This window comes from Mesocricetus auratus, unplaced genomic scaffold (assembly GCF_017639785.1).
Source record: "Mesocricetus auratus isolate SY011 unplaced genomic scaffold, BCM_Maur_2.0 Super-Scaffold_100018, whole genome shotgun sequence".
NCBI classification, from domain to species: domain Eukaryota; kingdom Metazoa; phylum Chordata; class Mammalia; order Rodentia; family Cricetidae; genus Mesocricetus; species Mesocricetus auratus.
The window spans coordinates 37,269,105-37,340,968 of NW_024429199.1; the positions used below are offsets into that span (position 1 = coordinate 37,269,105).

The 71,864-nt window shown below is 45.6% G+C and overlaps 1 protein-coding gene and 1 long non-coding RNA gene across 2 annotated transcripts; both read left to right on the plus strand.

Annotated features, from left to right (window-relative positions):
• Positions 1–13,092: 13,092 nt before the first annotated feature.
• On the plus strand, positions 13,093–24,900 carry LOC110340119. Its single transcript, XR_002381903.2, has 5 exons — positions 13,093–13,169; positions 13,341–14,650; positions 14,855–15,071; positions 18,050–18,165; positions 24,158–24,900. It is a non-coding gene; the product is annotated as an uncharacterized LOC110340119 (long non-coding RNA).
• A 16,845-nt stretch (positions 24,901–41,745) lies between these two features.
• On the plus strand, positions 41,746–54,932 carry Iyd (iodotyrosine deiodinase). Its single transcript, XM_005065883.4, has 5 exons — positions 41,746–41,953; positions 46,214–46,405; positions 47,562–47,721; positions 51,135–51,291; positions 53,377–54,932. Exons 1-5 carry the CDS (start codon positions 41,785–41,787, stop codon positions 53,557–53,559), a joined length of 861 nt encoding a protein of 286 aa, XP_005065940.1. The 5' UTR covers positions 41,746–41,784; the 3' UTR covers positions 53,560–54,932.
• The last annotated feature ends 16,932 nt before the right edge of the window (positions 54,933–71,864 follow it).

Here is a 71,864-nt window from a genome sequence, read left to right on the forward strand (position 1 = left end):
ATGCCTCCCAGCTGTTCTTTGGGCTCCTTTCAATGCTCCCCAAACAATAATGCTATGGGTACCCTATCATGAGGAAGATGGGGTTACAAAAAGCTTATTTTCAACTCCAGGAAGGGGCCAGGGTTGTCAAGGGAGAAGCAAGGGTTCCCTCCAGCTCTTCCCAGCCTGTGTTCTGTGATTCCTGGCAAGAGAGGAGCCAAAGTCTAGTTTCATATAGAGACAATTACAACGGCATGGCTGCGTGTCAGCTGGACTGCCAATCTGTCTGCTGATAGGGCTAGAACTGAGAACCTCTGAGGAAGGCTCCATCTGCCTGTGAGATATGTTCATACCTGCTATTTGCATGTAGACTGTGGAATGTCCATGACATGGACAGAAGGGCTAAGGCATCTTGGGAAAGAAAGAGGCTCAGAAATGTGCCATCTCTAGGACAACACAAATCAGCATAGAGACTGGAGTGTCACACATGGGGTGATCTGAGCTGCCAGAGGATTCTTAGCAGCTAGGGAGGCACTGAGGACAAAGGAAGTAATTTTCCATAGTCAAGGTCCCAAACCAGGACCTGGAGGGTGTGTTGCCTGGCAACAAGTCTCCTTATCTTTCCCTTCTCCACCATCCAAAGCATAATAAGGTGTTTCCTCCATTTTTTTTCCTTCTTTGAACCCTCATTTTCCTTTCAAATTTTGTCTGAAATTTATTGGGAGTGTAATTTGTTTGAGACTTCATAGGGAAGCTTAGAGAAAACTCATTCATTTCTCTCAGGAATGGAGGGCCTAAAGGAATTCAATCCGATTCTCTGAAGCATCTATTTGCATCTACCAGCTTGTCAGCTACTACTATGGGCATAAAACCAAGATGGCAAGGGCTCCCAGACAGGAGAGGGAAAACAGCAGGGTCCTGAAACCCACAGAAACAGCAAGTAACTTACTAAGGAATTTGCACAAGTATCCCTACTGTGTGTCATCCTGATGTTTTAGAAACAGACACTAGCTACCTGCCTGCAGTGACTTGTCTCTCAAGGCCTTGTATTCCCAGCCATTGTAGAAAATCAAGCCCCAGCTGCCTTTAGTGTTGTGTTATGCAGAGGCTTGGTAAGTTGAAAGAAAACCCATTGTATATAAAGGCTCCTGAAAATAGCTCACCACTTATCACTTCTATGCCCTTAACAGACATCTAGCAATTATTTAGAAGCCATTGTGTAGCAATTTCCTCTGTGTTGAGACATTCCATCATGTAGGGACACTCATTAAGACCCAAGAGGTTCTAAAGCAGGATTCTCAACCTTCTTAATGCTGTGACCCTTTAACACAGTTCTTCATGCTGTGGTAACCTCAACCATAAAATTATTTGCCTTGCCACTTCATAGCTGTAATTTTGTTACTGTTATGAATCATAATATAAATAACTGTGTTTTCTGATGGTCTTAGGTAACCCCTGTGAAAGGGTCATTCAACCCCAGGGGAGTCATGACACACAGGTTGAGAACCATTGTTCTAAAGGGTGGTTTATTGAGACTCAGGAAGTAAAGAACTCATAAGTCCTAGGAAATCCCCAAAATTAATGGAATGAGAAAGAGCACTCTTTCCCCAAGCAGTGAGGATCACTGGGGAGACAGACTGGATAAACTGCCTGGAAGAGGTTATTTGACTTGTTGAGTAGCCAGAACATTGTGCAGGGAGCTCTAGGTCTCCAGCTCTCATGGGTTTCATCTATGATGAGGTGAGCATTTGGAGGTATAGCCACTTTTGAGTCATCCATGCTCCCATAAGTAGCCCCTCACTCATGATCATGTAGGTAATTCCAATAAACTCACCAAGCTGGACTTGGGAAGAATCACTTCTTCGGTCAATTGCCATTGCCCTATCTGAGGTGAACAGACAGCTGTTCATGTCGCACTAGGAAAAGACCCATAACAGCTGGGCTGCATCATACTTGGCCTTCAATCCCACCGTTTTTCTTGAATATTGAAACAAAATAAAAGATGACTCCAGAAGAAGGTCTTGGACAGTGATGTCTTCATAGAGAACACTCAGATCACACTATGAAAAGGTTTTAATAAAACCGGAAGCATGTGGGCCTGCAAGATGACTCAGCAGATAAAAGTACTTGCTGTTTGAGGCTGATGATCAGAGTTCAGTCCTCACAGTGGCAGGAGGGAAGTGACTCCTAAAAATTGTTTCTGACCTCCACACGTGTACCTGTACTCATGCACACCACATACACACACACACACACACACACACACACACACACACACACCGATGATGATGGTGATGATAATACAATTTAAAGTTAAAAAGAATCTGGAAGGATGCGTCTATGGTACCAAGTACTTGTGTACAGTGAGGGGTCCAGTTATGTATTTACCTCCAGTGCATTTGTGCTGCGCATAAAACTGTAGGCACCAACAGGGATTCAACATTTCTAGCAACTTGAAGTATTTTAGGAACGTATTCTATTCTTGTTCAAGTCAGATTGTCACGGAAAACCTTTGTGGAGGGATGTCTTTTGTTTGCTCAAAACTTTGAGCTTGCAGACTCAGCAGAAGGGCAGAGGTGACTGGGAAAAGAAGCATTTCTGCTGATGCAGGGACATTTCCTGGCAAAGTGAAAGCAACACAAAGGAGGCCCTGTAGGAAGCCTGGTCCCCATGGTCGGTAAGCTGAGAGGAGAGACCCCCTGCTGATAGGGACTCTTGCATCAAGGCCCATAGTTCTTGTTGCTCATAGTGGGGTCCACTAACTTTTTACATTTTCTTGTTTTTGAGCCACACCCCCAGCTTTAAGTTATCATCGCTCTCTTTAGAGATCTGTACCATCAAAACAATAACAACGAACTATCTGTTATCCTTTAACTATACCTCAGATTCATGAATCTTGTCAAAATCTGTCCCGAAGGAAGTTGGGCTAGAAGCAGACACGTGGTTCATTTCTTTCTGCTGCCTGGCTTCATTCCAGAATGTTTTGGCAGGAGCAGAGTACAGCTTCCAGCTACTGAGCCCTGTTCTCATCCTTGTTCATTCTGATGAGAAGCAAGGCTAGTTCTGGTTTGCCATTATGTTATGTTATCGTTTGCTTGTTGGTTTATTTTTGATGGGTCTCCTCCTTTGGGACAAAACATGGTGTTGGTTGTCATTTTGGTGTCTGAGAATGGCTTTTCTAAGTTCGTTCTGGCAATTTTGTTGTGACCTTCAAGAAAGTGTCCATGCAAATGGCTTTCACGCAGCACATTTCCTTGGTATTTTCTCAAAAGGCCTGGCGGTACTCAACTCAATAAGTGTAAACGCTGACAATTAGAAATAACTATGAGAACTCACAGAAAGTAAAAGATTTTTTACAACTATCTTAGCATATTTAAAGTGGTGGTTTTACAGAGCAGAAGAGAAGATTTTAACTACATGGGATACAACTATCTAGTTAATCCTGATACTCTCCTGCAGTTGTGGTATTCCAAATGTGTAGATGCCACAACCAGAACGCGACCAAGCAGGTTTGGTAACCCAAGCATGAGCAAGTAGGGCTTTGCCTATCAGAACAAAACTAAATCCAAATGAATAATGAAATTACAAATGCAGTATCTCCATATTTTAAAATATAAATATATAAAATAGCATCAAGACCTATGATAGCAAAGCCTATAAGTGAAATGCAGAAAACCATATTCTTCTACCTCATGAAAATTATGGATTAATGAGATACAGTTGTCAGTGGTGAATGCACAGCTGGTAGGAAAACATCTGGTCACTATTTACTGAAAGGGAAGATATGAGCACACTCGATGATCTAGGAGTCTTACTCCAGGGTATTTTCAACTCAAAGAGAAATATAAAGAAATATAAAGCATCACAACATCTGTGGAGGAGTAACCTATCTGCTACCATCAGTAGGATGGATGGATCATAGCACAGCATGGAAGTCTGTATGGAAGTTCAAGTAAGTTCATCACTACTGTATCTCAAAAACATATGGAGCCAAAGAAATAAACACAGAAAAGTCAACAGAATAATTGTCTTTTGATTAGGTGTTTAAAAAACACACAAAAGTAAGTATGAGTTTTAGAATACAAGATAGCAGTTGCTTCTGGGTGTGGGGAGAAACTGGGCAATAGGCCAGGTTACCCTCTGCAGCACTTTTGGGTTTTATTTATCTGAGTAGTGTTTCATGACATTCATTCAGTTGTAACCTGTTGATATATTTCACCACAATATACGTAAAATGTACCATTTCATACTTTCCTGAAAGAGCACCATAAACTAAAATAATTAAGGACCACAAAGGATCAAAGTTTTGATTTGAACTACCACTGAAATAAAAGATTGGATAAAAATTTTTTAAGTAGCCCTTGGCAACACATTAAAAAGAATTCATCATACACACAAAATACCAAGTAACACTTTGGTATTTGGAATACTTGATTCAGAATATATAGTGCTGTAAAGAATGACAGTCATCATGGAGAAAGACTCAGCTCAGCCTCTCTGAATTTCAGATATGACATCTGTGGCAAACATACTTGCTGTCATTGTCTCCAAGTTGGCTTACAGATGACAGTCTCATAAGACCGGGATATGACTCAGTTCATCAAAGTGTGAATCCCTCTGGAATGCCTGTAATCTTCCCTTCAGATAAGCAGCTGTGGAAGGCTCTGTGGTAAAATCCCTGTGGCCCACAGGGGCATACTTGTGTAGTATAGACCACTCAAACCACTTTCAGACTCTCCAGTTAGTACCTGCACCCTTCCTCTGCCCTGGGCCCCACTGGGTATTGTAGAGGGATTTGGCAGGAGAGATAGCTTCATGTTGCCAGTTCATGAGCCGGCTTCCTCTCCCATTTCTGCCGTTCCCGGGAAGCAGTAGAAAATACAATACTGGGGTGGGATTGAGGGGATGTCTTTCCCTAACTTCTTCTGATGCCAAGAATCACAAGCATATCCTGTGCTTCTTGGATCAAGGTCAGAGGTCCAGTGCCAAATGGGGACAGAATAGCTGTGATTGCATGGGACTTCACAGGCTGTCCCACCCCACGTCTGGAAACGAGTCCTCCATCAGGCTGAACACTGCTTCTGTCGGCACCTCTCTTGACCCCCTGAACACAGGTCACACTTTAGTGTTGTGTGAAAGGGCTTTGTGAGTGGTTTCTGAGCGATGTCCCCAGCGTGCTGTGCTGTGAGGAGTAGTGTTGTGATCTGGGGAGCGGCCAGCAGGCAAGGACGTGAAAAGAAGTAACTATAACCCTTGGGAACTGCAAAGGCCTGGGGCATCTGAGACCACGTGCTCACGTCCATTGCAGTGGCTGGGCGAAGAGGAGTTTTCCATAGACGTGGTCCAGCATCTCAGGAATAAGAGTTGACACATAAACAGGAGAAAGAAAGTGCTGCGTCAGCAATCTAGGGATGAGGATGCCTTCTTAACTCTATTAGTCTGCATCTGTTGCTGATAACAAAATGATGCCACGGACTAGGTACTGCTTTTTTAAATTGGGTTTATTTTGACTCAGGGTCTCTAAGGAACCATTGAGCGGCCATATCTAGTGATGGCCTTCTTGCCAGCACGGTTCTGAGACGCTGCATGATGGAATGAGAGAGGAGGAAGAAATGGATGCATCTGGCTTCTCTGTGATCCCACTACCTCTTCTTACAAAGCCAATTATGGGAACTCAACTCTAACAACCTTAATCTTCATTAACTCCTAGAGGTCCCACTTCTAAACACCAAGACCACACTAAGCTTCTGCCCTCTTGATATCTCATAAAGTTATGGTTGGGCTCATCTATCTGCTCCCTGTTCAAAAGCCAATAATAGGGAGACAAGAGTCAGCAGGAAGAAGTTAATTCAAGGACCAGCACCCTGGAAGATGGAAGCAATCACTGTCTCCGAGTCGTGTTGTGGGGAACTCAGGTATGTGGAAGTGATTTCCTATGTATTTGTCTGTTTCTGTACTACCGTTTGAGCATAGGATTTCCCATAAGGTAGTCACACACTTCGCCACTGAACCTTACCTTCAGCACCTGATATGACAGGAAAGGAGGTGCAGAGGGCCATGTCAGGAAGACTATATACTTGATGGGAGGCAGGGATGAGGTGGGGTGGGGGAGATTCTTTCTCACCCAGCACACACATGTCTTAGATTTGCTCTTTCTGGTTAGAGTCAGTTTTCACTTCCTGGAGTTGCTTTCTAGAATTCTTTAGACAAAACGTTTTACTTTTCTGAAAGCTAAAGTCCATAGTAAATGACACACTTTGTGTTAGATGACATTATACATTTTGTTACCTGAAGGTCACCGTATTTTCTGGGTTTTGTAAATCTAAAGGAAGATTTTTTTCAGCATTCGATATTTAGCCAATTAAATGTGGTCTTTCTTCAAATTTTAGAATGCCAGTAAAGGAAGAGAGGTGTCCTTGAAAGGGAATTACTCTTACAGTGGAGATTGCATTTCAACACAGTAAGCCTTGGGCTGAAAACCTACCTGGAAGCTGTAAGAGAAAAACTAGGTGTACTGCTAAAATTTAAAATCAATAAAAAAATTTTATGGAAAAAATATGACATAAAATCAGCAAGCAGAACCTTTTGGGGGAAATGACATATAACACAGAAGACCATTATGTCTTAAGTGACAATTAACCAGGAATCTCCATGAACAAATAAGGGGAATGTGTCAATGGTTACTACACTGGTGAATCTATTTATTACATATATTATGCCTTTACTATTTATCGTAGATAAGAACCTAGAGAGATGTAAACTTTTTAGAAGGCTGTCATTTTGGACTGGGCTCCTGTGCCAAGCCCAAAGAGAGAAGGTGAAAAGAAAAATGGAAGCGTCCATGTGAAGTTCCACACCACCAGGATGAAATGTCACTATCTGAACTTCCAAGAAACCAGGACCATAGAGATAATGGCCAGGCTTCCCAGACATGAGTAAATCACTTGAGTGATTTGATAGCTAACCAATCAATTCTTTTCCTGTTATCTGTGTCCTGGCCTGTAGGGAATGCAGCTTTGAAATCACAATTCACTGGATTTTATTTCTGCTTCTTTGGCCCTTTTCTGGAGGAAAAAAAAAAACAACCTTCCTCTGCTCATTGGAGTGCTTATCCATTTATTCCATTTTATGGTATCAAGTATTGCCTGATACTAAAAATAATAATAAAACCAAAAAATATGTTGAAATTATTGTGATTTTTGTCTTGCAACTCAGTTTAAAAGGACTGTATCCTATGGTCTAGCATTTCCAGTTCAGATACTCTGTCTTATGAACAAAAACACTCAAAGATATAAGTTGTTTGTAAGAACACATTCGCCATTTATTCAGCATCAAACATAAAACCAATCAAGACAGAAACTTAAAAGCATTTACAGAGCTGAGCACAATGCATGGCAGAAACAGTGTTAAATCTTCATTTAGCTCTTTTTGATGGCATGAGGAAGCAGAGGCCACTTACATTTCATTATGAAAGATGAGAACCCAGGAGTGGGGGTGCCACAAGACCCTGTCTCATAGAGACGGAACCAACCAAACGAAAACAGTAACAACAAAGGATCTAAAATCCAATCTAAAAGTTGAACAGGAAGACTAAAATGAAAACCTAAGAACTTAGAAACAGAGAAAATATGAATCAGACATACTTTGCATGTGTGGGTGTTTTGCCTGTGTGTATATCCCAACTCCCTTAGAGTAGACTCCCTGGCCCTTGGTCCATATTGACCCCCAGACGTGGAGGATTCTGATGTGAACATCTTATTTTTCCTGACAGTGAGATACAACTCTGGGGTGAAGGAGGAGGGAAGATGCTGAACAACTTGTGAAATCAGAGATTAAGGTTTACCCTATGGGACCACATGGGTCCTCATCAGTCTGAACATCTGCAGAAATGAGGAAGCCAAAGATAATCACAGGGCTGTTTTAGTAACCATGACCAAGTCAACTCTTATGAAATAAAGCATTTAATTGGGAGCCTTGCTTCCAGATTCAGAGGTTTAGTTCATTGTCATCATGACAGGGAGCATGGTGCTGGAGCCTTAGCTGAGAGCTACATCCTGGTCTACATGCCAACAGACAATGGACTTGTTGTAGGCTTCTGAAACCTTAGAGTCCATCCCCAGTGACAAACTTCCTCCAGCAAGGCCACACCTACTCCAACAACAAGCCCACACCTCCTAATCCTTCTAATGTTTTCAAACAGTTCCACTCCCTGGTGACTTGGTATGGTACTTTGGATGTATGTGGCTCCCATAAGCTCATGGGGAGTGGCACTGTTAGAAGGTGTGGCTTTGTTGGAGTAGGTGGGGCCTTGTTGGAGGAAGTGTGTCACTGTGGAGGTGAGCTTTCAGGTCTGTCTCCTTTGCTCAAGCTTCACTCCGTGTGACACTCAGACCACTCCCTGTTGCCTGTGGGTCAAGATGTACAGCTCTCAGCTCCTTCTCCAGCACAATGTCTGCCTGCACGCCGCCGTGTGCCACCATGCTGATAATGGACTAGACCTCCGAAACTGTAAGCCACCCCAATTAAATGTTGCAATAGAAACTATAACTAAGACACCAGCATTCAAATATATGAGCCCGTGGGAGCCATTCTTATTCAAATTACCACAGGGCTTGATATTGAAGGAAAACCTTCCAACCAAAGTGTTGTAGTTATGAGTCAGAGTGGATCTGAGTGAGGCAGAGAGCCAGCTGGTACACTGCCCGGTAGGGAGAGCAAACAGCCTCCAGCAGGAAAGACAAGGGAGCCTAAGTTGGACATCCCCAGTTATGGAACCACTGTCCTGTCCCCCTGAGTTCTCATTTTGAAAAATGAACACTCTGGCCGAGAGGTCTCGCACTTTAATGGAGTGGCTGGCAGTGTGATGAGAGACCTCAGCGACCACGATGAGAATTTAACTGTGACCTACTTCTCCCACACTCACGACTAATTACAGGACAGCATGTCAGCTGGCACACGCAAGTCACTGTCAAGCACAGCAGGGTGGAAACTGCTCACACAGATGCTCCATGAAAAACCGTGGCTCTCATCAGTCTCAAGGTCTCCCGGCTTTATTCTGGAACAGTGTTAATGTGCAGGCCCCTGTCATGGGGTGTAAGCAGACAGGACCGGGCGATGGCTCGGTTAGCAAAGTTCTTACTGTCCCAGCATGAGGACCTCACTTCAGCCTCCAGGAAGCCATGTAACAAAAAAATCAGGCATGGCCGTGGGGGCTGTAACCCTAGACACAGGAGGGTCCTGGGGGTTTGCTGGCTAGTCAGTCTAGCTAAATCAGGCAGTCCCATGTTGAGTGGATGTCCGTGTCTCAAAAATTAGATAACACAATAGAGGAAGACATTTACTATGCACTTCTCGACCTCAAGGGAACATATACAAGTATGCATGCACATGCATACAAAGATGTAAGCGGATGTTCTTAGTAACAAATTTTGGAATCCTTCCCCCCCCCCCGACAGCTGACAAGTATATGGTTTTATATGAAATGGCCCAAGGCTCTTGGGATCCAGGCTTGGTGTACATCTAAAGGTACCACCTGGAGCTGACTGGATCTTTCACCCATGGGTTAATTCGTTCTGAAGCCCTGTTGGGAGGCAGTGCTAGCCTGCATGGGGGAAGCAGTAACCGAAGGCTGCTTTTCCAGGGAGAATCTTGTTTCTGGCCCCTTCTTGTCTCTCCAGTCCCCTCCTCTCCCCCTCCTCCCTTACTCGGTGAGTATTGTCTCATCACAGACTCAGAAACGACGGAGCCAGCTGGCATGGGTTAACATCTCTAAAGACCCACACCAAAGTAAACATTTCCTCCTCTAAGGGTTTGATACATTGTCACTGTGACAAAAGCCCGAGTAACACACCAAAGTTCTGGCCAGTTAGCGGAAGTCCCCCTAAGTTACTGAGTTACGGGAGACAGATCTACCCCTGGAACTTCTATCTTCCGTCTTCTGTGCCAACACTTTCCAATGCTCGGCCATGCGTATTCATTGACTTTACCAGTGAGCTGTCCTAACACATTGCGCCCAGCCAAAGTTCGCTGCCAGTCATTGAGAGCTGAGGGGAGCCCGAAGCCTCCTTCATCAGCCGCAGTACATAGACCGCTAATTGCCTTCCTTACACCAGCGCTGTATGCCTGCAGCCACACCGTACCTGGTGACATAGAAGCCTGCTAACTGTGCCAAACCCTTCTACAGAAATGATTTGTGCAAACAGCCTTTGTTTGGCTCGGGGTGTCTAGTGGCTGTGCGCAGCTGTCCCAGATTCCTGGGAGCTCTTTCCTGTGATCTCTTGTATTTTTCTTCCATTCTTCCATGCTCGGGCAGCCTGCAGGCAATCTCGGGCTGCACAGACCTAACTTACTGATGCTCGGGTGAAGCAGAGGTTTGTGCCCCACTCGAGCTTTTGAGGCCTACATCGGTGGGTGCAGCCGGCGCTCCAGGCTATCCTCGGATGAGGGCGAGCTGAGCTGATTGAACGCACCACCACATTAGAGTCAGCTGCTCACAATCAAGCGATGTGCTCACGGCCGGTCAGTTTTGACAAGGAATAATATAAATCTGTGACTTTTTAAATAGAAGCTGAGCTGGGAGACCGGAGGCCATTGAGAACCAAGCGCTTGCAAAAGTGAGTTACTCAGAGGAGATCTCGGCTTTCTCTTTTTTTCCCACATCTGAGGACCGGCTGTCTCGCCGGTGAAAAGGAAGTCAGTGTATGTGTTTCTAGGCCGATGGGCCCTTTGGGTGTTTCTGGGGGTAGAAATAGCTTCAAGTGTTGGCATGCATCTCGGGATCCTGGCCAGGAGTCCTTTCTCACCCTCAAGCTGGCATCTCTTGCACAGTAATTACTGAGATAACCTTTCAATGAACGTGTAGTCCTCCCAGCATGCTTTGCTTTTCCGGGCCAACAATTCATTCCTGTGAAAAGTCGCGGTGGAAACATCAGGGGCTTCTTCTCATGGGCAGCGAGAGGGCTGATAGACACACACCACTGATTCCACCGTCTCTGGGGAGACAAAGATCGAAAGCTGGCTGCCACGCGTTTATTTCAAGTGAGAGTTTGAGTCTCACCCTGACCGGAGAGAAGCAGCGGCAGGAAGCAAACACTCAGGAGGTGTTTGTGGATGTAATTATGGGGTATCAGTTCTGCAAGACCGCACAGGTAGGGGTGTGCTGAATTTAGCAGGTTGCCTGATTGGTGTTCACCAGTAGCATCCTACGGATGCTAAGCACTGTACCTGGCAGGACCGTCTTGGTGTTTGGCCTGGAAATCAACAGGAGACAAGAAGCTCGTTTGTCTCAGTCCTCAAGTACTGCTCAGCATCGTTAATAAGCCAGTCTCTCTACGTTTGCTGGGACCAGAGGTGGCAGATCTGCTGGAGCCTGTGGAAGACAGCTTTCCTTTTGTGGTTACAACCTGTGTGATATACTTCCACATTGACTCATAGCTGCTTCGAAAGATTTTTGTTGTAACGCATTTCAGCATAAGCCATGATGGCTGTGGTTCTCATTTAAAATTGATAAGTCACATTAATTAAATGATTGCTAAAGATTCCTCCAACAAGATCCCCAGAGATGGAGCAGGCAGAGTGCCTTCTGGATTGACAGTAGCCTGTAAATGGGCTTCAACTGGAATAAACAGCTTCATTCAGAAGTTTAAGGATTGCCTGTGGCTACTTTCAGGCTGTGATAAAAATTTAAATAAGAGGTGAAATTGCCCCCAAAGCTCAACACATTGACTATGTGGCCTTTTAAGGAAGCCATCAGGCCCTGCTCTACAGCAATGTCCAGGGCCGTATGTTGTCAGTAGCTCCAAACCCTAGTATTACTTAAATGCAGTGATCCTTCAGAGAGTGACAGCAGTAGAGGTATCAAACCCATGGGAAACAGACAAACCCAGCCTGTGGGCATGTGCCCTTCCGGCAGAATAATCGCGTTTTTCTTAATATCAGGACATTATGCAATCGGGAGGTGTCCCATAATTTCTTGGAAATTTGGCCACTCCAGCCACCCTGACCCACTCTCCTGTGTAGAAACCATGCTCTGCCTTGGTACAGTGCTCACGACTCCCTGTTGTCTCACCACCATTAACAATGTCAGATACTTCCTTCATGCTCTGGTCCTTTGGGGCCCACACCCCAGAAGGCATTAGTAAATATTATCACAGAAGTTTGCACCCACAAACCAAAATGAAGATTCTTTGCTTTGGGCTTGAGCTCTCTCTGGTTACTCTCCAGTCCTGGCTTTGTCCATAACTGCGTCACTATGGACTATTGCAGCCTTCTGATGATGACGACATTAATACATCAAATGGAGGGAAATCATAAAATTGTTGCTTCATGATGCGAAATTGGGGAGCGTTGCCATAAGATAGCTAAGAAAAGAGAAGGCTATTGCCATTTACCATTAGAGACACGACGTTTCTTTTCTGATCATTGGTAGCTAGTTCACACTGAACTGTCAAATGACGGAAAGTCCAGTCACTTTGCCATTCTGATAGCTCCTTGTATCAGTCAGGGTTCTCCAGAGGAACAAAATCAACAGTTGTAAGAAATAAAATCTTACCTTTTTTTTCAAAGGTGCCTTGAGCCAACTTAGGCCTAGCTACAAATAAACAGAAAACACTGGGCCCCTGCTGAGGCCTAATAATTTAGCTATTTTCCCTCATCTCACACAGCAGTTGAGGGTGGAAAATTACCACCAGTCAGGTTTGTCTTCAAGGTCATACATCTGCTGAGCTTTCAGATAAATGGTATAAAATGTAGAGATAAACCCACCCACTTTTTTTCTTTTTTTTTTACTGAGAAAAAGACAAACCTAAGTTACAGAGGGAGAGATAATGCCTAAGTAACATGTAAGATGGTAATTTCCTGATTATTAAAGAGGGGACAGGTCACACATTCAGGTTTTATAAACCATTCTCTGCAGTTAACCAGGGCACCTGTGACTGTAGGCAGGCACCTGGATTCACAGGATTGTGAAATAAGTGTCTGGAGTTCACTACTTTAGGTCTCCATGGTGCTTATTATGAAGTGAGGGCCATTGCTTCTCACAATAGGATAGAGCGAGTGAGTGAGCGAGGGGGGGGGACAGTGGATTGTAAAGAAGGGATTTATTAGGCTGGTCCAGCAACGGCTTCCTAAATGTGGAGAGCCACAGAGCCCTGTGGTTGCTGTTTCCAAGAAACCAGAAACCTCAGAACAAGGTGGGCCAGTGACAATGTCTCTGGGGATGTTGAAAGTCCTCAAGGAGTGAGCCACACTGAAAGGTTGCTATACCAAAGGGTGGTGGCGGCGATAGATGCACTGGCTTAGGAAATAAGTTTGTACACGTTGGCTGGATTTATCCTTTTGCTGCCTTTTCTTTTTCCCAACAGGGGCTGCAGACTGTTCACAGATATCATTCCCACTTGGGGTATGGCTTTTTCCATCAATTACTGCATTTCTGTCAGTCATCTCTAGAAATCCCTCACAGCCAGAAGTGTGCTTCATTAATCTCTTCCAGGAAGCTCTCAATCTAACCAAAGGGATGATCATGATTAACTACCATTCTCATCCACGAGGAGGCGTCCTTCTGACTTGCCGATTCCCTCCACTCACCCCTCAGGGATCTCTGAGTGAACTTTGTGCAGAATGGGATGGTGGGCTCCCCACACGGAGCCAGCCACCCAGAATGCCTGTTTAAGAATTCACACTCCCGAACCCACCTGAAACCATCAGGCTCACAAGCCTTCACCCTGGAAGCTGTGGTCCACACATCTGCAGTCTGTCATCTATACTACAACTTTGACAATTACTTTCCTTTGGGATTCCAAAGATAAAAGTATGTCTTTGATCCTAGGACTTTGGAGGCATTGGCAGGTGGATCTCTATGAATTTGAGGCCAGCCTGGTCTACCAAGAGAGTTCCAGGACAGCCAGAGCTGTTACACAGAGACAGCTTGTCTGGAAAAACCAAACCAGACAAATGTAATTAAAAATGATTTGTGTGTCCATGTGTAGGTATGTACTTGTGAGTGTGGATACCAGCACCCATGGATCAAAAGAGAATGACAGATCTCTGAGGATGGAGCTGTAGGTGTCTGTTAGCAGCTTGATGGTGCCAGGAACAGGACTCTGGTTCTCCAAGGGCATCAAGTGCTCTTAACCCCTGAGCCATCTCTACAGCCCCTATTTTTGCCTTTTGAATACAACTGAACACTTTCCTGACATCTCGAAGATTTACTTGCTTTGCATTCCAAGAGGAGAAAAAAAACATTGACTTTTTAAATTAATTGTAAAAAAATCATAATTACATTTCTCTCCCATCTGCCTGTTTATACAGTTTAGCACTGAAGGGGTTTAGTTCCATATTTAGAACCTACTACAAGTTTGAGGCACAACTCCTTCCCCCCCCCAAATCCTGCAACTAACCGAAAACAAACTTCAGCAGCCAGTTAGCATAAAAAGGCATCTGGGGTTTGGCGGTGGTGCATGTCTCTAATCCCAACATTCCAGAAGCAGAGGCCTGTGGATCTCTTTGAGTTTGGGGCCAGTCTGGTCTACATGGCAAGTTCCAGGCCAGCTACAGCTACATAGTGAGATCCTGTCTAAAAATAAAACAATAACAGAACAGGCATTTGGGTGCCATCTTCAGCATGGTAGGCAATGACTTGGATTTGGCACTAGATGCGAAGATACTTGAAGAGGTAAGCATTGGCTGCAGCAAAGCTGGGGACTGGGGGGACAAAGCCAGCTAGCTCAGCCTTCTGTATTTTCGTATATGTCAAGCGATACTGTTCACATCTTTTTAAAATGCAAAGTGGCGTAGTTAGAAAATGAAGCCTCCAAAAGTCTTGGCTATTTCTGTGTGAAAAATCATGAATACAGTTACAGCTCTATTTTATTTTTAGGATCCTTCCTAAGTCACTGGGGACTCATCCTGAGATACCATTGAAGGTGTCCAGCAGCCTCTGAATGGATCTTGGATGTTTTGAGGCTCGCATCTTTAGTTTCAACACGACAGAAGTTTGGGGACTGCCCACTGAATGGCTGGAGTGACTGGCCCTTCCTGGCTCTCACACAAACATCCTCTTTATTCTAGTAGTTCTTTACTCTTTGCTTGTTCAGGTAAAGCATTTTTCTTTTCCTTTGGGTGTGTGTGTGTGTGTGTGTGTGTGTGTGTGTGTGTGTGCTGTGTGTGCACACACATATGAAACCTGGGTACATATATCACGGTGCTCAGTGGAGGTCAGAGGAGGACACCTTTGTAACCAGCTCTTGCCTTCCACCGCCCTGTGTGTCTGGGGCATCGTCGGAGTTAATGAAGGAAATGACCCTGAGTTTGATTTCAGATGTGGCATTTACCGTGATGGAATGCGGGTGAATATAAAAATAAAAAACAAAGAACAGGCTGGCTTCTTTTTCCCAGTAATAAAATTGCCTGGGCTGAGCCCCTAACAGAAAGAGACAGGTGAAAGGCAGGAATGGGAATTAGCTTTCCTCACCATTCTTGAGGAACAGCCTGGCATTTAGCTGGAGGCAGCTACTGTAAAAAGATTTGTGGCAGTGACTTCGAAGAAGAAATGAAATGTCAGGGCTTCTTTCCCCATAGAGTGGTGTCAGGTCAGCGCAGGTGACACCATTCACCATGGAATCTGCTGAAAATCTATTTTAGAGGGTATTTTGTCAATTTAGCAAGGATGCTATGGTACACAGCCAAGTATGAACTAATGAGATGCTGTGTGAACGTGTTGGTTGATGTGGGCGCTGAGTGCAAAATGATCTGTTAAAGAAAAGTAAACAGAACTTAAAATAGCACAAATATCCGTATGCCAGCTCCATAAAACATGCTCATTTTTAAATGCTGAAAGAGTTTGGAGTAGCAAGTGGATTGGGCCGGATTCCTCTTTAAGGTGCTCGTCTTAGCTCTCCAGTACTATGATGTGTAATCTTGATTGCATTGGAAAAAACAGCCAGAAGGGTTGACAAGCAGGTCTCTGGTTGAATCTGTGAAGATTAACTAAGGGCAACGGACCCACCCTGAATGTGGGTGCATGGTATCATCATGTGAGTTGGGACCCAGTTGGAATCAAAAGGAAGAGGAAAGCCTGCAATGCAGGCGGTCTCTCTCAGCTTCCTGGCCACCATGCTGCGAGCTGCTCTCCCTGCCACGATGGACTGAGACCTTTAGAACTGTGAGCCCAAAGAAATCTTCCATTGTTTCCCTCACCTATTCGTCACAATGGAAGAGCTGACCAGCTGTGACAAATTACCTGAGACAAACAACGTAGAAGGAAAGGATTATTCTGACTCACAGTCCATGGATCAAAACCGCCTATCATTTGGGGCTTCATGGTGGTCGGGAAGCAAAAGGAGAGAGAGGAAGGGGCAGGGTTCTGTGTTAGTTCCTTGTCCTATTGCTGTGATAAAAAGAAATACCTACACAACAGCAACTTGGGGGAGGAAAGGATCATTCTAGCTCAGGGTTCAGTCAAGGGCTCATTCCATCATGGCAGGGAAGCCACAGCAGCAAGCAGGGAAGGCACGGAACAGGAAGTCAGGTGGCGACACTGTAGTCACAGACAGGAAGCGGAGAATGAACAGGAAGTGAGAACCTCCATGACCCACTTCTTCCAGAAAGGTTTAACTTCTCACAGGTATCATCGTCTTCAAAAAGGACAGGCCATCTGGGGGCCAAGTGTTCAGAAACATGAGTCTAGGGGTGGAGGGGCATTTCACATTCAAGTTACAAGTCAGGACAGCCCCTTCAAGGGTGCTCTCCCAAATGACCCAACTCCCTCACACCAGGTCCCACCCCCTAAATGCTCCACAAAAGCACCACAGGCTGGTAGGAAAGCCTTTGGGAGACCTACTCCAGGGAACCCAGACAGGTTATTTCACTTCCTCAGTCTTCTCGTCCACAGAAAAACATAAATAAATAAAATTTAAATGGACAAAACAGAAGAGCTCTGAAGTTCGGTGAGACATGAGGGTTAGGGTTGAAGCATCTTTACCAATTTGGGTCTTTAAAGTAACTCGCCACCAAGAGTTCTCTGGGGGTGTCAATCTGCAGAACACAAGATGCTTTTAGCCGGGGTACCTATGCCAACTCTGCGTTCTAAAGAGCACCCCTACCCCCTGTGGCTTTTAATCCTAGAAGTTCAACACTTTTGCAAGGTGCCTGGTGGATCAACCACTGCACGGGCTGTAATGAAATCTACCGTGGACCCTAAAGCACTCTTCATGTGTGAGCCACCCAAGCGTCACATGCTTGGCACTGGGATTAGCTGAGAGGACAAAGGGAAGCCACTGCTGACTTGGCTGAAACTGGATCTAGGCTTGGGTCAGCTGACGGATGTGTCAAGGGACCCTGTAGCGGATGGCTTGACTCACCGCCCGGGCCCAAGCTGCCATCAATCTCTCTCGCAGTAATCAGATTGTGTTCCCCATTTCTTATCTTAAACTAGGGCAAGGTCGTGTCCCTGGAGGCTGCATTTAGAATCTACTTTGATAGGCATATTGCATTTACTGCACTGTAGGCTCCGCCCATCCATGCCCCCCCCATTACAAAGTTTAAACAAAGTTCAGTGTTGGAAAGGTGTGGCCTCCAGAAGGACACAAGCAAGAGTCCTCCATCCATGGAGAGGCCTTAAGGAACCAGAGATTTCATCTAAGTACCACACAGGCCTGTTCCATTGTCATGTTTCTCAGACAGCGTTCAGTAAGGATCTACTCTGTGACTGGCATGTGTCGGTTGAAAAAGCAGAGTTGTCTCTTTAGGGAGGCCTGGTAAGATCAGGTGTCCTGGACAGAGACATTCAGATACTGGGTCTTAGGGGGCCCTTGCTCAGTGAGAAAGACACTTTTTAGACCACAGGGTCACTGGATTTGGGGGGGAGTGGTCTTGAGGATAGCCATAATGGACAAAAACACAGTCGATCCGTGTGGGAGACACTGCCCTAACTTCTAGGGAACAGAAAGTCAATGTGAAAGAATTAAACCCAAATCTTTACATTTCCAGCAGCTGTACACAAGGTTTGCTACTCATTTACATTTGGTTGATTTTAGCTGCTCACCATATTAAATAGACGCTGTGTGTGTGGCAGGCATTCTTCTGAAATCATCACGTGGGAGACTTGGTTCTCATGGCAACTTACCATTATATCCAGAAGGAAACTGAGGCACGCAGAAAGGAAGCAACTTGTCCACGGCGAGGAGACAGGTAAACAGGCATGCAGCCCCAGGACTGGCACGCCCAGCCACTAGCTGGGATTGTCACTCTATCCAGGGCTCTGAGGGCTACGGAAATAAGCATGGTTCAGTCTCCCAGCTTTGACTCCAGGGTATAGGTTCTCAAGAACTATAGTACGGACTTGAGGGGGAGGATATTGGGGATCTTTTAACTTACCTAATGCACTGGGGTGTTTATTTCTCAGAAGTTTTATCGCAAACCCACTTGAACTGGCCTATGTAGTCAGAGTGAGTTTCAGGTGTACCTGTGAACATGAGCCTTGGCCCCAGGCTTCATGTTTCTGCTTGGTCAGGTATCTTTCTATCTACAGGAGTTGCCACAAGTTCATGACTTCCTATGTGTCCTTCAGGACAACTCAGGAGGCCTTCAGAGGATGACTGGCCAGCATTAGGCCTTATGGGCAGTCCTCAGGAAGCCAACTGAGCTCTTGTGAGATCTGTTTCTGAAAGGTAAATAATGCCCTTGCAAAGACCTGAGGTATGAAAACAATAGGGGCATACCTCTGAAGGATGGTGGATGGTTATTTACAACGGTGAAAATTATCTGGGCACGCCCTACAAAATCTGAGTTTGCAGACTTGGATCTCAGAAAGGGTGGCATTTCTAGTTAGTGCCTCAATTGTTAAAGTGAAAAGAGGAAACAGATTTTGTAAACAGCTTCCTGCAATTATCTTATGAGTTCATCTGAGTTACTATTTATAAACAGAAGGGTGCTCAAAATGGCAGCCACACCCACTTTTGACAGCTAACATCATCTCTAACAACACACCTTGCTGTTCACGTGGTAAGTAATATGACTGAAAACATACCACAATGTTTCTTCATCCTTCCTAATGCTGTGACCTTTTAATATAGTTCCTCACATTGTGGTGACCCCCAGCCATAACAATATTTAGCTGCTACTTCATAACTATAATGTTGCTACTCTTATGAGTCATAATGTAAATATCTGATATGTAGAATTCTGATATGCAACCCCATAAGGAATCAAGACCCACAGGTTAAGAAACAGTGTACTAGATGATCTGCTTGAGTACACAAACAAGGAGCCATATAAGCATTTCCAGGGTCTCCCCTGGCTAGGCACCCCTTCCTCATTTTTCTCCATGGTAATACATTGATCTTGGTGATTTCAGGGTTAACCTCCTCTTGTTACTTGTCTGCTAGCTAAAATGGCTCTGTCCAATCTCCTTTAAAGAGGCATCTCTGTCGGGTGTCAGTGTGATTTTAGTATGACATTTGTCTTATCACAGGCTCTTCTATCTTCTTTCGCTAAGAGCAAAATAATTGGTAGTGTTCAAACCCAGGACCTCATCTGTGAGCAGTGACCAGATGGCAGACTGGCATCCAGGGGCCGGTCTCGGTATTGGTATTGTGGGGTCACACCTTCAAAGAACTCACAGACTCTTAAAGCCAATAGGAAGTCTTTATCCACTGGCTGGCAAGCTACACGGGGAACTTGCCCAAATTATGCAGCCACTAGTCTAATCCATCTTGGATTTTATGCACAAAAACCATATCCTGGTTGACACACTTCAATTAGCAAGAGCAGTTAGCAACCAGCAGAGCTACAGAAGCCAAAAGCAAGGCTAGTATCCCTGGGGATGTCCCCAGAACTATGGGCTATGATGGATTAAGCTTTCGTTCTCTTCTTGGCGGGAGTCAGAGTCTGTGTGGCTCCATCATGGTGTCAACAGTACTAATATGTGCTGGGCTCTTCGGTCAGAGTTGGTGTCTCACTGTGGTGTTGGTTGTGCTAAGATCTGGAGGTGTGTCACATGAGGACCCCATCTGTGAGCAGTGACTTCCTGGCAGGCTGGCACACCAGGAGTCAAGCCCTATGGTTCCAGGATGGCTTTGTCTGAAAGGTCTGGGTGGGAAGAAGAGAAGCAGGTATGTTGGCCGGGTCTCTCAGCAATATGGGAAAAGCTGAACCCCAACCTCTTGACCACAGGGGCACTCATTTGCCACAAACACCTTGCAGGGAGCAGGCCTGAACAGAGAAGGGACTGCAAGGAGCTGTCTCGTTCAGTTTCACTCTGGGCTGCAAGCTTGCAGGAAGCATCTTTTATCTCTTTGTCAGTGACTCTGTGAATGTGACTCCTTCATAGGCTTCAATGGAGCAAGATTGTTTGTTCTGATTCTGGAGATCTGTACTCTTCAAAATGTATCCACGTGCCAATGTCAGTGTGCAGAGACATGACCCCGATGGCCGTGACTCCACCATCTCATAGCAAAGGCAATTGGGGACCAGACCATTATTACATAAGTCATCAGGGACAACGGGAACATGCTTTGGGGGCACAGACACTTCTCCAGCTCCTGTCCCTTGCCAGAAGCAGGGGCAGTGAGGCTGATCTGACAAATCACCACAGATTCTAAACCACTGCTTCCAACAGTAATGTTGTGGGAATATTCCAGGTGAGGTGTGTACATGGCCCTCGGAAGAAAACTTAGTGCCCTTCCTCCTCTTCCTCCACTTCCTCCTCCTCTTCCTTCTCTTTCTCCTCCACTTCCTCCTTCTCACCTCTCACTTCTCTTTTCTCCTCCTTGTCCCTGATACCAAGCAGGCATTCTAAAATGTTAAGGGGGAAACAACAAATGGAAGCCACAACCAAAGAGACCAAGGGCACCACCCAGTCCGCAATGGGTCCAGCAGCCAGGCTGGTAGGGATTTAACTCTCTGGATGGAGTCTCTTCTGAGTCACTAATTTCCATTTGTCTGCAGTTTGCTGAGATCGAGTCTGTGACCAGCATTATTGTCCCTTTGAAAGTTGTTGAAATGACATACTTAACTAAAGTAACTTTTCTATTTTCTGGGAAATAGAAGAACCTTGCCTTTTCTCTAGCCATTTTTGGAGAGAGAGAGAGAAAAAAAAACTTAAATGGGCAAATGTTTTCTTAAAACCTCCCAGAAATGAGCTTCAGAGTCCCTACTGTTGAATGAAAATGTTGGTTCAGGCAGTGGGAGCTGCAGAGGAAGCCCATGGAGGACTCACTCTCCTAACAGCATGCCTTCACCTCAAGAGGAACTTGGGATGAGGAGGCTTGGCTGCGGTCACCTATCCCAAGCGACATCACAAAGCCTGTGGACAGTGAGCGGAAGAGCCAGCTTCCCTCACACATCTGCTCTAGCTAGTACTGAGTGGGCATTGCCCCGATCCCCAACCAAAATATTTTCCTGGCTGGCCTGGAGCTCACGGTGTAAATCAGGTTGGCCTAAAACTCACAGAGACCAACCTACCTCTACTTCCGGAGTTCTAGAATTAAAGGGGTAACCCACCACATCTGCTGTATCCCCAAGCAAGCTTTTATAACAGGGGTGTTCACGATCTATCTGGGGAATAAGTTTGTGAATGAATGAACAATACCAAAGGCAATGAGAGCTGAGATGTTGACCTTGACCCTTGGAAGGCGAGGTCATCCACGGTGATGTTCTAGAATTTGATTCTAGAAAACATGGCAGCAGGTCAGGAACGGGAGGCCAGCCTGGGCAGAAAGAAGCAACCTGGGAAGGTTCCAAAGGCAGTAAGGGTATGGGTGAGAGGGAGGAGGTGCTGAGAAAATAGCCCCAGCTGGCTGGGGTAGCGATGGGGATCAGCACCAAGGGCTCTCCTGCAGCTGATGAGCCTCAACACACACACACACACTTAGAAAGCAGTTTAGCAATATGTCCATAAAGATAACAGTAGTACTTTCACCCCTAAGGCCTGTGACCTCTTGAGTGATGGTCTTTTGACCAGGTTTCCAGTACCAGATGTGTATTCCCCTTATGGGATGATCCTCAAATTCAGTTACACAGTGTTTGGTTACCCTCATAACACTTGTATCACTATTTTACCAGTGATAGGTAAAACACCTTGCCTGGTAGATCAGTATTATAACATGCAGAGTTCACCAGTAGGTAACACCATTGGTGAATTTTCTTCCTCAGCAGCCCAAAGAGTACCTTCTGGCACCCAAGAAAATTGGCCAGCAAGGAGGAAGTTTTTAGGTCGGTTCCAGCTTGATTTTTCTATGTCCTACAATTCAAGTGTGTGTGGCTTCACTATTTTTGTCTTACAATCTAGTTCTAGGCAACCCATGTTATTTTTGGAAGCCTCTGGGTTCTCCCTGAACAATGGCTCACAGAGAGGTAACCCTCAGCATCATTTTTATAGTCTTCTTTGGCTCCCCAGTCTTTTCGGTGTGTGTAGTGAGAGTTTCCAGCAAGATGTCAAGTTCTTAGAAGTCGGAAGTGATGTCGCTCATTTTCTACTTCTGGCCTCTCTACCTCTGCCCCGGCCCAGGGCTCAACCCTTGCTGCTTTGACCTCCATTTGTAGCATGCCAGTTTCTTGCAGATGACTTTAAAACTTTATCTCCTCTTCAAGCTCCTTGTCTATCATCCGAGCTCTGCTCCTTAATCTTCAGCTGTCTGAGAGAGTTCCAGAGCCCTGTCTTGTCATCACCTCAGATACGATACAACCGAAATAGAACGATTTATATTCAGTGCAAAGCTGATCCTACAGTCAGCTTCCTCACAGTTGTCAAATATATTGCAGTCCCTTCAATCACAAATGTGTATTTCTTTTTTTTTTTTTTTTTTTGGTTTTACGAGACAGGGTTTCTCTGTATTATTTTGGAGGCTGTCAGTCCAGCCCAGCCTCGAACTCACAGAGATCGGCCTGCCTCTGCCCCCCCCCCCCGAGTGCTGGAATTAAAGGCGTGCGCCACCACCGCCCGGCACAAATGTGTATTTCATCACACTCTAGTACATGGAGTCTGACTCAATGCCCCATTCCCTGACAAGCATGGCAGCAGCTGCAGTAGATTCAATGTTACATGTCATCTCTTCTACCATGGTTAACTCCATAGCTGGAAGCCATGTAAGATCCAGTTGCATTGACTCAGGTACTCTGTTATAACAAAGAAAAACAGATTATTCAATTGTGAATTCATCCCAGTCATCAAAAAAAGAAAAGAAAAGAATCTTTCAATGACATCACCTCCTTACTTAAGTCTTTTCCTGGCCTCTTGTGCCTCTTATTGTAAGTTCTGGCCCAAGTGGGGTTTCTATCGCTGTGAAGAGTCACCATGACCACAGCAACTCTTATAAAGAAGAACATTTAATTGGGATGGCTCCCTTACAGTTCAGAGGTTCAGTCCATTATCATCCTGGTGGCATATGGTGGTGTACAGACAGGTAAGATGCTGGAGACGTAGCTTGCTACATTTCCATATGCAGGCAACAGGAAGTAGACTGTCTCACTGGGAATAGCTTGAGCATAGGACAGCTCAGAGCCTACCCTCAGTGACATACTTCCTCCAACAAGGCCACACCTACTCTAACAAAGCCACACCTCCTAATAGTGCCACTCCCTTTGGGGCCATTTTGTTTCAAATCACCACACTACCCTTCTCTGCTTACTGGCTGGGCTACCCTGCTGGCTTCTGACCCTGCTGCAACTGTCTGGATAGGGTGGTATATGGCTCTTCTCCTTGGAGGCCCCAGGTCTCCTGCTACCTTTTCTGACCCTGACCTGGGGAGCAGCCTTCCTTACTTCCCCTTTGCCCCAGAATCTGACTCCTCCATGACGCTTCACAGTGTCTGTCCTACACTGTGTATAGGCACCTTGTCTGCTTTGTCAATGCTATCACCCAAGACTGACGTCACACTGGAACCTAGTGAGCCTGTGTAGTCAGAAGGGTCAGTGGCACACTGAGCTGATAGGGAAAGAATTATGCAGTAAGACCCACAGAGAAAACCTCCTGTTTTCAGAAGAACAGCCTTGTGCTCACTGAGAGCAACGCTTTACGATTCTAACAGCATACGCCATGGTAAATGGTTTCACGGGTCTATATCCAGTACTTTCTGAGGCCCTGAAAAGAAAATTGCACTCACTGTTCTTTACCAAACTGCTATTTTTGTCAAATGCTTAAGATGGTTCTGTTTCTTTCTCTGGTTTTAATGTGTCTCCTTAGAAAAGCTTTCAAGTCACGTGTGGGGTGCATGCCTATAATGCCAGCTCTTGGGAGGAGGAGGCAGAAGGATCATGAGTTCAAGGCCAGCATAGATTACATAGCAAGTTACAAAGACCAGCCTGGCTTACATAGCAAGATCCTGTCGCAGTCAACCAAATAAGAAAAACCCAGGAAGGCTTCCGTCCCATCTCTCCATGTAACCAAAGTTCCCGAACGCCGTGATGAATGACCCAAGTGTGTGCCTGGCAAATGTTGTATTGCCACGAAGTGCCTCGGGTCCCTCAATCACTTCCATGCAGGAGGATTTTAGTCAGCAGATAAATGGACAGCAGTCACAATGTTCAGCAGTCATGGTAAGACATGAAGGCTGGTGTATTAGGAGCCAGGTGCTCAGGCTTCAAGCCCTGAAACCCAAGCAAGAAAAGTCTCATCATCCCAGGAAGGCAGCTTCCTTTGAAGAAAGGAAAATCTGGGGACCGACACTTCCCGGGAAAAAGCTCGGCTCCATGCAGGATTCCACCGGGTGCACAGGAATCATGGATGACAGGTTTGTGACCAGAGGTGACGGGCTACTGCCCTCCCAAAACTCCTCAGAGAAAACTGTTGGGGAGTTCCTTTCTCTCTCGACCCTTCCATCTCCTCCAATAAAATCCAGCTGTGGTGGCCTACTCAGTATCACTAGCCGTCACTCCACTCAGCATGGAAAGGCACTGTAGGAGAGTCCAAGGATTTGAGGAGTTGGATGCCAGGAAGCATTGGACAGCATCACACTACCCGGACTCTCTGAGTGTGCAAATCCCCTCCTCTGCCGCAGGTGCAGGGAGATAGGAAAACACTCACGGTAGGCACACTCACTGTGGGCATTTTTGGGTCCTGATCCAGCCAGCCAAGCAGTCAGTGCCCTTGGACTGTGAGTTCCAGCCTTAGGTGGGCCCTTGTGAACAATGCTGGTCTGATTTAACTCTATGTTCCCTCTGCCATCATTTCCATCACCACACGCAGACCCCCGGTTTCTGTCTGTCCTGGTTAGTTTTATATCAACTTGACACAAGTTAGTGTTATCTGAAAGGAGGGAACCTCAATTGAGAAAAGGACTCCAAAAGATCCAGCTGTAGGGCAGTTTTGTAATTAGTGATCACAGGGTGGGAGGGGGAGAGCCCCGCCCATTGTGGGTGGAGCCATCCCTGGGCTGGTGGTCCTGGGTTCTGTAAGAAAGCAGGCTGAGCCAGCCAGGGGAAGGAAGTCAGTGCTGCTTTCTCTCCTGCCCCTCATGGCTCGCTCAGCCTGCTTTCTTATACACTTTACTTCTACCTGCCCAGGGAAAGCAGCACCCACAGTACGCTGGGCCTTCCCAGTCAGACTGCTCTACAGGCTAATCAGATAAAGGCGCTTTCTCAATGAAGAGTCCTCTTATCACAACTCTGACTTATTTCAAGTTGACAAACAAACAGTTAGGACAGAGAGGGTGAGTGTTTTGCTCGGGTCAAGAACCCTGGAGGTGGTTAAGTCAGAATCGGGATTTTGGCCTAGTGCTCACGAGGCAGAGTGCTGACCTGGGCATGAAGAGGCCTGGCTGATGATTTAGGTATGGCGAAAGCTACTTGTCAGCTAGAAAGTTGGAAGCTGTGCTTTCCTGGGGGATCTCTGACATTCTGTGATTCTGTTTGCTAGGATATGTGGCCAACCGTTTCCATCTTCTACTTATCTCTAGTCACTAGAGGCCCACACATGTAATCCCAGTACTCAGGAGGGCTAGGTGGAAAGTTCATAACTTTGAGGCCAGCCTGAGCTATGAAGCAAGACCATATCTCTTAAAATTAAAAAAAAAAGACTATGAAAATTGGTTTTGTAGGCTAGCAATTACCAGTGAGAATTCATTTCCTGCCTATGTTAGGATAGCTGAAGAAAATCACTAAGGAATTAGCAAATTCCTCGGTATTCTCAAGCCTCTTTAAGTAATTTGTGCGGCACAAATCCAAAATTAAGTTCCAGCTTTGTCCTAAGCTGCTGCAGGCTGTCTAATTACAATATGGTTGGAGTCTTGGCTGAGTGCTGAGCAGCTTTCCCGGTAACTCTTTCTCAGGAGAGCTGTCATTTAGAAGGTGAGCAATAAGCCAGCATTGCAGTCTGAACTCTTGGAGTCGTGGTTCCTTCAGACTTTATGTCACACACTCAAGTCACCTCCGTGTATCCTTCATTAACCTGCCTGCAACTGGAGTTGACCCCTCAAAGTGAGAGTCAGCTCTCCAAATAGAGCCTCGGTTTCTATGATAGTCCACTAAAAGGGAAACAAAAATAATAAGTTCCTGTCACAAGAACTCTTTAATCAAACCCACATGAAGAAATAGCCTTGCAAGGCAAGGCAGCTGACAACACCGATTCCCTGGTACTCACCCTCAGCTCAGCACCCGCCCACTCTCCTGGAATTATCCCCCCTTTTAACATTGCTCTGTTATTCCTTGTTTTACTTCAGGTGATAATAGAGGTCAGTGCTCTGTTAAAAAGATGAGGATAAACCAGAAACATCTGGACCAAATGACAGTTCAGATCCACCCAGTGTGTAGAGCATTCTCTCCTATGATTTCATTTTGCGCTGCTGGAGTGGATGACAGCCTTTGATTCTTGCTCTGTGGCCTTTCCCTGCAGATAAGAAATAAGACTGTATTGCTAGAGCCAATGGAATAGACACAAATAGCGTTTGTTGGGGGGGGTAGGAGTTTGCCGTTCCGATAAATGAATCTGGCAGGCAGCCTCACTGACAGGTGACAAGGGTGACAAGAAGAAATCATGACTGGCACCTAGAACTCGAAACACTACAGAAGGTCATTGTGAAGCAGCAATGGTCAGTGCAGATCTAGAGTCACCCGGGAAACACACTTCCTGACACAGCGATGAAGGGTTCTCAAGAGTGCATGAGTCTCTGTACAAGCCTGTGAGGGATTGTCTAGATCAGGTTAATTCATGTGGGAAGACCCTACTGTGTGTGTGGGTGGCACCATTCGCTACACTGATGCCCTGGACTTATTAAATAAGAAGGAGAAGGCAGCAGCCTCACTTCTGCTCCTGACTGTGAAAGCAATGTGACCGCTGGGACGGGCTGTTCCTCAGAACGGAGTTAAAATAGACCTTAAGTATTTATTACAGCAACCAGACAAATAACGGAGGCCGGCACTGCGGGGCTAAGTGCCTGTGCTTTGCAGGTAGTCCTCCTAGATACGGACGCCTCTTCTTGCTGCTGGAGCATCTGAAAGTGGAATGAAGTATGCAACACGGGAAGGGAGCTGATAACAGCTACAAGCCTTATGCAACCAGGCAGTGGGGTTTGAAAGAAAATGGCCCCTGCAGGGAGAGGCACTATCAGGAACCGTAGCCTTGTTGGAGTAGGTGTGACCCTGTTGGAGGAAGTACAAAGCCCATTGTAGCAGTGGGATTTGAGGTCTAATATGTGCTCGAGATACCACCCAGTATCTGAGTTTACTTCCTGTTGCTGGGCAAGAGGCAGGACTCTCAGCCACCTCTCCAGCACCATGTCTGCCGGCACGCCACCATGTCCCCCCATGATGATAATGGACTAAACCTCTGGAACTGTAAGGCACCCCAGTTAAACGTGTTTCTTTCTGTGTTGATATCTTACTTGAACAAATAAAACCTGTCTGATGCTCTGAGTGAGCGAGCCTGTTTCTTCCCGCTTGTATCCTGTCTCTGCCCGCCATCTCACTTCCTGTTTCCTCCCAGCCATCTCACTTCCTGCCTGTCTGTACAGACCTCCAGACCTCTATGGCTAGCTAGTGGCTGGCTCCGCCCTCTGATCTTCAGACAGGTTTTATTTGTTCAAGCAAGCTATCGCCACATCTTTTATAAAAGTTGCCGTGGTCATGGTGTCTCTTCATAGAAATAGAAACCCTAAGACAGGAGTCAAACACTTTTCCGTAGGATAATTTCTTCTAGGACTGTCCTAAATCCATACACTTCAAGCCTTGGACGTTCAGGCCTGCAGAACACCTTAAGAAACCTGTAATTCTCTAGAAGGATATACGTTTCCCAGGTTGCTCTCCAACAAACACAACCCAGGTGGCTTAAAGCAACACAGGCTGATTTTGTATGTCTCTGAAGGTCAGGGTGTTAACAAGGCCTTGGAAGTGAACTTCCACGCTTCATCTGGCTTTGTCTACCACACTGTTTCTATGCCCTTAAGGCTCTGACGCCACCCTGCCTCTTTAATTTCCTAGAGAACCACAGAGCATGCCACCCACAGGAGTGCCAGTCATTAAGGCTGCCAACCCATTTGTTCCAGCTAGCACAGCTCTCTCCTGCCACCTTGTGGTGCAATGTAGATTTTATTAGGTTAACTTTTTTTTTTCCTATTTCAAAGCCCAAACTCACCTCAGCTGCCCCCTGCCCTCTTGGCCAAACTACAATTTTAAGCTCATATCCCTAGCTAGCCCATTTTGTCCCTAGATGTTCTCAGGGTGCCTTTGGCTCTTTTGACTGCTCTAGGGTTTTTCTGTACTCTTAGTACAGTCCTCCTCTTCCTCCTCCACCTCCTCCTCCTCCTCCTCCTCCTCCTCTTCCTCCTCCTCCTCTTCCTCCTCCTCCTCCTCTTCCTCCTCCTCTTCCTCCTCCAGCTCCTCCACCTCCTCCTCCTCCTCCTCCTCCTCCTCCTCTTCCTCCTCCAGCTCCTCCTCCTCCTCCTCCTCCACCTTCTCCTCCACCTCCTCCTCTTCCTCCTCCAGCTCCTCCTCCTCCTCCACCTTCTCCTCCACCTCCTCCTCCACCTCCTCCTCCTCCAGCTCCTCCTCCTCCTCCTCCTCCTCCTCCTCCTCCTCCACCTTCTCCTCCTCCTCCTCCACCTTCTCCTCCACCTCCTCCTCCTCCTCCTCCTCCTCCTCCTCCTCCAGCTCCTCCTCCTCCTCCTCCACCTCCTCCTCTTCCTCCTCCAGCTCCTCCTCCTCCTCTTCCTCCTTCACCTCCTCCAGCTCCTCCTCCTCCTCCACCTTCTCCTCCACCTCCTCCTCTTCCTCCTCCAGCTCCTCCTCCTCCTCCACCTTCTCCTCCTCCAGCTCCTCCTCCTCCTCCACCTTCTCCTCCTCCTCCTCCTCTTCCTCCTCCAGCTCCTCCTCCTCCTCTTCCTCCTTCTCCTCCTCCTCCACCTTCTCCTCCTCCTCCTCCTCTTCCTCCTCCAGCTCCTCCTCCTCCTCCACCTTCTCCTCCTCCTCCTCCTCTCCTCCTCCTCCACCTTCTCCTCCTCCTCCTCCTCTTCCTCCTCCACCTTCTCCTCCACCTCCTCCTCTTCCTCCTCCAGCTCCTCCTCCTCCTCCACCTTCTCCTCCTCCTCCTCCTCTTCCTCCTCCAGCTCCTCCTCCTCCTCTTCCTCCTCCTCCTCCAGCTCCTCCTCCTCCTCCACCTTCTCCTCCACCTCCTCCTCTTCCTCCTCCAGCTCCTCCTCCTCCTCCACCTTCTCCTCCACCTCCTCCTCTTCCTCCTCCAGCTCCTCCTCCTCCTCTTCCTCCTTCACCTCCTCCAGCTCCTCCTCCTCCTCCACCTTCTCCTCCACCTCCTCCTCTTCCTCCTCCAGCTCCTCCTCCTCCTCTTCCTCCTTCACCTCCTCCAGCTCCTCCTCCTCCTCTTCCTCTTCCTCCTCCTCTTCCTCCTTCACCTCCTCCAGTTCCTCCTCCTCCTCTTCCTCTTCCTCCTCCTCCAGGTCCTCCTCTTCCTCCATCTCCTCCTCTTCCTCCTCCTCTTCCTCCTCTTCTTCTCAGACTTGCTACTTAAGTCAGCCTATGAACATCAGCCTTTCAAACATTTGTGATTAAGATCCACAGGGGGAAATTAGCTTTTAATACAAGCGAAGATATTTTCACTCCGCTAAGTGCCGTAAAATACTATTTATAGTTCTGGAATGCCACACATTCATTCTTCTATTCTAGCTTGGGTGATTTTGTTTAAAGTTATTAACAACCTTTGACTGGTTTTACAGCTGTTATTCAGAGTACCAGAGGCCTAAACACACAGAAGTCTGCTTAAACTCCCTGTGTGTTCGCACATAAATCTGTGAGTCTCTCTCTCTCTCTCTCTCTCTCTCTCTCTCTCTCTCTCTCTCTCTCTCTCTCTCTCTCTCTCTCTCTCTCTCCTCTGTGTGTGTATGTGTGTGTGTGTACGAGTGTGTGTGTAGTGTAGTGTGTGTGTGTACGAGTGTGTGTATAGTGTGTGTGTACGAGTGTGTGTGTAGTGTAGTGTGTGTGTGTGTGTGTGTGTGTGTGCACGCGCGCAGACCAGAAGTTGACAGTTGGTGCCCTCCTCAGACTCCTGCCACCAGGGATTTACAGATGAGTGCTGCTGTGCCCAGCTTTTTTATATGGGTACTGGGGATCCAAATTCATGACGCTATGCTTCCATAGTGAGCGCTTTACTGACCCAATGCCCCAGCCCCTGTTATAATAGTTACTTCTCAGTGTCACCGTCATGTCCTCAGAGTGACCTTTCTGAGCAGCCTATAGAAAGTCCCTCTAGCCCTTATCAATTTCCCCCAGTCAATATGACACCCAGTAGAATTCCCCTTCAGTATCCAGGGCTGAGGGTGTTCCAGGAAATTCCCTATCAGCTACTAAACATCAAGGCTGCTCAAGTCCCTTATACAAATGGTACACCGTTTTCACATACCCTGTGCACCTCCCTGTGTATGCTTTAAAAACCTCTAGATCACTTATAATATTTAATCCAATATAAATGCTATATAAACAGTTGCTTTAATAATCATGTTGTTTAGGAGAAGTAGGTACACATTCACAACGGACATAGTTTTCCCACAACTATTCTAGACCTGGTTAGTGGAATGCAGAATGCTTGGCAGGTAGTTCCATATGTGCCAGTAGGTGGCAGTGTTGCTCCAAGAGAAAAAGAATAGTGCACATCAGTAAAAAGCTAAGAGGTTTATATAGGGTTCATCAATTAATAATATTAAATGATAATATAATTATATTGTCATTATAAACACGATGATGTCAATGCTGCCGGTGCATTTATTTTCACAGCTGTTTTGTAACGGGCAGGTCATCCCTGACTGGGAATGCTCCTGCAGGAGTGACAGGACATGCTCAGCTTCTTGCTTTGTAGGCAGAGAATATGAGTCCTGGCTCCCCATTATTGGGAAACTGAGTAGTTTCAGGAGCTGAGGTAGGGAAGGCGGTATTAAAATGAAGCTTGTTTGTGGTAAATGTGCTATGCAGCTGGGGCAAACGCTTTCTTTTTGTTCTATACAATGAGAACTGTCACGGGGGGGGGGTGATAAGGGTGAAGGTTTTCTTTTATGTATTATATAGTTGTGTGTGCATGCATATATGTCTACTTCTTATTTATATGTATGTGCCTGGATTTTATTATTTATATATGTGCATGTACGCGTGTGAATATGTGTGCATCACATAGTATAGGTGTTCGAGTGATTCAGAAGAGAGCATCTGATCCCCTAGAACTGGGGCTGCAGGCAGTTGTGAGCCCCAAGTAGGTGCTGGGAACTGAACCCAGATCCTCTCCGAGAGCAGTGAACACCCTATGGTGGATGGAAATTTAACTATGTAAAAATGGGTTACATTTGTTTATACTGTTGAACACTACTTTAACTATGTGAAGGTGTGTTGTTACATTTGTTCCAGCTGCGTTTGTAAATGTAAGGATGTGTTATGTGGGGACACCAGACCTTGAGCAGAAACCCACTTCCCCTTCGGCCTGGGAGCAGGCAGCTGTGAGATAATGTTTACTGAAAACATGTTTACTGAAAACAATTCAGTGCCATAAAGCTCTTGTTAGGGCTCAGATAAGGGCTCGCTCACTGAAACACCATGACTTTGATACCCCCTACGGCTAGATGCTTCTTCCTGCTCCCTGTTGTTTCTCCCGGATTCTGGGGCCAGAGATTTTAACCACCAGTCAGGAGGGTGAGAAGTCTGGGAGAGCTGTGAGAGGCGTGTGAGAGCTCGGTTGGAGAATTGTGTGTGTATGGATGGCAGAAGTCTTTAAAAAGGGAAGCGTTTTTTCTTGGGGAGTTCTCCTAAGCCTTGGAGAGCATAAAGTTTCTTAACGCAACCGACTGGTCTCTGTGTCATCTATCCCGACCACCTTGCTACATTCTCGGATGCAGACTGCTCAGGCAGGTACGACAGTGTTACATTTGTTTCTGCTACATTTGTAAATGATGTAAGGATGTGTTACATTTGTTTCACTTTGCCTGACTAAGGTACATGATTGGTCTAAGAAAGGTGAACTATTCAATAGCTAGGCAGTAGAGGGACAGGCAGGGCTGGTGGGCAGGGAGAATAAATAGGAGGAGAAATCTGGGCTCAAGAAGAATGAGAGAGAAGAAGGAGAGGACAAGGGAGATAGAGAGGGAGTTGCCCTGGGCCAGCCAGAAGACACAAAGTAAGACATATAGAAAGAAAACGTAAATGGCCCTGAGGAAAAACGTAGGTAAAGAGAAACAGATTAAAGTAAGAGCTAAGATAAGACTGAGCATTTATGACTAGTAAGAAGTCTCCATGTCATGATTTGGGAGCTGTTGGTGGCTTAAGAGAAAAAGGCTGGAATAAAAGGCCATCACTACCTATATTTTATTAAGAATGAAATGCAGGAAAAATAGGGTAAATAGTTTGCTCAAGGCCATACCATAAATAAATAGCCAGTCAGTTAGATGGAGACCCAGTTGCTATTACCAGAGGAGCAATCAATATTATGCTTTGAGTCCTAAATGTCCTCAACAGGGTCCTGTGTTTGAACACTTGGCCCTAGCTTGTGACTGTTTTCGGGTGCTGTGGAATCTTTGGGCCAGTGGTCCAGCTAGCAGAAATGGGTTGCAGGGGGTGCACCTTGAAGGTGATATTTATCTCTGATTTCGGCCTGAGATCTCTGATTTCTGAGCTGCTAACATGTGAACAAGCTGGGATTCAAGCTCAAACTACCCTGGGAGGCAGCCACTGCATCATACCTATCCAAGCCTTATGAACTCTATTCTGAAAAGTTATGAGCTAAAAACAAACCTCCTTTAAACAGATATTTTGTCACAGCAGCAAAAAAAAGTAACTGATACACTCACCATTATCTAACTCCCGTTATAAACAGTTCTAAGCCCTGGCATACCACCAAAGGAATTCTTTCTGGAAATGTGTTTTCAGCCTTTAAATTTTATAGAAATATTACATATATATGTTTGTTGAAAATATTGAGAAATATAAATAGAACATTTAAAAGCAAGCACTACTCAGAGATTGGTAGTATTCATATTTTTCTACAAGCTCTCAATTTTTCTGTACTATTTCCAATATTCATATACATATTATGTGCTCTGGCTAGTTTTATATCAACTTGATACAAGCTAGACTCATCAAGGAGAAGGAAATGCCTCTCTAAAATCTGCCTCTAGGCAAGTCTGTAGGGCATTTTCATAACTAATGATTTCTGGGGGGAGGGCCCAGCCCATTGTGGGTGGTGCCATCCCTGTGCTGGTGATCCTGGGTTCTACAAGCCATGATAAGCAAGCCAGAAAGCAGCACCCCCTCCATGGTCTCTGCATCAGCTCCCACCTCCAGGTTCCAGCCCAGTTTGAGTTCCTGTCCCAACTTCCTTTCAATGATGGACTCCAAAGTGTAAAAATAAGCCAAGTAAACCCTTGCCTTGCTGATTTTTTTTGTCTTAGTGTTTTATCACAACAATAGTAACCCCAACTAAGACGGTATGTTTTGTACTTTTGCATTGTGCCATAGGCTTCTATGGGTTACTTTCCTCGTGGCTGTGACAAAATACACAAAAAGAAGCCACTTGAAAAAGGAAGCATTCTTTTTGGCTCACAGTTTGAAAGGTACAGTTCATCCTGGAGAAATGCACGGCTTGCAACTGTGGCAGCAAGACCATGGTGCCGCAGGAATAAGGGTGCTCAGGATGGGATTGGGACTAGACTATAAGCCAGAAATCTGCATTTATGTCACTCACTTTCTCTACATAGTCCCTGCCTTCCTACAGGTCCCACAACTTCCCAGAAGAGTGCCACATGTAGCAACATGACCAAACCCATGAGCCTACTGAGGACAATTCACACTCAAACCATATCAAAGTTGTTCCATAAAACTGGAGAACTCAGAAGAAAATTGATGACTTCAACAGATCCTTTTATGAGCAATGAGACTGAAACAGCAACAGAGTCTTTCAAATAAAAAAAAAACCCCAGGGCTGTCAAATCCTATGAGATTATTCCAGAAACCAGGATAGAAAGGAATGCAAAATAATGATTCCATTATGAAATTCACTCATGTGTCTCATTGTTACTGCCCATCTTTATCCCACTGTCCTATCTTGTCCCTCTTTGTCCTCCCCATGCTCCTCTTCCCCACCAATAGCCTCCCTTCAATGTCATGTTCTCTTTTTAAAAAAACAAATCTAGATTTCACATATGAAATGTGATGTTTGTCTTTCTGAGTCTGACTTATTTCTCATAACGATCTTGAGTTCTAGTCATGTTTCTGCGAATGATAAATTTTTGTTCCAGTTATAGATGAGTAAACTACATTGTGTTTATCTGCCATTTATTTGTCATCTATCATCTGTCAATCATTCTTTGGTGGGTGTCCAACTGGATCCCATACCTTAGCTGTTACAGACAGCATCACAAAAAACACATTTGTGTGGGTATCTGTCTCATGGACTGTTGTGGCATACTAGTTTAATGTGTGTTATATTTGTTTATGCTGTAGAACATTTGTTTAATGATGCAAAGATGTGTTGTATTCTTTTAAGTTGCATTTATTTAACTCTGTAAAGCTGTCTTACTTTGCTTGTCTAAAACACCTGATTGGTCTAATAAAGAATGAATAGCCAATAACTATGCAGGAGAGGGATAGGTGGGGCTGGCTGGCAGAGAGAATAGGCAGAAGGAAAAGAGAAGAGGGAAAAAGGGAGGAGCGAGAAAAGAAGGAGAGAGGACGTTAGGGGCCACCCAGCAACACAGCCAGCTACATAGTAAGAAGTAAGGAAAGGTACATAGAATAGAGAAAGGTAAAAGCCCAAAGGCAAAAGATAGATGGGATAATTATTAAGAAAAACTGGCTAGAAATAAAACAAGCTAAGACCAGGCATTCATAAGTGAGGATCAGCCTCCATGTGTTTATTTGGGAGCTGGATGGTGGGCCCTCAAAGAGCAAAGAGTAAGAGTTTTTTAAAAAATGAAACAAAACACCACAACGGACTGACTTAGATTCCCTTCAAATGTCCCCAGGAAACATATTTGGACCATATAGTAGTTATATTTTAGTTTTATTGAGGAGCTTTCACACTCAGTTCTACAGTGACTATACTGACTTGCATTCCAGTAACTATATATGGGGTACACATTTCCCACACTGTCACCACCCCTTGTCACTTAGTTTCTTGATGATCTGGCAGCTCCTCTGGCTGAGATGAGGTGGGACCTCAGTGTAGCTTGTGTTTCTCTGATGGTGAACTTTTTTCATGGCCGTCTGTACTTCTTTTGAGAATTGCTCAACTCATTTGTCCGTCTATCATTTGGGTGATTTGGTTTAACGTTTTTAGTTTTTGTGTTCTTTATATGTTTTAGATAATGATCTATTGTCAGATGTGTAGCTGACGAGGATTTTTGCCTAGTATGTCTGTAGCAACTTTAAATAAATGAAACACATTTTCTCTGTGCCATGCATATAATGACTGTTACGGTTTGTTTTGAAATTCCATACTTAATTTGTTTTATAAATAGATGTTTTGAATATCTTCCATCCCACTAAGTACTAGCCAGGTTCAACCCTGCTTAATAGCTTGAGGCTGGCTGTGCTCAGGGTGGAATATGCTTTGAATTTCTGTGTAACCTGTTATGAAATGTTCCTCTTCTGACTTATTCTGTACTTTGACATTAAAAAAGAAAGTCTGTCTTGGCCAGGAGCCATGGACACTGGTTCTGAGCTTCCTCCTGACTCCTTCAGATCCCACTCTTGTAGATGCCCCCACTGGTCATTACTGCTGGGGCCTATCCACCCCTCACAAGGCAGCATCCTTGGTCAGGGTGCTATCAAGAGGGTTCCACCCCAATTACTTCTGGAGGGTTCTCCTTGACCCAGGGAGACTCACTCACCCAGTTAAGTATAGGCTACACAGTAAGTATCTCTGGTGGGAACAAAGGCACTTATTGATGACATGGACAGGAGCAGAAACTTACAGACCAAGCAGACTCTCCTCAAACAAACTTGATTCAGGCTTCTTGACCAGGTCTTTACCTGATCTCTGTCATCAGCTGGTCTAGTCCAGTTTGGGCAAGATTCCTGTTAAGTCAGTTCCATTAAAAGTTTTCTATTTTCAATATATATAATCAAATTGCTCACAGCCCAATTGTAATATCACCCACGCCTATTTTCTGAGGAAAGTGTGTTATGCTGGTCAAACAAGCATCTCCATAGTTTGGGACTGGAGAGATGACTCAGGGTTAAGAGTACTGGCTGCTCTTCCAGAGGACCTAGTTTGATTCCCAGCATCCATGTCAGCTCACAACTGTAACTCCAGTTCCAGGGAATCTTGCAACCTCACACAGACATACATGCAGGTAAAACACCAACACAGAATTAAGTGAGTCTTAATAAAATAATAAATCCCCCTAGCCTTGCTGTCTCCATAGTAACTGTCCATCTGCTGACTCCCAGCCATCTCCCTTGGTTACTAATTCCCACTTGTCTTTGTTCAATTTGATGTGGAGGTCAATTTTTTCACCTACGTTGGTTGAAGCAGGGTTCTGAATGAGGTCTTCTCTCCGATCTTTAACAAATGTGGATATGGGTTTTTCTTAAGGTTAAATAAAACAGTAATAGGACTGAAGAGCAATTAATATTTGGAAGCCCATTTGATTATTTTGCAAAGTGGACATTTGTTCGCCCATCACACACACCTCTCTTCCTAAGACATCCCTCCAAGTAAACATCAGACTATGGGATAAAAGATGGTACCCTGGGAACTTCAGGATGCTGCAGCTTACATCATTGGTTTCCAGTGTAAGCACAGTGGTCTGTGATGAAGACGGACAAGGGTGCTGCTCATCTTTCAAAGTTCAATTTCTTCTGCAAAATAAGCACAGTAAAAATGTCTACCTCAGGGTGCTCCGTGCCCCTTTCTCTGCTCCTTGGAGTTCTGACACAGAACCAAGGGTTACACAGTTCAAACCAAGATATTGGTTTTATTACTGGCAAAAGTCAGCTGTAGAGAGTGGATAGACCTGTGGCAGAATCAGACTCCTGTGTCTTTCTTACAACAAAGTCATTCTGCTAGCGTTACCACTGATGCCAGCCTCCACCCTTCACCTGTTCTGCTCTGATGGGCTTACCACTTGAGCACACAGAGAACACATGGATGCTGTCAGGCCCTGGGAGCCATACATGAGCCTTCCTTTGATATGCAGTGAGCATGGGTGAATGGGAGAATGGACTTAGGAGTTATGGTAGGAGTGGAGGGAGTATGGGAATGTTGTACAAAAGCTTTCCATCATGAAGCCAAGGGAGTATCTCAGGACAGCATCAGTTACCCAACGCTATCAGTAATTATTGTTAACTCACCAAGCAAAGCCGCTGTCTCCTTTATCTTGTCTTTTTGCCTGTGGCTGAGCACTTTCCTGGAAAAGCCTCAGTTTCAAAAGATGATGTCATGCTGAGATTGGAGAATTAGCATGGTTTCTCTTGCAGGACCAGCGTGTGCCCCAAGAAATGCTATTTGAGTACTGCTCAGGTGAGGGAAGCCCCTAGGGATTCCTGCAGGCTCAGAACCATGCCCTTGGGCGCAAAGACAGTCATGATGGATGGATACTTGCTTCAGTAGTCCCAGGCTCTCTGAGACCCATCCCTGCTCTCCTTTCCTGAGAGTCTGCCCTGGGGTGAGGGGGCGGGGCCTCCCAGAACTGGCAAAACCCAGCAGGCTAAAAAATAACATCAAGGCCGTGAAATTTCACACTTTTCCCCTTAAGGGGAACATAAGGAGGCAGACTGAGTGTAGATCTGAATGTGTGGTTTGCTTGGAGAGGGAAGGTGTAACCTCTGATTTGCACTGTGTGGTCCCCACTGTCCCTTGGTGGTGAGATCCCACCCAGGTGAGATTCCTGTTGTCTGCTATCCAAACCGCAAGTGTTAATGGGAAAGCTACAGAAGGCACCAGTTTGCTTTCTCAACCACAGCCTTTGCTGATTTACCATCTTAACATTAATTTAAGAAAACCAATTTTCACTCTTAAGCCTCTGAATCGATGCTTATTGGTATTTTATTGTCTGTAAGGTAGAAAGGTTGAGATATGGAAACCAAACTGCTGATCCCTTCCAGGGGTGTCTGTGCCAGGCCTAGGATAAGGCCTGGACTTAGCATATCTAACAACCATCCCCTCAGGCTGTTTGTTATTGGCCTCAGTTCTCACTTTGGGACCCTTGGTCTAACCTGCCTTCAGCGCAGACCACCAACGAAGCTCTTCTTTTCCTGTTTTCTTTTCTTTCGGAGAGTGGAGTTTCATCTAAAGTGTCCTATCCTATGGATTCAATGGATAATGCAGACAGAGGAAGGCCTAACTTAAGCATCACTGGCACCTAGACACAATGGGTGTAGGTACGAGGCAGCCCGATGAGCCCGTGGAGACACGTCCTTGGATGGGATAGAGTTAGTGAAGGTGACTATGTATAGATGAGGCCAGCTAACTCAGGTAAACGTTCCTGTACTTCCTTGTGCCTCTCTGACTTCGTATTTGATCTGAGATAAGACTGTGGAGTTCAGCTCACCCCAGTTTCCGACTTTTCCTTGAACGGTTGCCATCACAGTAGCTGCTGAGCACTGGATTGCAACCAAGACAACACTCTGCTTTTGTGAACTCTGTTAGCTCTCGATGCCCCAGGGCAGCCCCTTCCCTGTAGAGTTCCCTGTTGCCCTCTGCGAACACACACTGGGGACTTTAGGAAGCAGGAACACAGGCAGATGTCATCCATTTAACATCAGCACTGCATTTGTTTTTTGGGGGGGCGTGTCTTCTAGAATAATACTGTTCCTGGCGTGGTCTGCAAATGATGACTTGAACTGATGCTCTGTCTGTGGTGATAAAGAGTGGTAGAGGATGGTGTGAGAATCCCTAGTGCCATCTCCTGTACCTTCCTTCAACATTCTTTGTCTTCACTGGATAAGGACAAAGGGCAAAAACTAAGTAGCCCAGGATGTCATGGTTCTCAACCTGTGGCTCATGACCTCTTTGGGGATAGAATGATCTTTTCACAGGGGGTTCACCTAAGACCATCAAAAAACACAGAGAATTCCATTGCAATTCATAACAGTAGCAAAATTAAAGTTATGAGGTAGCAACAAGAATAATTTTATGGTTATAGGGGTCACCACAACCTGAAGAACTGTTTTAAAGACTAGCATTCGGAAGGTTGAGACCCACTCTTTAGAGGTATTGAGGGCAAAGAGGGCCCACCTGGGCCACCTCCAGATCAGCCATATGGTGTTCTTTGACCCAGTTCCACAGGCCCTGTTCCCCAAGAGAAGCCCCATTTTTCTAACCTAAGTGTGCGTTAGAGTGGTGGCCTGAAGCTTTGTCCTATAAGGACACCACCATAGCCTGGAAGCCTGACCATCGAGAAGGACTGTGAAGCTCACCGGCCCAGCTCAGGTGAGGAGTGGAGGAATTCACAGGGCAAGGGATGGACAGTGGGGGCAGGGCCATACCTCCAGCCCCTGAGACCTGCAGGCGCTCTGGGACAGGAAGGTGTGTGGGTTTCAAACTCTGGAGTCCCAGCCGCTTCCCTCTAGAGAGAATTTTCTGCCTTGGCTGATCTCCATTCTGCTCTGCCACCTGCCTGCCAACACAGCTGCCTAGCTTCTTGGCCTGTGGATGTGCATGTTATAAACCTCTTTTCTGCAACTCCCAGAGCTGAGCATGAGTCTGGATAGTCAGAGAACAATGCTTCCTGTACTAGCATGGAAAACCCGTGTCTGTAGCAAGCTTTCTTTTGGGCCACCAAACAACTCCCCAATCATGACACAGAGACTTAATATTAGTTATGAATGCTCAGGCTTATCTTATGCTTGTCTCAATAGCTCTTATAACTTAAGTTAACTTGTTTCTCTTCAGCTATGTTTTACCTTGGTGTCTTTAACTCTTCTTTCCGGATTTTCTACTCTGTGCCTGGCTAGCTGGTAACTGCCTAACTTCTGGCCCTGGGCTTGTCCCTCTTTCTCCCTCATTCTTTCCATTCTTCTTTCTTCTCTTTCCTCCCATAATCGCTCTGCCCACCAGCCCCACCTACCTCTCTTCTGTCGTGAGCTATTGACCATTCAGATCTTTATTAGACCAATCAGGTGCCTTAGGCAGGCAAGGTGAAGCAGCAACACATCTTCACATAATTAAACAAATGTAACACATCTTTACATCATTAACAAAGGCAAAAGAAACAAATGTAGCACATCTCTCTGGTCTCTAACCTCCCACTTTGACCCAGGCAGGTTCAACACTGCAGGCTCTGAACTAATAAGAGTCCTTGTCCCCTCTGCAGAAGTTCACAAACAGACAGGGACTATTTATGGCCTATTTATCTTCAACTGGCCATTGACATGTTATCTGACCTACTTGTGCCTCATCTATTTGAGTGAAAATGGGGGTAACAGTGGGATCTATGGCATGAGTTCTTTTGTGAAGCATCTGTGATTTAGTATGTGGAGTATGTAGGGATCACATGGTAAGATTTCAGTGAGTAATAGTTCTCTCCCAATGCCCAGTTGTAAGGACAATGGGAGAATTCAGCCATATACAAGCCAGGAAGAACAAAATACGCTGGTGCCTGGGGCTTGGACTTCCCAATCTCTAGAACTGTGAGGCACACATTACATTATTTAACTTATTCAGTTAATGACATTTTTGTTATGGCAGCCTGAACAGTAAAGATACAGGCAAAGATAAAAACTAAGACCGAACTAAAGCAAGAAAACAAACGAAAAATACCTTCAAGTTTAGATATTGTCATTTTAAACTTTTTGCATCATTTTTCCAGATTAATTTTCTTCTCTAACATAAAACACAAGACTTTCTTCTCTGTTGCATGTATTGGCATGGATGTTTAAAAAACAATGCAATCTCAGGCCAGTACATATGAAGTTGAAAATGCACTCTGGCTGCTTATTTGTGGACATTTTCTTTCAGAACATCAGAATCTATATTTATAAATCTCTTCTTTTGAAAGTGAGCTCTCTGGGCACTTCCTAGCTTCAGGCAGATTGAAGACACTCTCAGAGAAATGTGAAATGGGAGAAAGGTCAAATGGCTTTTTAACCACTGCCAGAAAGATCTAGCACATTGCAGCACTTAACGTACCCCATGGTGATTAACGTCTGAGACTATATTGAGCAAGTGCACAATTTTAAAAAGTGCATGCATTGGAGCAGGACCAAATCCCAGTGCAGGAGACCGTGACCTTTGATCCTTTGCAAAGTCGCCGTGGAGCTTGAGAGTGTGTACTTTGCTTCTTTCTTGGCACACCTCCCTCTTCCACTCCCAGCATTCCCTGTTGCCATCTCTGTTTGTATAAATGCCAGTGTGGGAGTGTGCTGACCTTCCGGGTCAGACCGCAGACCATGTTTCTCCTCACTCCAGTGTTGGTAGCGGTTGTCTGCATCTTGGTTGCATGGGTCTTTAAAAATGCTGACAGAAGCCTGGAGATAAAGAAGGAGGAGCCTCAGGTTCGCCCGTGGGTGGATGAAGACTTGAAAGATAACAGCACTGACCTCCTCCAAGAGGAAGAAGGTAACAACCCATTGTAGTACCTGAGTTTCACCCTAGACACGCTTGTGATGTGTAAACTGATATCAGGGCAACAGAAAGGAAGCAATGCAGTCAAACCTTCACTCCCGTGAAGCAGAACGATGTGTGACAAACATGGATCTACTCCCAGGCCACTTGCTGGTACCCAAAGCCATGGAGGCTTAGGTCTCTCCCAGCTCAGGTCCTCCTCTGGCAAATACAGTCTCTCTCTGGGTGGTGGTGGTTACTGTGTACAGTGGTAGTGGGCATGGCCAGGTTTTGATTAGGAATGTTGGAACTGGGAAAGTAGCATGTCTAGGGATTAGCTGCATTTTATTGTGCCCTGTGAGTTAGAGACAAGAGTGGCCTCGCTGTTCATAAAATAAAGGTCCATTAGGGAAGGAGATAAAACAAGGGAAGTGACAAACACTGTGGAACTAGTAAGTGGTGTTTAGGGAAGGCTTGGGGGCCTGTTGGGACTTTGGGAAAGGACAAAGCTGACCTGGAGGGTGAGTAGGTGTGACCAGCAGGAAGGGGGGGAAGTATGTCAGAAGAGAGGCAGACAGCCTGCACCTGTGCTCTATGCTTCGGAGAGATTCCTAGAAGAGGGGAGATGTACGGATGAGGAGGTGGGGGGGAGAGAAATGGCTATGGCTGGCACTAGAGAGACGAGATCAAAGAGTGAATCGGGGAGGGAGGCTCTCGTAGAATCTTGAACAGTCTACATTTGTGTAGTTTTCTGTCTTGCCAATCAGTTTTGTCCCACCGGCTCCCTCCCAAAATAACCACCCAAAGATTTAACGTTAATTATAAATGCCCAGCCAATGGCTTAGGCTTGTTGCTAACTAGCCCTTACAACTTAAACTATGCCATATTTACGTTCTGCCACATGGCGGAACCTTTTTCAGCATGTCATATTCACCTTGCTTCTGTCCTTGTCTCCTAGAGACTCCTCCCGACTCCGCCCTTCTTCTCCACAGCATCCTCTCAGTTCGGCTCGCCCACCTCATCTCCTTCTGCCTAGCTATTGGCCAATCAGCTCTCTATCAACAACGAGAGTAGCACACCCTCAGTGTACAGAAGGGTTATTCTGCAGCACATTTGAGACACTTTGCCTGAGCTGGGTGTGAGAAAGAGATAATCTATTTGGAAGAAGAAGCTGTTTAATTTTTAGTGAGTCTTCACTCCCCAGAGGCTACCTGGTGTGTGTGTGTGTGTGTGTGTGTGTGTGTGTCTACCTCTTATTGTCATATGCTGAAGGAACCCTACTCAGAATGTCAGTTTCACAGACATGCATCAATATGCATGTTATGTCCTGAGAAGCCTGTGGCAAGAATATTGTGAACTGAAAATGCACTTGCTGTACCTAGCCTGCCAACTGCCATGGCTTAGCTAGCCAGTAAGCACATGCAAAAGCTTGGAGTGAGGCAAACCATCTGATACAGCATCTCCCTTACAATCAAACACTGAGTCCCATGAGGTGTTTGTGACACTGTAAAGCTCAAAACTTCTAAGACCATGTAGATAAGGACCGTCTGGTCCCACTTGGGAAGCACTTCCTATAACACAGACACCTGTTCTAAGTTTTGGTGAGTCATGGAGGGCTGAAGATGCCTGAGTTACAACGGAGAGCATCAGGTTTTAGACATTGCAGAAGATAGAGGGAGTGACTCGGCGATTCTGCCATAGACAGATGAGGGAGGAGGATCCAGTTTAGGAGACAATGTGAAGGTATGCTAGATGCAAGATATCCGTGATGTTAGGCGAGAGATTCTGGCCAGATGGCACCAATTTGAGATGGCGCCCAGAGGATGGAGAACTAATGACTTCACTAAGGTTGAAGGAGAACTTGGGAGACACTCAAAGATAAGAGGAATATGGTAGAGAGATAGAGAGATGTGCCACGGGCCAAGACTCAGAAACCACAGCACACTCTCACATAGCATGATGGAGCCAGCTGGTGCCATGTCATATGTGGAGTGGACCACATCATCTTCACGGTAATACAGTGAAGTCCACATCAATCACCATTATCCCCATCACAGGGAACTGAGGCTCTAGTAGGGTATCATCTACGTAGGCAGGTAGGACTCTGGCAGTCTGTTTCCAGGATCCGGAAACAGATGTTCTCTGTGGGTAGCCTCTCACATAGAGAAGTCTCGGACAAAGGAGGCATGAAAACAGAATCTCGGAGATTTTTTTCTTCCCTTCCAAGGTCGCATTCCTGGGAGCAGTCAGAAGTTCAAGAGCAGAGAGAAGTGGCCCTGCTTGTTTTTAGAGGTCCCTGCTAGCTCTCCACTGTGAGCTCTACAGCAGTTTGCTAAGCTCCTAGGCTATACTCTCTCAGTCCTTATTCCCCAGATAGATTAGGTACCTACTGCCCCAGAGGAGGCTGCAGGATGTGTGGCCCCACAGAGCACAGCCTGGGAGAATCGCTCAGGAAAATCCCACTGCGTGTGACGGGGTCTCTTTTTTTGCCTCCGTCAGAGATAACAGCTAGCCCTGGGAAGCCTTGTGCAGCTCCTCGCTTCATAGTGCTGCATCAGGAGAGCTACCTTGGACTTGGAAGCCAGCTATGCTCCTGGGCTACCTATGGATTGTGTAAATATGACTGGGTCTTAAGGGCTGGTGGTGTCATTCAAACAGCTGCTCCTGTACGGCTTCCTCACCACAAGGTCTTCCGAATCAACTTGACATGGTTGGAAAGTGTCACAGTTGTGGAACGTGTGCGTGGACACCTGGCAATGCTCAGGGTTGTTTAGAACTGGCTGATAGCTAGGCATATGTGATGATTGACATCTAGGTACATAGGATGCCTCTCCATCACACTTATTTCCCTCTAACTCAATGCTTCTGAACCTTCCTAATGCTACAACCCTTTAATACAGTTCCTCATCTTACGGTGACCCCCCAATCACAAAATTAAAATTCATAACTGTAACTTTGCTGCTGACTGTGAGTGTACACGTGCATACATCCTGTCCTGCATGTTCATGCTGTGTCACGTGTGTCTAAGTCAGAAGACAAACTGAGGAGTTGGTCCTCTCCTCCCACCGCATGGGCCTGAGGATTGAACCATAAAGGCCTTAGAAATGGACCTGCCTCTTAGTAATCTCTCCAAACTCTGTTTCCTTCACAGTCTTGTCCCCACCCGACCAAAGTCACTATAACTCTAAAACTCATTTGTTTTTTGCTTTTCTTCAGGGTCCTAAATAAACTGGCTCTGGTTTTTTTTTCTGCTCTTCTGTTTTCTGTCTTTTGCCCTAGTTTTTTTTTTTCTGACTTGCCATCCACTTATCTTTTATTCAAGCAATTTAATCTAAATAATTCTATTGATTTCTATTTTTCATCTCTGCTATGTCACCTTTTATCCTTCCTTCAGTAATACTCTAGAGGCTTACAGAAGTCTGTCTTGTTTTGTTCTCTAAGCATAATGTCAAAGCTGTTGGTGCTTTTGAGCCTGTGAATTCTTGGAGTATCAGGGCACCTGTCTTTATTGCTAAACACCGATTTTACTAATTTTTGTTCAAGATACTCCATTCTTCCTCGTGCAGGACTGAATTGGTGAGTTACTGGGAATTTTTCCTAAAATTCTTTACACGTTGTCATTCCCTCCTGCTAGACAACTGGTGTGCTTTCAAGAGGAAACACTGAGCCAGAGAAAGGTCACACCAAAAATGTCGTAGGCCGTGGAAGACGACATGTTTGCAATCCACACTTTCCCAAAGGATGTAACTTGAGGGTTCAGCTGATTCAACCTTGATTTGATTGTCCTTCATGCCAAGGATCAGAAAATGGAAACTGGACTTGTAGGAATTGGCAGACACAAGCAGGAAAGACAGGTCTCTGCGCTCACCTCTTGAGGTCCATATTTTCCCTTCATTTTTGGCTTTGGAATTTCTTACTATGTTGTCATCTTTGACAAAGACAAAAACCACCTTATTTGGTGACCCAAATGGAAGATTGTATCAAATAATCTATTCTACCATTTAACAGAAAATTTCATTTCTTATTTTTTTTTGTAGACAAAAATCCCATTAACTTTGTATAACGGATCTAGAATTGGAAGGCTGGTCACGATCAGTGGTCAAAACTCTATAGATCTCTATTTTGTTTTTATTTTCCTTTTTTGAAAAAAATCAGTTGATTATTTTGACATCATATAACCGTATAGACTTTCCTGGAACTTTATTCCCTTCCCCCCAGTGACCTCATGACCAGGGAGGTAGCTGAATTTGCTGTGCTTCTGTCTCTTGTTTGTAGATGCTGACGAATGGCAGGAGTCGGAGGAGACTGTGGCGCACATCCCGTTCTCTCACACCCGGTACCCAGAGCAAGAGATGAAGACGAGATCTCAGGAATTCTATGAACTCCTCAACAAGAGGCGCTCCATCAGGTTTATCAGCAGCGAGCAAGTCCCAATGGAAGTCATTGCTAACGTCATCAAGGCAGCAGGTTGGTGATTTGTATGCTGAGGCTTGGAGGATGTCAGCTTCCCCGATGCCATTACAGCACTGAAGCGTCACTGAAGTCAATGTCTGCAGACACAGCAGGAGTGCTGTGCCTATTTATGAAGGCTTTCCCAGTGTCAGTGATGGCCAGAGATGTGTGGAGTTTTACTTGCTACATTTTGACTGGTTTTTTTGGGGGGGGGAACGGGTTGGAGGGGATGTGATTTCAGTTGAAAACTTTTGAAGTCCATTCATTGTATGAACTTCTGTTTAAAACTAAAAATTCTGAATGGTTAGTACACATTGCAGAAGAAACATGTCTCCCCTCATTGAAGCAGGCCGCTTTCTTCCCACTCAATTCACATTGATGTGTTTACCTTCCAGGAAACAAACTTCGTGTCTTTCTAGTACAGTGATTGGCTGAACTAAGAGAATAGCAAGCTTTCCTTCGGTGGACTTGCAAAGTGAACTGAATCCAGCTAAATTCACTTTAAATGTAAATTCGTATCTCCACTGAGGGGAGAACTACACACTCCTCTGTGACTGTCCCTGCTGTTGTCCTCCTCCTATCTAAGCCAGATCTAAGTCCATGTGTGGCACTTGTTGCATACACACTGGCACCCGTCTCTAATCCAGAAGGCATTGAGAATATTTTACCTCAGCCAAGAACACAAATGCCTTAGATAGTTGTATCCTTTATCTAAGGCACAACAATCACTAATCCCCACCGTGTGTGTTTAAATTAAGGTAAAGTTCTCTTCTTCCTCCTCTTCCTCTGCCTGTTCCCCCTCCCATGGCAGTGGTTCTAAACCTTCTTCGTGCTGCGACCTTTCAATACAGTTCCGCATGTTGTAGTGACCCCCAACCATAAAATTATTTCATTGCTATTTCAGAAGTGCAGGTTTGCTACTGCCATGAATTGTAATGTAAATATCTGATGTGTGACCCCTGTGAGGGTCTCCACCCACAGGTTGAGAATCACTGTTCTTTTTGACACAAGGTCTTAGCTGAACATGTGATCCTCCTGCCTCAGTCTCCCAAGCGCTGGATGGGATTACGGGTGCACATACCACCACAATCCCTGGTATTGTATTTCCTCTTAATGAACAGTTTTCCGATTGTCTTCAGTCTTACCCTGATTTTACTTTAATGGGCAATAGGAACAGCTCCAAGTGGGGCCCACACTGAGCCCTGGACCTTCGTGGTGGTGAAGGACCCAGACGTGAAGCATAAGATCCGAGAGATCATCGAGGAGGAGGAAGAGATAAATTACAAGAGGAGGATGGGAGACCGATGGGTCACAGACCTGAAGAAACTGAGGTACAGGGCTGATGGAATTGGAATGCTTGGTTTGACCATTAAAGTACGAAATTACCCCCTGCAGGCCCTGGGTCTGTGGGATTTAAAATTGTTTTGATTAATTTTCTTATTTTGGTGCTGTATTGACTTCATATTAATATGGCTCCGTGTGGTATTTGAGTAGATTCCTGCAGGCTGTGTGGATCAAGTCTCACCATGTTTCTGTTGTGTTTTGTTTCTTCACTTTATTTTAAAGTGGTTGGAAAAAGTCAGACCTGGTCTCTGCAAAATCTGTGACCCAAATAATTGTTTCTCTTAATTAGCTTTAAAACGTTTGAAGTTTGATTTTATATTTTAAGCTGTGATTATGCACGTGTATGTGCATATGTGGGGGGTATGTATATTCCCGTAGCAGTCAGAGCTATCAGATCCCCTGGAGCTGGAGTTACAGGCGCTTAAGAGCTGCCTCATGGGGTCAACTGTAACCTGAACTTAGGTCCCCTAGAGTAGCAGAAAGAGCTCTTAACTTCCCAGTCGTCTCTCTAGCCCAGAGACAATCTCTTCTTATCGAAAACTGAAGAATTACTTCACTTTCCACCAGTCTGGAACATAAGACTGTGACATGCTTTTCAAGCTCGTGAATGGAGAAAAGTGTGCTTTGTTTGAATTAAAGGCAAGCTTAGTAGATCTGTGCAATCACATAGAAGTTAGGACTGGGGGAATCTTCCCTGAAAAAGAAAACGGAGTGGAAATCAGGGTGATGGGGGCCAAGGCGGGTGGGGTTTGGCTCTCACCTCTCAGAAGGTCCTAAGGAAGGCAAACTCTAGTCTCAGCTCTGGGAGTGCAGAGAGGACTAATCCACCATCTCCCCAAGTTCTATCACCTGCCGCCTGACACCCCACAGCGACAGGTGACTAAGAAGAATGGTGAGCCTCAAGCTTGGAGATGAGGTGAGACTTCTGGCCCAGGAATGAGAGCAAGAGCAAGGCGACATGAATCTCTTGGCCCCGCTATTACTGAGAGAGGACGATTTTCTCTAAGATGCTTATTCAGTGTCGGAACTGATATATTATGTATGGAGTGCATGCCTTTACACCATGTTCTCAGATAAGTGTGAGGCATTACCAATGAAACTATAATTCTTACAGTGTATTCCTGGGAAGAAATGGTATACTAAATACAAAAATATTTTTGAGTGATCAACTTGCCTTAAATGTAACCATGCTGCTTAATCTTCCTCAAATCTTTTAAAATTTTGTATCATTTACCTCTGCTGTATACCTATTTTATACACTTTCATAGTTTAGTCAGGTCTGGAGAAAGGACTAGGTGGTTAAGAGCAGTCGCTGCTCTTACGGATTTCCTGAGTTTGGCTCCCAGCACCCACACGACAGCTCTCAGTGGTCTGTAACTCTGGTCCTGGGGGATCCAGTGTCCTCTTTTGGCTTCTCTGGGCACCAGGTGTGCACATGATATATATCCTTTCAAAACACTCATACCCATAGAATAAAAATAGGTAAATATTTTTAAACTAATTTTGATCATTATGAACATGATCATAATCTCAAATCATGAAACTGTCAAAAACATAATACAATTACGTAGCAGAATGCAGCCAGGCCACTTGGCAGCCTTCAGCTCACTCATGCGCAGTAGAGATTTTACAGTCGCTGGGCCTGGCCATGGCCTGAAGGCAGTGTGTGTTGTCAGTGACTACTGAATGCTAGAAATGCAGTGAGTGCAGACAGTGATTAAACAGAATCTTCTTCTATCAGCATTTCTGTGACTTCCGAGTGGGATGCTTGTTTTAGTAAAAGTCATTTCCATGCTAACTTACTTCACCCTTGCGATGGCCATGCGAGATGGGAACCGATGAGCAGGTTTTACAGACAAGGCAGGGAGAAGGTAGCCAGCTACTCTGCTCCAGAGTTGATCTGAATGATTAACGTTCTCCCTCTCTGCGAGGAGGGCAAAGTGCTAACCACCAGGGCTAAGGTGGATGAATGGGAGAGAAAATCCTTGGAAGCTATGGCTTGAGATCAGCAGAGGACCTGTACGTTTCTCTGTGTTAATAAATGGTGAAGTGTAACTAGGCTAAACCACTAACTGAACTGTGACCACCTCCTGATAATTAGTTACGTGTGGAAAAGGAAGCAGTTTGGAACAGACGCTGCTTTCAGACCTACAGCTCTCTTTTCAGCATCTGTTCTAGAATGAAATTTCAGCATAGAGGTGAGGACAGGGTAATGGAATCAAGGGAGATACATTTGGAGTTGGAGAACAAAATTTTCAGGTTATCACTGATGCCCACATGGATGGCCACTGGCTCCCCCAGGAGCCTCCGCCTCTTCCCACGGGGAGGGTCCTCCCTGGTCTGTCATCTGCTCGTTCCCGTGGCCACCACTGCTGTCTCCTCCACGCGCTCCTTTCCTTGTTCTGTTAGTAACCCCTACCTTCTTGTCCGGTTCTCCCCAGCTTTCATTACCCTCCTGCCTGGGCCGTGGCCGTGGCCAAGCACATGGCTCCCCTCTCTCTACGCTGACTTCATAGTTGACACTCGAAATATCACCCTTGGGGATACCACTCTCACTCACACAACCCACGTTTCTCGAGTGGATCTGATCACGTGACACGATCACATGACACTTTTGCTCAGCAGCACAGGGCAAACCCTCTCATCACCTACCAAGTGAGTGTCAGGACCCTGCAAAATCTGCACGTACCTATCAGTCCACCCATGTCCCGGCAGGCCCTCCAACCCAAGGCTCCAGGAAGCTTCCTGGCCTACCACACATCCTCTTTCTTTACTGGCTGTACTCATCCATCCAGTCCGCCTGGGGCACTTTCTCCAACTCTCCTTCTTCATCGTCATTAACAACCGAGGTTTATTTTTGTGGCTTCCTATGTTCTTTCCCAAATCGACACTTTGCTTTCCGAGTTATCTAAGGTTTTAGTAGCACCCAGCTGGCTTCACTTTGCAGAGTAACAGCTTGGTGATCTAAGGCTGTGGGATCTTCGTCTCCTTCAACATTTTGCATGCTTTGCCAAGCTGGCCACACACTAACATATGCTTATCAACTTCGTTAACCTTACAGAAAAAAGATGAATGTGGCAAAAAAAATTTTAAATCCAGTCTTTTTCAGTTTAAATAGAAAAGACAAGTAAATGTGTATTTAAGAATTGCAGGCCAGGCCATGGTAGCACATACCTTTAATCCCAGCACTCAGGAAGCAGAGGCAGGTGGATCTCTGTGAGTCTGAGGCCAGCTTGACCTACAGAACTACTTCTAGGGCAGTCAGAGCTGTTACACAGAGAAACCCTATCTCAGAAAAAAATTGTAGGTAGTTTTTAATTTTTAAAAATGGAATGAAAACCCAAAAAGTTCAGAGTAAACATTTTCCTGACTATTCTCTCTACCCCATCCACCCCTCCAGAACCAATTGGATTAAGGAGTACCTGGACACAGCCCCCGTTCTGATTCTCATTTTCAAACAAGTCCACGGTTTTGCTGCAAATGGAAAGAAAAAAGTCCACTACTACAACGAGATCAGCGTGTCCATTGCCTGTGGCATCCTGCTGGCTGCCCTGCAGGTATGTCGCCCTCCCACAGGCCCAAGGGAGACAAGACACGGGACCCAAGCGGCTTTAACACAGTGGTCTTCAGTCTTCCCAATACTGCAACCCTTTTAACACAGTTCCTCACGTTGTGGTGAACCCAACCGTAAAGTTACTTCTGTTGGCACTTCATATCTGTAATTTGCTACTGTTATGAATCATAACACAAATATCTGTGTTTTCCAATGGTCTTTCGGCGGGGAGGGTCACAACCCACAGGTTGAGAATAATTGTTTCAGTCCAGGTTCCAACTAGAAGTCATCTGGGAATTGTTTACTTAAAGCTGAGTTCCTAGGAAAGGTAACTGGCAACAAACCCTGGAAACCTGGATTGGTAGGTATCTGCAAGCTTAAAGTCTCCCTGGAAATTCACTTGTCGTCTCTTAGGGTCAGAAATGCTGCATCTTCCATGAATAGCATATAGATTGGGGGATTGAGAAGTCATAAGAAAGGAAAGCCAGAGCTGGAAAGCTCAGAGACACACATCCCTCATACGCATACTGCCCCCTTCCAGGCAGTGACTAAGCAGCCAGCAGCACCTGCCTTGAGAGGTTCACTGTGCTATGATGCCTCAGAAAGATGGCTGCATGCCTACAAACTTCTTTTCCACAGAGGCACAAGGGCAAGGCAGATGTGAAATGGAGCAGGGCCGAGTTCTGCATCTCAAACCCTGTGACATCTGTGGGAGACACTGGGATTAGATCGCTCCTGAACAGTTCACTTGAGGGAGACTCAGGTGAGGGACGAGGGAGAGATGCTAAACATACAAATTAACGCAGCAAACAGTATTTTAAGACAGAGTGGTCCTGCTTTGAAGGAAGGGTCAATTTCATATAGACAAGGTTCCTCGTCACCTCTGAGAAAGACATAGCTTGTGTCTAACTCCTTACATTCGGCTGTTGCTGCTTCTAAAACCACCCTGAAGAGCCTGGCTTTTGCTTTCCCTCCAGACGCTGTAGGCAGCTAAATGAAGGTGTCTTGGGACAGTGTCAGGCCGTAGGGCACTGTCGTTGCTTTAGGCACTGGGAGAAGCAGGGTGAGCCTGGTGCTAGCCTCTTTCCTACAGTGCCCTTGGTCTCTGAAAGGGGTTGGCCAGACTAGCTTTCCTGCTGAGCTTGTTGCTTCCTAGTTTCCCAGAATTCTAAGGTAGTTTACCACTGAGGGAATAGAGAAAATGTTCCTGGAACCTGGTCGCCAGCCTGGCAACTCAGTGGGCTGGCATGGCCACACATGAAGTCAGAGGCAGCTCCTGGCTCAGGCTTCAAGGTGGCCGGCCAGGTGACTGGGGAAGCATGGGTAGGAGGGGGAGCAGCCGGGGAGGGGCCTAGAGGGCACTGTGTGTTTGTACAGATGTCTGTCTCTATTCCCCAGCACCTGCCATCATGGCTTGGCTTTTATTATTTTATGAACTCTGTGAGGTTGAACCCAGGTCCTCAGGCTTGCAAGGCAAGTACTTCACTAATGGTGATCTCCTAAGACACTATATGCTTTTTAATGGATGAAGGTATGGGACAATGTGTGTTCAACCTCAGGAGAGCCCATAGCAATTCACTCCAGACCCCTGTAAATACATGGGTGTGGATGTTACTACTATGACTATTAATAAAGAGTCATAGTCAGCTGGGTAACTGGGATTCTGGAAAGAACATCTATCAGGAAACTTATAGTGGACCAGGCTGTGGACAGCGTTGTCAGGCTGCTGTTGCTGTTATGGTTGGATACACGGTGCAGACTAGATCCTACTCTTATCCTTGTCATGCTTTCAGGACAGTCATATTCTCCAAAGTTATTTCCATAAAACACAGCCGTTCCTATTGCTCAGGCATCACTGGAAAACAAGATGGTTTTCTTCCAGATGTTTCCTGATGCTTGTCTGAAGAGGCAGCGGGTGGAAAAGCACAGGCAGGGTTCACGATGCCCTACCCGAGCCTTGTTGCCACCCAGCTTCAGCAAGAAGTCAGATGAACGGGAGTAGTGGAGAAGATGAGAGTGGCCCAGGGCTGGAGAAAGAGCTGTGGCTTCACCTGACATGAAAATGCTCGTTTGCTCTCTCTTGTTTCAGAATGCAGGGCTAGTGACGGTCACCACCACGCCCCTCAACTGTGGTTCTCGCCTGAGGCTGCTCCTGGGACGCCCCTCACATGAAAAGCTGCTGATGCTGCTCCCGGTGGGCTACCCAAGCAGAGAGGCCACAGTGCCTGACCTCAAGCGGAAAGCTCTGGACCAGATCATGGTGACAGTATAGGGAGCCAGCTTGTGCTGGAAGGACACTTGCTTCTCCCCACGGGGTCTGCTGGCTCCTCTTGCTCTCTGAGTCAGGCCTCCTCTGCAGATAGGTGCACAGGGAAGGCACTTCTTAGGTCATGATATCTTCCTACACTCTAGAACTTTCTGTCCAGTAAGTATTGTTTTGGATGAAGCGTTTTAGTGGACATATGAAGCAAGAGGTCAAAAGGCATGTACTCCTCTACAAAAACATAGGTGATCTTTTTCATTTATTTTAAAAATTCATATACTGAAGTCACATTTGAAAGTTTACTATAGCTTGAAGAGCTACCTCCACAATGATTTCTAATTTAAATGTTAACTGATCAAGCGGTCTTCTGACCCTCTGCTTCCTGGTGGCTTCGGGACTATGAATGTGCTATTGAGACCTGTTCTACCATTAAACTTCCTGGAAATCCAATCTTGAATGAATAACCATTAAAGTCACTAAATTATGGTACTCACGGAACCAGGGGGGTCATGTCTACAAGCCACGATCTATCTGACAGTTATCTGAACATGATGAACTGCATGGCTTATATAGCACACCTGGTGGTTAAATATTCTTGGATTATGAAACAAATTATTTAACCAGTTGTGGCTTAAAATTGCCCATGGTAAAGGAGTTGGCAACCACCATAAAGCAATCTCAGCTTTCCAGAGACACCGTTGACCACACACAGCATCTCCTTCCTGCATGTTCTTATGAAGAACACTCACCTGTTCTTCAGGTAACAGCAATACTCTTTGGGACTTCCCTGGCCACTGGTGTCCAGCTGGACCTACCAGACCTGCTCAGTCACCCATCCCCACCACCCCTCGGCCCTCCCAGGGGCCTGGTGTACTTGTCTTTATTGTTGTTGTTTGGGCAGTTCTCCATCCAGCTAGTCTGCTTACCTCTGTCACTGCCACGACATCTTCCTCCTCCTCCCCACTTTCCTCTTCTTTTTGTCCTTTTCCCCTGCTGTTTCTCCTTTTCTTCTGTGTAGCTCAGCTGGATCATTAATGAGAGAAAGCTGGGGAGAAGGATGGCCTTTCTGTGCTCTGAAATAGAATTAGACTAAAGGAACCAACACCTGCAGCCTTGCGGTCCTTTGATATAGCGACAAGTTCCCGACATCTACACACACCCTCAGTTTTCTCTGCCTGTACTTTCCCTCCCCTCACTTGTGACAAGTAAGTGTCCCCGGGGCTTTACTGAAATGAGGTTTCTTTCAATGCTATGGTGACTTTAATAGAGTCTCGTGGATGGGGATGGGAACCAATTGATGTCCATCTTATTGTTGGTTGTACTGGACAAAGTTTCTCTGAGTTCCAAGTATAGATTAATAAACATACTTTGTTGTCACTGTATAAATAAGCACACACACCACCTTTTTTCTAAGGTCTGGAAATGGAGCTTAACATTTTCTTTGGTGCTATTTTCATCTACTGAGCAGAACTGAGGTGCAAAAAGGACTTTGTCCCCTTTGTAGGATCCCTCCCGGCCCCCACTCAGGGGAGCTGGGCATGAGATGAGGAAGGAACAGAGTCCTCAGTGTGACTGAACAAGTATAAAGCCACCAGAGAAGATGAAGGAAAGCCAAGGTTCCACAGGAGTGGAATGAGGGAGTCCTCAAGCAAACAGCATCACGGGGAGCTAGCTGGTCATTCTCCTATTCTTGTCCCTAAAGATACATGATCCTGGTTTCTCGTGTTCAACAAAAGCACAAAGATATAGCTTTGGAAAGGGCTTTGGCAGATGTCTTTTGGGGAATTTGGGACATTGTAATAGTGGTGGTGGTGGGTAGTGGTGGTGATGGCCATGATGGTAGTAGTGGATAGTGGTGGTGGTGATGGTGGTGATGGTAGTGGATAGTGGTGGTTGTGGTGGTGGTGGTGGTGGTGGTGGTGGTGATGGTTACTAGCAAGGGAGCTCTGTGGTTTTGGTGTTGATAGATAGCACATGCGTGACACATGACAAAGTACACAGGGACCAAGCACCACACATACATCTTATTGCAAAGACAAGAAGGAGCTTGTGGTACTTATGGGAGGAGTGGGGTAGAGCAAGCCTTGCTGTTCTCTTCCAAAGATAGGTAGAACATATACATTGTTCTGGTTAAATTTCCATCTCAGAAGCACTGCGGACAGTCACTTTCCTGTTTCTTAGTTGCTCCTTTTGGAAGGGAAAGTGTTTTCTCTGATGAGTGAAGTTGGGAGAGATGGATATTGCACATGCCCAAATACCAATGTGTACCTCACCTCAAGTCACATGACTTTCTGGTTATTCACCAGAAAGATGGTTCACCAACTGATGTCTGTGAAGATTTGAGTTTTTGAAGAGCATTCAAATAGATGAGCTATTTTTAAAACATTTTAAATTTTTCAAGGAATACTTCTAACTGGAAGAAATATGGTTATCAGTGGATATTTTGCCTGAGAGAGACAAGAAACATAATGGCAATTTTCCAGCCACCTACACAGCACACATTATTATTTGGGGTGAAATACAGTTATGAAATACAACATTACCAATCTGCACAGAAGTACAAAAGGTGAGAGATTAGAACAAAGTGGCACCAGCTCTGCCCCCATGGGACCTCCCCCTCCCCCACTAAAGCAAAGCAGAGTGGAGAGAGCAGCTGACATCTTCTGGGTGGCCTCAGCTCACGTGCAGAACGTGCTAGGGAGACTCAAGAGGGGACAGCGTCCAAGCGGCAGTGCGGCCAAGTTAAACAGAGTGGAGCTGACGGAATGTGAAACGCCATAACCCCACTCTGAGGAGTTTCTAAAAAGTCACATGACCTGAGAACTGTGGCTCAGCATCAAATGCAGCGGCTTTGGAGCGTCGTTAGAGCGACCTGGAAATATCTGAGCAGCGTCTGCAGAGAGCTGGAGCCTCTGAGGTCATGCAGAACTTCCAGTCTGGAACATGAGGCTGGAGGCTGTTGCGGTAGTGGTGGGCAGCAGTGGTGGTGGTGGTTTTGGTTGGGTTGTGGCTTTGACAGAGAGGTATAAGGAAACCTGACATGGGTCATCAACACTATTTGAACGGATGCTTTATAACTTTATCAGAATTAGCAGAGATGTTTAGGGAGACGACCATTCCAAGGCATGGCAGTACACACCTGTAATCCCAGCTACTAAACAGGCTGAGGCAGGAGGATCCTTAGGTTTGAGGCCAATCTAGGCAACAGTGAGACACCCTCCCAAAAATAAATTAAAAAGTACATGAGAATGGCAGAATTAGATGTAAGCTATCATGCTAATTATTTGAAATGCTAAAAATTCAAATATAATGCAGTAATACAAAGAGTTGGGAAATTGGAAAACGATTTTATTTTGTTTGGTGGTGTATGTGTATGTGAGTGTGTATGTATGTGTGTGTGTGTCTGTCTGTGTGTGTCTATGTGTGTCTGTGTGTGTGTAAATATTGGTAGCTTCAGAGTTCAGTAGAGGTCATTTGGCCCCAGGAGCTGGAGTTACAGGTAGTTGTGAGCCACCTGACATGAGTGCTGGGACCTTGGCTTCTCTGGGAAAGCAACAAGTACTTTTAATTGCTGAGCCATGTCTCTAGCCCTAAGGAGTTGAACATTTCTTTCTATTTTTTATTTAAATTAGAAACAAGCTTTTTTTACATGTCAATCCCAGTTCTCTCTCCTTCCCCTCCTCCCCTGCCCCCGCTAATTCCCTATCCCATCCCCTTTCTGCTCCCCAAGGAGGGTGAGGCCTTCCATGGGGGATCTTCAAAGTCTGTCATATCATTTGGAGCAGGGCCTAGACCCTCCTCCATGTGTCTAGACTGAGGAAATATCCCTCTATGTGGAACGGGCTGATCCACTACCAGAGGCCCCATAGATTGCCGAGGCCTCCTCACTGACACTCATGTTCAGGGGGGTCTAGGTCAGTCCTATGCTGGCTTCCCAGCTATCTGTTTGGGGTCTGTAAGCTCCTCATTGTTCAGGTCAGCTGTTTCTGTGGCTTTCACCAGCCTTGTTTTGACCCCTGGAGTTGAAAATTTTTAGGAGACTCAAGACTTAACAAAAATTTTCTTGTCCAGTTTGAGTTAGTGAAGTGTTTACCTAAGTTACTCTTCCTGAAGGAGATTAATTTTATTTAAAATCTATATATATTAATAATATGTGTATCGATTTTAATTTATATTGTGCTGCTATAACAAAATATCAAAGATGGGGTCATCTATAAACAAGAAAAGTTTCTTTGACTCAAATTTCTGCAGGCCAGGCGTGTTTTGTGGGAGATTTTGTGTGTAGTGACATAGCTAAGACATCGCAGATGGGAGTCTCAAAACCCTTTTTATACTTAGCATTATTCATTTCACAGGGGTATAGCCTCGCCTCTATACACTTCGCATCATGCCTTGTCTCCCAGCATGATTAACTAAGTATAGTTAGGGGTTGTTTAAGGCTAAAGCGTGGTCAAAAAGTAACCAACAATCCAACTTCAGTGGCTTACACAAGCAGGGGATCCCTTTTCCCTCATCGTGCTTGGAGGAAGACATTCAGAACCAAATCTACCAGGAATAGCCTTTGGAGGTTCTCTTTCCCTTGTCTGATAACCACAGAGACTGCCATGGCCTCAACCATCATAACCAAGCTCAATTCTGGCAGCATGATAAGTTTTCAAAAACACCGTGTGCACACTGAATGTATGCAGAAAAATCAGTCTATTATCCATCTTCCTATCTATTGGATCACAAAATTTCAAATGAAACAGACAAAAGGGATCTAGGAATAGGGACCTGTATTTAACAGTAGCTGCAAGGGATTCTGATATCCAGGCAAGGAGGAAAACATGGACAACAATCTCTAGTGGACACACCTGTCCTCGGATGGTCTAGACCATGCATAAGCCACAGGCATGTTTACCTAGTGTACCTCAAGCCTTGGACCTTGCTCCTAGACCCCACACTCTCATAGCAGACTGCTTTCCACACCCCTTCCCCTAGACATCTTTCAGTCATCAGTTTCCCTTGTTCAAAGTAGTACTTGTAAGTCCTCCTCCCTTCCCCGGACTATCGGTTCACACTCCTTTTCTTGGTGTCCCAGTTTAGAAAGCGTCTTGAATTCCAATCATTCTCTCACCCCTCAACATCCAAACCCATTAGTAAACCTTACTGCTTCTACCTCCAAATGTTGTTCATGGCAAAGAAGTGTGAAGAAGCAAGGTCACTCACACGCTGCTGTGAAAAATAAAGTCTTTGCTCTGGCCCAGGAGTCTTAATGTCTGTTTCTAGTATGCACAGTATCCAGTATGGAGGCAGGCTCCCTTGTGAACGAGAGAGAGAGAGAGAGAGAGAGAGAGAGAGAGAGAGAGAGAGAGAGAGAGAGAGAGAGAGAGTGTGTGTGTGTGTGTGTGTGTGTGTGTGTGTGTGTGTAACTCTCAACCCCACGACAGAACCCTGCACTAGACACTCTCTCTGTCTCAAAGGCTCCTGTTCTAGACATTGTTGCAGCTAGCGGCTTCCTATCAGCAATGTTTTCAGCTCAATTGTGACCTCTTGGTAACTGTTTGACTACTCAGTTCTTCAGTGTTAAGTCAGCTGTCTGTCACTCAGATACCTGTGGTAACTGACTTCATCGTGGACTCCCATTATCCAGCCATTGTCTACAGGCATCTACTAGCACTCTAGGAGGATGCAGAGTGCTTTCCTCATGGTTGAGAAGGAAAAATGATAAAGAAAAGGTGTTCCACTAGTCCCTTCAAGGGGACATCCTCAATGACTCGAAGACCTTCTTGTCATTAGCTAAGGGTCCCACTGCCTCTCCATAGCTCATTTGTGGGGAATCAAGACTTTAAAATATGAACCTTAAATAAGTTTGTCTCTAGATCTCATTTCTGGCAATGGGTTTGTTACATGCCTGTATGTTGAATGCCTGAACAAATAGGGTGCTGTGAGTTATCTAAGGTAAGCGTTATCAACCTGTGGGTTGTGACCTTTGGGGGGGTGTTGAATGACCCTTGTGTGCACATTGAGTTACATATCAATTCTACAAATCAGATATTTATATTACATTTCATAACAGTAGCAAAATCACAGTTATGAAGTAGCAACAAAAATAATTTTAGTTTTGGGGGTCACCACAACATGAGGAACTGTTTTAAAGGGTCACAGCATTAGGAAAATTGAGAACCACTGGTCTAAGGTCACCCACCCACCAAGATTTGAGACCCCACTACTGACTGCATCACACCTGACTAAGAGGAACTAGCTATTGTCAAAACAACCTTCTGGTTTATATTTCCATAGGTTCTGTCCCAGGGGGAAAAGCTGGGCATAAACTCACACTGATGACAAGGGCCTTTCCCACACTGTCTGAACTGGCAAAAGCTGAACACAGACTCCCAGTGCAGATCAGAACTGCAGCTCCAGAAGTTTCTTCGGCAAGTGACCTTAACCCTCACATACCAGAACAGACCTGGGGGACCATGGTTTCCCAGTTGTAATAGGAGTCTAGCTGGGATGATGCAAGGATATGGGACGCTCCAAGAACTAACAGAGACCCCTTTCTAACCCTAAGGTCACATTGACCTTAGCAAAGAAGGACGTATGGAGGGGTTTTGCCCCCCAGCTCCCCTCCCATCCTTGTGAGGACCATCTGGACACTGCTTTGAGCCAAGGTGGGGCACCCTGGGCAGCTCAGATGCATGCACAGGCTTAGAGACCATTGGCTTGTGTTTATCCTGGCTTTTCTTTCTAGTTATTTGCTTTTGGTTTTCATCCCACTGTGTCTTGGAGGCAGCCTGGGATGTATAAATCACTAAATGAGAGAGCAAACAGCAAGACCACCAAAGAGATGAAAAATACCCCCAAAACGGGGTCAGAGAAGAGCAATTGGGGAAAGCAGAGAGGGTGGGGATGAGCAGAAAGAGGCTGAGATGTGCCCTCCCAGGGACCATGATAGCACTGCCTCATCCCCCAGGGACCAATCTTATTCTTGCCCATTAGATGACTGAATTAACCTCCATCCTTCCCCTTTTTTCCTTCTTTACCTATTTTCAGATAGAGAGAGACAAGGTAGAGAGAGGAGGCTAAGCCGCCCATGGACAAAAAACATGTAACAGAGAAAAGGGGCATGGCCATCATCCTGATGGAGCATTGGTTAGTCGGATTAGATCATCAGCTGGCTGGACCTCTGGTATCTTGTTTGCCTCCTGCTCAGACCCAGAATACCCTTCCATGTCATCTCAGTTGCATGGTCCCACCCTTTGAAGACTAACTTTATATCATGTTTATGAAGAACTATCCCAAGACACTCTAACGACACTGGCATGACCAAGACCAAGAGAAAGAGGAAGACCAATGTATGGCTGGCTCTGCTGATCATCCCGAACCTTCCTCTCCACTTTCAGCTGTTGCTGGATAAGAGGCAAGTCTACCAGCTGTGTGTTCTCTGAGTGCCTAGCATAGGGCTGACATATGGCCTATCCTTGGTAAAAGTTGGTTGGATGGGTGGCTACCACAGAGAGTCCCCACACTCTGAAGGGATCACAGGATATCTGGCAGCCTTCATCACAGCATTTTATGACTTTTTGGTAGGAAACCTGTAAAAAAAAAAAAGGGTGTTTGAGTCTAAGAGTTAATAGCTGGGGGGCTAGGGAGATGGTTCAGTTAGTAAAATGCTTGTTCCTGGAAGCATAAAAACCTGAGTTCAATGCCCAGAATCTGCTTAAAGATACTGAGCATGATGGCGCACGCTTGCAACCCTAGCACTGAGGAACACATCCGAGGCTGAGCTCTGATATCCTCATGTACACACTGACACACCTACACACAGATGTTGAGCTAGGTAAAGCAGCTGTGATGTGTTTGGGGGCTCACGTTTTACAGTTTAATTTCTGGTCACAAACTGGAGCATGGAACTAACTAAACATTGTTTCTGTAAAATTTTGAACTTAAAATTGACCCAAAGGGCTGTGCCTAAACTTATATTTGTCCTCATTGTTATTCTTTAATAAAGGAATTACAGGTTGGAGCTAGCCAGGTAGACAAATGCAATTCTACCTGCTTCCAGAAAGGAATTTAAAAACGAGATGCTTGTGGAAGTGTAGGAGATTCTGGGAACGAAATGGGACAGTAATGAGTGGGATCATCAGCCTCTGGGACTTCCTGAAAGTAGCCTGAAGCACAGATGGCCTGCCAGGTAGGAGTTTGATGCCAAAGCAATGCAGCCACAGCTAGGGAGGGAACTGGCTTGAAGCAGTGTGTGTGGGGGGGCACCGACTTGTTCTCTTTCTCAACCATTGGTTTGCTGAACTAACCTCCACCCCTCCTTTTCTTCCTTTCTTTTTCCTTCTTCACCTATTTTTAAGAGCATAAAAAATAGGAGAAAAGGGAATCTGATAAAAGCAGATGACATGAAAAAGTAAAAAGTATAAAGCGCTCAGACCCCATGACAGCTGTGGAGAACTGACTCTTTTCAACCTAACCCCAAAGCATCCATGTGGACTGCAAAGTGTGGTTCCCATCTTACCTAGTTACTGGTGTCGAGAGCACGGCCCTGGATCACACACAGGACTCGGCCCCGGTCTTATCAGCATTTGGACATCTCCATTAAGTACTTCCTTTATGGAAAGTGGTTGAGGTGGTGGCGAACAGTGCTCCCTGCCTCTTGGGGTTAAGGTAGGGTTGTGGAGTTGAGGGTCTGAACACGGCATCTGGACAAAAATGTGAGCTCAGTCCTGAGAAGCTTCTGCTGTGGTTCAGGGACTCGCCTGTCCTCAGACAAAGCCCTCCCTAGTTGGAAGCCCCTCCCCTGTGAGGATATTTGGACTTGGAGATCAAATACCGTACACTTTTAGCCTTTAATCAAACACACCTCTTTCCATCAGTGGAAATCAAGTGTGGCCTTGACATCCTGCCAAGTGTCACCTGCCTCAAATGCAGAAAGGCAGAAACACGCGCAAGGCTCTTTTGCCGCCATGTGACATTTCAGTGACTGCTAAGCTCAGCTCCTGCCCCAACACGAATCAGCTTCACCTGCTGCACTGATGGAGGGAGGGCCCTACAGAGAGCTGAAGTAGCCGTCTAAAGCCACTCCACAGGGCCGGGTGAGTCCAGAGGACTGGCTGGGAACGGATGATACAGGCCCCGGGGCCTCACGTTTATTCAGAACCTGTTCCCCGAAAACGGGTTTGTTAGTGAGCTCTTCACTAACTCCTGAATAATCCATCCTTCCTCATCTCCCTCCCTCCTTCCCTCCCTTCCTCCTTCCTTCCTTTCTTCTGTGTGTGTGTATATTATAGAGACATTTACATGTGTGGGCGTGTATATGTGTGCAAGGGGGTGCATCTACACAGCTGTGCACATGGACATGGGGCTGGGGGTCAATATAGATGCTTTTTTCTGTCACCCCCCCCACACACACCTTATTATTTTGAGACTCAGCCTCTCACTGAACATGGAGCACATTGACCCAGCTAGATAGGCTGGCCCGGCCAAGACCTATAGTGGTCTACCCATCTCTGCCCCTCCCCAGGCTAGGGTTCCAGATGCACACTGCCACATCTGGCTTTGTGTGGGTGCTGGGGATCTGAATTCAGTTCCTCATGCTTTCTTGAGTGATCTCCCCAACCCTCTACCAAGTTGTCTTTTTTGTTCACTTTCTTTACAGATTTATTTTGTATATACTGATGTTTTGGCCTGCGTGTGTGCATATGCACTACGTGACTCCTGTCTGTGTCTAGGAACTGAACATAACAATACATTTTAATAAGTATAGTTCTAATTTGTTAAAGAGTAAAAACAAGGGCCGTGATTCATAAGGATTTATGGTGTTAGATACTATGTAGTGAACACAGTGAAATAAACTAGGACTATATTAAAATATGAGACTCCTCACGGGTCAAGCATTTGTTCCATAAAATTGAAACAAGGTCTTTGCACCCATATCACAGATGTGTTTTGCGCCTGAAGCTAATGGACTGCTGATTTTCAATGAGGTGTTTAAATGTAATTAAATTAACACTTCTGCAATTCCCTTAATTAAGGGCCAAGGGGATGAAGTGATTTGACTTCTGCCAAATTTTTGCCTGTCTCTGACTATTTTTCCACGTTGAGAGTGGCTCTCAGAGTTTCCTAGCTTAGAGGCAGAAACTAAACCATAGCCAGCATGAACTCTGGCAGTGACCTATGAAGGGAAAATTGTGCGGGAGAAAAAAAAAATCTGAGGCGAAAATCCAGCTTAAAAGAGGCAGGATGTCCACTAATTAACACTAATGCAGGGCATGAAAATCAAAGCGGATGGACAAAAGCTTTCATCCTTCAAGACTTCACAGCCAAAGACTTGTCCAATGGCCACAAGCCCATACTGGATGTAATGTGGTATTTGTTAGATACGTGAAATCTCTCTTTGACTTCCTGCCTCCCCCCTCCTTCCCTTCCTCCTCCCTCCCTCCCTCCCTCCCTCTTCGAAGCCTCCTTTCTTTCCTTCATTCTTGTTTTTTAATTTTGTACTTGCTGATAGAATTTTCACTCTGCAACCCAAACTGGTCTGGAATTTACTACTTAGTATCAAATTTATGGTAGTCTTCCTGGTTCAGCCTCCCAAGTGCTAGGATTACAGGTCATCCCAGTGTGTGTGTGTGTGTGTGTGTGTGTGTGTGTGTGTGTGTGTGTGTGTACAAGATTGAATGCACAGTTTCATTCATATAGGGTAGGTAAGGTCTGCACCATTGAGTTTTATCTTCAGTTCTCTTTTTTATTGAAATCTACTTTTGAAAAGGTTTAAAGCAGTTGAAACTACTGAAACTTACTTTTAAAAAACAAGATCCCAGAAAAGACCCTACAATAAGGAAGACTGCTTGTACTGAGGTATACACCTTCAGCACTTGAGTGCAAAGTCGTAGAACTTAATTGCAAGCGGGCACACTGCACTGAGCTATCCAAACAGGGGGTCTCTGAAATGCAGTCCTGAGTGCAGAGGGCTTTACTCAAGGGTAACTCAGTGTTTCCTCTACATGGTGTAAACCTGAAGCCACAGTCAGTTTTCACAGGACACATGGCCTCTGAGTCCCAAGCCCAGGCCATAGATCACAGCCATTGGGATGAATGGCTCACTTCAAAATGATAAATTATTACATCACGGCGCTAAAACAACTCCAAGCTTTTCATACAAACAGATAGAAAATAAAATTCCATTTGCCCTCCTAAGCCATATTTCTATGATTCCTCATAAAGAAGTAAACTGGGATACATGCCAGACGAGCACCAGATCTGTCTTCGCCCTCGGGGAGGTAAGAAATGACTCTGACCCTCGCTGGCTTGACTCTCCAGTGTGGTACCGAGAGTTTATCATTTCAAACAGCTTATCAGGTGAAGACTTGAAGTGAAGACTCTTCATTATATTTGAAAATTAGGAAGCAAATACAGGTTAAAAACTATTAGGTCAACATGGGCCAGAGTCCTATTTATTTGTAGGAAATTAGGTCATCTCAGGGGTGGATGCTCAAAGCCATCCTGGAGTTGATTCCTCACAAAGCCCCCAGTTGCTTCCAGCAGTTTCCAGTCTCAGAAAGCAACTGAGGAAGACACTTGATACTGATCTTTGGCTTCCACAAGCACACATATGTACATACCCATGCATATACATATACCCACGTACAACACACATAGAGACACAGAGAGAGAGAGAGACAGACAGAGAGACAGACAGAGACAGACAGACAGACAGACAGACAGACGCAAATTTGAGCATCACTAATGTGACTCTGCAGTTCCACTTATGTTTAGATGTGGCCAACATGGCGGGGGGGCAGAAAAACTGGAGATATTGCGAACAATTCTTACTCCATACAGTGATCCCAGGTCTGTTCCTATGAAACAGAATTGGTGCAATCACCCCTAATTATATGGGACAAGGAAATATATGGCTATGCCAAGATGAAGTCAAAGTAATTCAGCGATCACTGGGGCTTTGGAAACGCAGCTTACTCTAATGAGCTACAGCCGCAGAGCACAATAGATCGGATTAGTGACTTCTTGGGTGAATATGCAGTTGTGTGAAAGGTGTCTTAAAGATGCAACAGCTACAGTAATAATATGCTGGTCACACTCTGAAGCAGTCTATTAGCCAGATAAAGTCTAATCCTACTCACTTAACCATGGGATACAAATTAAGTGAATTTGCTTCAAGTAAAACCTCCTAGATTAAGGGACCAGGGAGATAGCTCAGGCAGTGATGTGTCTGCTACACAAACAGGAGGACCCAGATTGGATCCCCAGCAACCACATAACAGCTAGGCATGGTGCTAACACTAGTGCTAGGAGGTGGAGGCAGGTGGATGCCAGCCTTTCTCTTAACCAGCCAGGGTAGCCAACTGTTGAGCTCCTGATTCAGTGAGACCCCATCTTAAAGATACGGTGCATGGGTGGTACTGAAAGGCTCCAGAGGTCAAACTCTGTTACACACACACACACACACACACACACACACACACACGCACACACGCACGCACGCACGCACGCACGCACACACACACACTTTCTAGATGTAAAACTCAGAAGAGACCAGGTATGATGGCACATGTTTAATCTCGGAGGCAGAATCAGGAATGTTTGAGGCCAACCTGGTTTACGTAGTGAGTTCAAAGTCAGTTAGGGCTACATAGTAAGCCCTGATGTCAAAACCAAAAACAAACAAACAACAACAAAAACCTTGAGCTTCGCTATCTAATGAAGTATGGAAATAGAAAGACAAAAACAATGTAACACCCTCACAGTGCTTCACACGTCCTGGTTTGACTTGCAAAGCTGCAGCTGTCTATCCACAAGGTCTGTGAAGGTGAGGATGAGACTTGCACACAGTTCCTGTCAAACGCAAGCATGACTCACTGATGGATGCCTGGATCTGTGCAAATCTTCTAGCTCATGAGCTCCAACCTGTGAGTGAGGCTATTTTCCCTTAACCTCAAAGCTTTAAATAACTCACACCAAACCCGTTCTAGAGGTCAAGGTCAGTCCTCCACAGTCAAGGTCTTCAGGCGTGTTGAGTGTCTACAAACAGTTGTAAATGGCACAGCTGTCTAATTTCTCAGGATGTAGTTAATAGAAATAGGAAGTTAGAAGGCCAGAGAAGGGGTTAAATTGCACAAAGGAACATCTTAAAGAAAGTCAAGACCTGGGGCTGGGAGGATGCCCGAGGGTAAGAATGCTTGCTGCTCTTCCAGAGGACCAGGGATTTTGGTTCCTAGCACCCACACAGGGCAGTTCACGACTGCCTAGTGCTTAGTCTCCAAAGGATGCAATGCCCTCTTCTGGCCTTTGTGGGTGATGCACTCACACGCACAGCACTTATGCCCAGACATGCCATTAAAAGTAAATTAAATTCATAAAGGAAAGACAGGACTGCTACAGTTCACTAGCTGGCCAGAGAGATTTAGTTTGCCAAGGAACTTGCAAATTTAGTCTTTTCTACAGTTCTAAGTGAACAATAACATGCTGCAAGACAAAAGAGGGCATAGTAAAGTCTTTTATCTATTTTTTTTTCAGAACATTTGGAGCATGCATGAAAGCATGGAGGGAAAATCTTTCCCCATCCAGTAAGAGAAATAACCTGTGGCAGTGTTATGCTGCGTTTTCCCCCCAGCTGCTACCGACATTTGCATAAGATGAGGTTATGATTCTCTTCCTATTGGCCCAACTCTTTAAATAGAAGCTCATTGTTGCAGCTACTTGTGGGGAATCTGCAGACCAAACTGACTTCTAGTGTTGTCAGCGTATGCCCTTCCAGAATGCACTATGAAGAATGCTACCAACACTATGAGGTGATTTTCTTTTTAAACCGCATCCTTTCTGACCTGTGTTAAATTTGTTCTGATAAGTTTAGGCACCTACAGTGACTCACACCTGTAACCCCTGCTACTTAGGAGACAGAAGAGGAGGACAAGTTTGGTTCTAGTCAGAGCACCTGAGGGAACCTTCATCTCAAAACGGTAAAGGGGGCTGGATACAGCACCGTGGTATAGTACGGCCTTTTATATGTGAGGCACACGATGCTTAGCAGTAGAAAGGAAAGGTAGGAGGGAGGGAAGGAGAGATAGAGAAAGAAGAGGGAGTGAGGGAGGGAGGGAGGGAGGGAGGGAGGGAGGGAGGGAGGGAGGGAGGGAGGGAGGGAAGGACGGAAACTAGACACGCCATGCTAATCTGTGATTGATTGACAACGAAACTAAGATATGGTTGGGTGAATCCAAAGAATTCCAAGAAGATAGAATTGCAGCCTAAGAAAACGACACTCAATAGGATTAAAACAAAAACATTCTGGGCTGGAGAGATGGCTCAGCGGTTAAAGGCTAGGCTCACAACCAAATAAATAAATAAATAAAATAAAATAAAATAAAACAAAAACATTCTTTGGCTTCAAAATCCAAACCGACTGCGCAAGCGTGACAGCAGGTCATTTGCAACATTGAGGCATTAGCTGTCTGGTGGCAAACCCAATTAGAGCAAATGCATTCCATTGTCACAAAAGCCCCGAATTCTTAAGGTAAGTTACTAAGAGAAACAAGGCAGGACAGCCCAACAGTGCTCTCCCTGTGTGCACATTTGCCCATATTTAAAACCTTTTAGAAGATGCTCTGCTGGCTAGTTTTATGTTGATTTGAGTCACCAGAGAGGAGGGAGTCTCACTGAGAAGACGCCTCCATAAGATCCAGCTGTAGGCAAGCCTATAGAGCATTTTCTTTTTTTTTTTTTTTTTTTTTTTTCGAGACAGAGTTTCTCTGTGGCTTTGGAGGCTGTCCTGGAACTCACTCTGTAGACCAGGCTGGCCTCGAACTCACAGAGATCCGCCTGCCTCTGCCTCCCGAGTGCTGGGATTAAAGGCGTGCGCCACCAACGCCCGGCAGAGCATTTTCTTAATTGGTGATTAATGGAGGAGGGCCCGGTCCATGGTGGGTGGTGCCGTTCCTGAGCTAGAACTCCTGGGTTCTGTAAGAAAGCAGACTGAGCAAGCCACGGGGAGCAAGCCAGGAAGCAGCACCATCCATGGCCTCTGCATCAGTTCCCGCCTCCAGGTTCCAGCCCTGCTTGAGCTCCTGCCCTGACTTCCTTCAGTGAACAGGGATGCGGTGGTGTGAGACAAATATACCCTCTCCTCCCCAGCCTGCTTGGGTCACAGTGTTTCATCGCAGCCATGGAAACCCTGAGACAGTTGCTGACACACTTTCACACTCAGGAGAAGGCCTCAAGAAGGGCGGAGTGACAGAAGCTGTGATTTCATAGGGATGGCACAGTTCTGAAGATGTTTGCTTAAAACAGAAGAAACAAGGACCCAATCAAGGTAGGGACCTTGACATTATTTTAAGGTTTGTCACGTGCTTTCAAACTTAAAACAAACAAACAAAAACCTGTAAGACACAAACTTTAAACATAAAGAAGGGCTTCCTAGAAATTACAAGGAAAAAGGTTATGTCTTATAAAGAATAGATTCCTAGAGAAGGATGAATGGAATGCAGTCACTGTCAGAGGCAGGCTTACGTCAGCAGGAGGGACGTCTAAGACAGTCCCTGCTCCTATAAGGTTCTATAAGCACCTGGCATCTGGGCAGGAAGGCACACAGCTGTGTTTACTCTCCTATGGGCTGGATAAGGTGAAACTTGCGATTAGCTTTAATGTGGAGATATGCTTTCCATCCCCAGAGGTCTCCTATTTATTTTCCATTAAGACAGTCCTTGACAATAAAACCAAAGCAGAGTCTGAAGAGAGATCTCAGCGGCTAAGAGCACTTGCTGCTCTCGAAGGGGAACAGACTTGGATTCCAAGCACCCTGCAGCTCCACCTCCAGGAGATCTAATACTACTTCTGGATGCTGTGGGCACTGGCATGCACTATGCATGCTCATACGTGTGCACAAACCCACACATACACACATACAGAGATATTCTCTCCCCCCACACACATGTTCAAGCATGCAAATGAAAATAACATACAGGCATACATCCAGGAATACACAAATAGTCTCTGATCTTGGAAGCAAAGTAGGATCCACCCTGGTTAGTAATTGGATGGAACACATGAATGAGAATAAAATAATTCTTAAACTAATATAGCCAGATATGGTGGTCCATACTTTTAATTCCAGCATTCAGGAGACAGAGGCAGGTAGACCTCTGTGAATGTGAGGCCAGCCTGGTCTACATGGTACGTTCCATGCTAGCCAGAGGGACATAGACAGACCCTGTCTCAAACATAAATAAATATAACCAATGGCTACTTCATAATGTTAAGATGGCAATAATAATGCTATAAAAAATTTTAAAAATGTTAACTATATAAAGAAATTAAAGCCTGTGATGGCTGAAAGAAAATGGCCCCCATATCTCATATGGTTGGATACTTCCTGTTGGTGGAGCTATTTGGGAAGGATTAGGAGGTGTGGCCTTGTTGGAGGCGATATATCACTGGGGGCAGGCTTTGAGGTTTCAAAAGACTTCCACTATGTGCTACCTACTTGTGGTCCGAGATGTGAGCTCTCAGATCTTCCAGCGGCCATACCTTTGCCTCACCATATGGACTCTAACTCTCTGGACCATAAACCGAATTAAACACTTACTTTATAAGTTACTTAGGTGTCTTATCACAGCAATAGAAGAGAAACTAAGACAAGCCCTTTGTACATTCCTAATAAGAACAAAATGGGTGAAATAAATGAGCTGAATAATGAGTGATGTGTATGTGTGTATGTGTGTGTGTGTGTGTGTGTGTGTGTGTGTGTGTGTGTGTGTGTGTGTTGCTGCAGACCAAATCCAGGACCTACACCTTATAAGGTATTCTACCACTAACTACCCTTTTCCCTGCTCTGGGGACAGAAAGCGATAGAGCTGTGGAAAAGAGCACACTTAAATGTGGAATTAGCAGGTGATTCCATAGTTCTTCCCAAGCTATTCATGTGAAAGCATTGCAGCCATACTTACGCAGAACCTGCAGATCAATAGTCATGGATGGATTATTCAAAATAGTCAGGAAGAGGAAACAGCCCCAGGGTCCATCCACAGCTAATGTGTGGTGCAGCCTTACCATGAACAATCATGGAGTCACTGGAGGAACAAAGAATCATAATGCTACCAGCAGGTGACTTTATAGCAGTGTGCCAATGAGGGAAGGCCACAGAGACAGAAAGTAGATTTGTGGTGATCAAGGTCAGCCCACAGGAAGTGGTTGATAGGGAGCCACCACTGTGGACACAGAACTACTTCTGGAGCAATAACAATGTTCTAGAGTCAACCTGTGCTGATAATCGCACAAATTTGGGACTATACTAAAAATCATGCGGCTGTAAACTTTAAGGCAGTGGTTCCCTCTGTGATGTATGTATTAATAAAAAGCATCCCACATCATGCTGTTCATAGCAACACATTCTATATCAGTGGTCTCTGGTTTTCCCTTCAGAGTTTGGTAAAGCCGTGCTTTCCCCCCAGCTCAGTTATTTCACTATCATTTATAGTTACGGTATATTTAGTCACTACCCCATTCTCTGCATTGATGTTTCTGTGGCTCTTCTGAGAAGGACCAGTTGTTTCCAATCAACTTGTGAGATGGGCTGTAACTTTTCCTTCCCTGGGAATTGTTTTCTAGTTTTCTTTTTGTTAACTTCTCTTTTTTTTTTAAGATTTATTTATTTATTACATATACAGTATTCTGCCTATATGCCAGAAGAGGGCACCAGATTGAATTGTAGATGGTTGTGAGCCACCATGTGGTTGCTGGGAATTGAACTCATGACCTCTGGAAGAGCAGTCAGTGCTCTTAACCTCTGAGCCATCTCTCCAGCCCCTCTGTTAGCTTCTTTTAGCTTCCTTTTTCACTCTACCATGGCTGGCATTGAGCTCCCATCTCCTAACTGAGAATGTAGGTAGATTAGCAGGGACCTTCACTGACCTGAGAAAAGGCCAGAGTGTGAGATGGTTCCAGGTAGAGCAAGAGACAGGCAGAAGCATCACCGGGTGTCCCAGTTGGGAAATTCAGTACCAGGGTCTCTGCTTTTGTGAAGGATGGCCAGTGAGACGGGGAAGTCTCCTGCATGTCCCAGGGTTAGAACCCGTACCCGCCACATCCGGACACCTACACTAGGAAAGAGCAAAACTGAACAACAATTCTCCTCGGCAAGCAGACTTCTACAGGGCAGCAGCTGTGTCTACAGAGCCATGGGGTGTTTGGCGCACAGCCATGGAGCACTTTGGCATGGTGACATCAGCAGTCTGAAATTTGGCATCTGTGTGATGCTCATGAGCTCCCCCTCCACGCGTGGGTCAAGAAACTTGAAAGTGGCCATACATGAGTACCAA

What these genes read in the sequence shown, in the direction of transcription:
- Iyd (XM_005065883.4), top strand. Translation starts at nt 41,785, where the DNA reads ATGTTTCTCCTCACTCCAGTGTTGGTAGCGGTTGTCTGCATCTTGGTT. An exon ending in TAACGTCATCAAGGCAGCAG is followed by an intron (nt 46,406 to 47,561) that starts GTTGGTGATTTG and finishes AATGGGCAATAG; the next exon opens with GAACAGCTCCAAGTGGGGCC. An exon ending in ACAGACCTGAAGAAACTGAG is followed by an intron (nt 47,722 to 51,134) that starts GTACAGGGCTGA and finishes CCACCCCTCCAG; the next exon opens with AACCAATTGGATTAAGGAGT.